Source organism: Neltuma alba, unplaced genomic scaffold, assembly GCF_004799145.2.
Source record: "Neltuma alba isolate B1F8T4 unplaced genomic scaffold, ASM479914v2 tig00010691_pilon, whole genome shotgun sequence".
Classification (NCBI taxonomy): Eukaryota; Viridiplantae; Streptophyta; class Magnoliopsida; order Fabales; family Fabaceae; genus Neltuma; species Neltuma alba.
The window spans coordinates 229,578-301,666 of record NW_021635531.1 but is presented as its reverse complement, the minus strand read 5'-3'; the positions used below and the strand labels follow the sequence as shown (position 1 = coordinate 301,666).

At 34.0% G+C, this 72,089-nt stretch overlaps 3 protein-coding genes, 5 long non-coding RNA genes and 1 pseudogene across 9 annotated transcripts; 2 read left to right on the top strand and 7 right to left on the bottom strand.

Annotated features, from left to right (window-relative positions):
• The first annotated feature begins 247 nt into the window (after positions 1-247).
• Positions 248-2,049, top strand: LOC114758407 (uncharacterized). The gene is made up of 3 exons (XR_003741790.1): positions 248-318; positions 1,376-1,456; positions 1,798-2,049. It is a non-coding gene; the product is annotated as an uncharacterized LOC114758407 (long non-coding RNA).
• Positions 2,050-5,498: 3,449 nt separating this feature from the next.
• Positions 5,499-5,986, bottom strand: LOC114758410 (uncharacterized). The gene is made up of 3 exons (XR_003741793.1): positions 5,974-5,986; positions 5,802-5,890; positions 5,499-5,709 (listed from the first exon to the last, which is right to left on the bottom strand). It is a non-coding gene; the product is annotated as an uncharacterized LOC114758410 (long non-coding RNA).
• A 5,308-nt stretch (positions 5,987-11,294) lies between these two features.
• LOC114758400 (disease resistance protein At4g27190-like) lies at positions 11,295-21,877 on the bottom strand. Its single transcript, XM_028947438.1, has 9 exons — positions 21,809-21,877; positions 21,602-21,700; positions 21,146-21,243; positions 20,975-21,050; positions 20,673-20,850; positions 17,547-20,019; positions 14,285-14,397; positions 13,612-13,855; positions 11,295-11,523 (listed from the first exon to the last, which is right to left on the bottom strand). The coding sequence occupies exons 1-9, from the start codon at positions 21,875-21,877 to the stop codon at positions 11,295-11,297; spliced, it is 3,579 nt and encodes a 1,192-aa protein (XP_028803271.1).
• A 5,933-nt stretch (positions 21,878-27,810) lies between these two features.
• On the top strand, positions 27,811-32,143 carry LOC114758398 (uncharacterized; annotated as a pseudogene).
• Positions 32,144-34,590: 2,447 nt separating this feature from the next.
• On the bottom strand, positions 34,591-35,166 carry LOC114758397 (probable disease resistance protein At1g52660). The gene has a single exon (XM_028947437.1). The coding sequence runs from the start codon at positions 35,164-35,166 to the stop codon at positions 34,591-34,593; it is 576 nt and encodes a 191-aa protein (XP_028803270.1).
• Positions 35,167-41,908: 6,742 nt separating this feature from the next.
• On the bottom strand, positions 41,909-42,417 carry LOC114758411 (uncharacterized). Its single transcript, XR_003741794.1, has 3 exons — positions 42,316-42,417; positions 42,084-42,194; positions 41,909-41,984 (listed from the first exon to the last, which is right to left on the bottom strand). It is a non-coding gene; the product is annotated as an uncharacterized LOC114758411 (long non-coding RNA).
• Positions 42,418-45,083: 2,666 nt separating this feature from the next.
• On the bottom strand, positions 45,084-47,473 carry LOC114758396 (probable disease resistance protein At4g27220). The gene is made up of 2 exons (XM_028947436.1): positions 45,994-47,473; positions 45,084-45,742 (listed from the first exon to the last, which is right to left on the bottom strand). The coding sequence occupies exons 1-2, from the start codon at positions 47,471-47,473 to the stop codon at positions 45,084-45,086; spliced, it is 2,139 nt and encodes a 712-aa protein (XP_028803269.1).
• A 2,746-nt stretch (positions 47,474-50,219) lies between these two features.
• On the bottom strand, positions 50,220-71,477 carry LOC114758412 (uncharacterized). Its single transcript, XR_003741795.1, has 3 exons — positions 71,467-71,477; positions 57,726-57,730; positions 50,220-50,403 (listed from the first exon to the last, which is right to left on the bottom strand). It is a non-coding gene; the product is annotated as an uncharacterized LOC114758412 (long non-coding RNA).
• On the bottom strand, positions 61,675-62,782 carry LOC114758408 (uncharacterized). Of its 2 annotated transcripts, none has more exons than XR_003741791.1 (3): positions 62,734-62,782; positions 62,191-62,368; positions 61,675-61,743 (listed from the first exon to the last, which is right to left on the bottom strand). It is a non-coding gene; the product is annotated as an uncharacterized LOC114758408 (long non-coding RNA). The 2 variants fall into 2 exon arrangements; XR_003741792.1 differs by having other exon boundaries at positions 62,697-62,778.
• Positions 71,478-72,089: the final 612 nt, after the last annotated feature.

Sequence of the window (72,089 nt, the reverse complement as noted above, 5' to 3'; positions counted from 1 at the left end):
TATTTCATGGACTAAAGAAGCTAATGGAAGAAGAAAATCCATATAAAATAACCAGGTTTGATTTCTGGAATTATCTGATTATCCTGGAAAAATAGAGAAGGATCAAATTGAAGGGAAAATGAAGACCAAAGGGTATAATAGTTATTTCACACGCCCTCACCGACTTATTCTACCCTAATATCTTCTCCCTTCTTATTTTCCCCTGCTACACGACTGAAACAGAGCAAGAGAGAGTCGGTGGATTAGGGGAAGAACGAGGAAGAAGAGGAGGTGATTGAAGGAGAAGATCGGTTCGTTCAAAGGAGGAAATCAAGCAAGGTAAGCCTTGTGAACATTCTCCTACTCTTCTTTCTCTCAACCGTTGCAACTTTAGAAGAGGAAATGACAATTTAAAACTCTCGGTTATGGAGGAAAAATCAGTATCTAAATGTAACAAAAGTAGTAAAGTGTAGATAGAGGCTTGATCAAGTAAGTTATGGGGTTGTATATGTTGTTGATTTGCTTTTGGAATGTTTGAACCGAGCCCCTGTTCTGCTTTTCTGGTGTGAGCGTTAGGTTTTATGAAAGAGAAGATGAGGTTGTGATGTGTGTGTGTATATATATATATATATATATATGTATATACACGATGGCATGACGTTTACTCTTTCTTTTTGAGATTTCGGTGACTGGTTTGGAAGTACACTTGGTATCTGGAAAAATTTTCAGATTTTCTGTTCAATGTAGCGTGATATGTAGGAGAGGAAGAGAGATGATTAAAGCCCAAAGGGAAGACATAAATGAATATTTTGGAAGTTTGTATCTGTATGAATATGTTGTAGTTGAAAGTGAAATTGTCATGTAAGAGAGGTGGGCCCGTTGGATTTAGTGGAAAGGGAGATGGTCAAAAAGTTTGTGGATAGATTTATATATATATGTGTGTGTGTGGCTGGTTATGCGTGTGAGAATCTGAAACTTTTGAAGCTAGAAATTGATGAAAATTTTGTGGATACGCTAGGAAAGGTTAGCATTGAGTTAATGCTTTAAATATTTATAATTCTGGAAAATTCTACAGATTAGGAAGAGTTGTTGAAATTAATTGGGTACTCATTCTTTAATACATTTTAATGTTGAATAATGATTTGGGAAGGCAAAATTCAGATTTGGGACATTAAAGTAGTGGATAGAATGATGTTTATGAAGCTGGAATTTCAAGAAAGTATGGGTGAAGTGTTGTTACTGTTATAAATATTAAGTAGGATCCTGAAAATATTCCAGGGTACATATTCATTTTTGAAAGAATTGGAATAAATAATCTACTTTACATATACTTATATATATGTGTGTGTATATATATATATATATATTAATCTACCACTCCCCATATAAATTATAGGATTTGATATTTGTTCAAGTCCATTAAGAAGGGAGCCAAGGAAGAAGCAAGGGGAAGTTAGTACAGAAGAAAAAGCAAAAGGTAGTAACTCTTTTCCTTTAATGTGATTGTGCATTGATTGCCACATGCTTGGATGTGCCTTTATGCTGATTGTGCATGAGAACATGTAAGTTGCCTTTGCATAATAATATTTGTCATGACAATATGCGCTGGTTTCCATTTATTTTGGAATGTGGGCGCGATAGATAGCGATTAGCTATATTGGTGTATGGTGTATATGCATCATTGATTATACTTGGATGCAAGGTGTTGTTCTCTTCGGCCTGTGTAGCATGTTGTTTGTGATCTTGTATGATTACGTGAGGGAAATTTGTTACTACTGGGATTCTTTAGAATCTCACCCCTTCTTCCATGTAATACAGCAAGAGCAAGTACTCCTAAGGGCAAGGGAGTAGTGATCGGTGGAGTTTAAAAGTGCAGGAAGCTGGCGATCATTTGTACATATATATTTTGTTTAAAATGCATCTTATTTTGGAGTAAAGATATATATTGTATATCTATTTTGGTATGTAAATATTCCTCCATAAGGAGATGACTAAGGGCAGATAGATCATAATGACTGCTATTGAAGGAAATGGTCAAATTTTTTGATATAATTATTATTTGGCCTAAAATTATGTGTATCTAATTACGTATCTCGTCGTGTGAGCCAATGGCCAGGGTGTCAAATGTTAAACCCTATTGGCTATAGTTGACTTAATTCAGGATTCGAAGGGCCGGATGGAAATAACAATATATAAAATTCCCAGGATTGAAACCTGGCTTTTAATGGATCATGATTAAATAGAATAATTCTACTAGTATATAAGGGATAGGTGTTACACCACCAGCCGGGACCTTCTGCATGGGAAGCACACTTCCATTATTTGAGATCGCTATCTGAGGGGGATTTAGTTTAATTTCTCGCAAAAAGAAGCAGAGAATATTTGGAGAGAAGGGCAGTGCGGGATGCCTCTGTATACGGACTCTAATTGTGGCATGTTAAATAATGTCAGAGATGTCAACATGGGAAGTTTGATAGTAAGTTCCATTACAGAATGATCCTATCCAACTATTTTTTTCATCTGCCAACAACTACGAGCGAAAATGGTGCGCAGGTTTTGGAGAAGTGTGAGATTCATGCTTTTGCATTCCGAAATTCGGAGATGTGTGAGATGAGAAAATAGGGTGTATAGACGGTGACACCAAATCTTTCAGGTTGTTCATTTCCCAGAGTTGTAGACGTCCAACGAGTTGGGAAGAGGAGCAAAAGGGGCAACTGCAACAACACAAGCACTCTACATCTTCACAGTTGCTAATTCCCAGCAATTCGATTTGGGGTGGATTATTGCTGTGGGCATGTGATAAAATATTGCATAGGGATCTACCACCTGTCCCCAGGAAACATGCTATTATAAACAACTTGATGTCTCTTGGGAGTACTACTGCTTCTCAATTTTTGAAATTCGTACCATCAAGAATTATCCTTTTCATATAATATTCTCTGTTTATCTCCTCCTCCTCCTCCTCCTCCTCCTCATCATCATCATCATCACCACCACCACTACCACCACTAAAATTATAAATTTCATGATATAAAGTTAATCGATAGCTTCTGATTTCACGAGCTTCGGCCACGAACCTCATGAAGGTATTGAAGATGCTAATGTCATGAAAGTAGGCACGTATAACTTCCAACTTTTCCAAACCTTGTGCACTTTGCACTAATGCATCCATTAAGCATTGGGCCCCACCCAACTCAAGACATTCTAAATTGATCAATTTGGATATGAGCAATGGTGATATTACCAACTTATCAATCTTGAGTAGATTCAGGCGCCTAAGATTGACCAATGATTCCAAACCCACAGTTGCCTCAGCGATGGCAGTACAAGATAGATCCAATGATATTAAGCGTTTCAATTTCCCTAATGAAGGAATGTACAATTCTCTACATCCTGAAAGTAACAATGCAATGAGACATTTTAAGTTGGATACCGACTCGGGCAAACGCTGGATTGCAGTCTTAGACAAATCAAGTGTTTTAAGAGCAGGCACGTTGTTGAAAAACTCATCCGTGATGTGGTTGAGTTTTACATTACAATTCAAAAGCAACGTTGAAAGTTGGGTACACTTAGGACATGTGCCATTTGGTATTGTTTGTATCTTGTTTCCCGTTAGAAAAACTTGCTGTAGATCTTCTTTCCATTGGTCATCACTTGGTATTTCTGTCAAATTCTTATAAGCTTTTCTCATAATTTTAAAAGTTTCTTCTGCAATACCAATAGCAAGGGCTCTATTTGTTTATCATCCATTCATCATAATAATCCAACACGCTATGATTCTTTAATTTATGCAACACATTATAACCTTCATTATACTGCACCCTCAACTTCTTTGTCTCATCTATGCTTTCATAAACAAATTTTCTTATCAAGTGATTAGCCTCATCGTTGCCAAAAATTCCATTGGTACTTAAAGCATAATACAAGAAGAATCTTTGCAATTTGTTATTTAAGAAATCATAGCTAGATCTCAAAACTGGAAATACCCACTTGTCCATTTCATATTGCCCATTGCCCAAGTTTTCAAGACATTCCAACATATGACTCATTCTCCAACCTGTGTTTTTCCCTTCATGCTTGTTGTGATTATGACAATACTAGGGGCAAACCCGTACATTTCTGTGCCACCCTTCACTTCCAAAGACAATGCTTTGTGGGATCCCAAAAACTTTTCAAACTAGGCCCAACTATCTTGTGTATATAAAGGTCCCATTTTTATTACCTTCTCACAGTCCATGCTTTGACACACTTCTCTTACGCGAGTGGTCAAAATCAGTTTAATTCGATTATCTAACATGAGAAACCCGACATCCTTTAAAGAGAAATGATCCCAAACATCATCTTCAACAATAACACACTTCTTTGTTTCTTTGAATGCTTGAAATAATTTTCTAGCAATTCTTTTATGAGACTCATCAAATATATCCAACTTAATTGGTTTAGCTATGACTTTTTGCAACTTGTAGATATCGATATTTTGTCATACAGCCACCCAAATAACTTTAATGTCACCATAGGCTTTTTTTAAAGCTTGTCATGAATATGGGTTGCTAAGGCTGTTTTTCCTGAACCCCCCATTCCAACCTTGTCATCCATTATCCACTCCCATATTTGTTTGGTATAACTTTGAAACTTCAACCCTATTGTTATAGGCAATATATAATCTTTGAAAGACCCTAGCAACAAAAATAGTAATAAATAATTAAGTAAAGATAGTGATGAGAAAAGTAAAAAAAAAAATTAAATTAGATAATATGGCATTCAAATTTTAAGCAATCGTATATACTCTCTCCGTCCCTATGTGGAAATCACATTTTGGAAGATTTGAAGAATTCAAAACTTAAGTCACCAAAAAATTTAGGCAGCATTAAATATTTTTCCGTACTCGTCCCTCTTTAAATAATCAAAAAGTTATGGAGAAGAGAGTGGCCAAGAGGAAAATATGAGAGAACATTACAATTTGATGAGAGTAATTTTTTTAAGCTTATGACAATTTTTTTGGCCAAGAAAAAGTTATGAAAATTTTTAAGGGTTTAAAAACTTCAACAAATTCATAAATGACAAATAAATGGAGTTGGATATAAATTCTATATGCTGATACTCTTACCTTCTTCTAAACGATCTTGTCTATTCACCCTGCCAACTCGTAATCTTTTATTGCCATCTTGCTTTTCAATTTGTGCATAGTGCCGTCTTGCTTTGTCATAGAGATTTTGCTTTTCTTGGTTCAGGTCACTGTTGATCAACTTCATAGCCAAATCCTCCTTTTCTTTTTCACTGTCGAACTACATAGTCATCCGTATCATTCATATGACTAAGGGTGTGTTTGGGATGAAGAAAATGGAGGGAAGGAAAAGAAAGAGAAAATTTTAATGAGACCAATTTAAAAAATTGGAGAAATGGAGGTAAAAGTCTTTAATTAATTCTTAGTACTTTTTTGATTTTACATATTCTCTTTTTTAAAATTTCAAAACCCTGTTTCTTTAATTTTTTTTTTTTTAAATCGATCTCGTTAAAATTTCCTCGTTCTTATCTTCCCCTCCATTTACTTCACGGGGTAAGAGAGAGTACTTGAGTGCCGGTGTAGGACTATGTGCGGGCATTTGTGAGTGCTTACCTATGAGTCTACGATTACATGTTCGTAAGAGGCATACCAGAAATGAAGGATTTCTCTTCACATAATTATCTGATTGTTCCATGAACTTCCTAACAAAGATACCACAGTCAAATCTACAAATTATAATATACAAATATGATAAGGTCATGGTAAAAACTTTTTCTAGAAAGGTTTATATAATTTTACATAATAGTGGTCCACTCACCCATTGCGCTGTGGGAGGATGACGTTTTCCATCTTGGAACGAAATTTCGTAAATGCTACATTCACAATGAGTTTTTCCATGGCAAGCAACTAGATAAAAAGCAGAAATTCTATATAATCAAAAGAACAATCATCGATTAATGTTCTGAATATTCCAATTATCTAACAGTCACCAATTTTTTTATTGCCTCATTGTGTTCTGTTTCAGTCACAAATGTATCGAGTAGAGAATCCCATATTTCAGTCTCTTCGTTCTGTAAATGGATAACGTATAAATAAAAATGTCCACCATTTGGGTTTGCTCCAATGTGAACAGGAATAAACACTTATCATTGGTGATAACACAAGTCAAATTGACATGGCGAGAAGAAAACAAAGCAATCATGCTGACAAAGAAACTTTTCTATAAAGAGTTGGAAAATTATACCTTCTCACAGGATTCCAGGTCAAACATATAGTTTTCTCTTCTTCTTTTTTTTTGGTGATGGACAAAGTTCAAGAAGTGACCTATACTGCCTTTGAGTGCTGCATCCGATAATTACGTTATGGATGAACCATTAAAAGTAGTTATCAATGTACTAGTTTTAGATTAAAAAAAAAACTATTGGCATACATCATATAACAGAAAAGCGAATAGGAAATCACCGAAAATGTCACAGGAAGATACCAATTCGAAGGTATAGTTTTTTTTTTCTTTCGCTCAATATCAATTAATATCTCCACAAAAATATCTATTGCCTAAGAATGGATAGAGCTTAATATTAATATAACTAAAACTGTGGTCATTAAAATTGAAATAGAATATAAAAATATAATAAATAGATACTCACGAATGAATCCAAAAAATTCTCTGATTCAAGTGTGGCAAATTCTTCTTGAGTCAAATATGAAAGTGGAGAAATAAAAACCTTATCTTCAGGACTGAAGAATTAGAACGATATACTTATCACAAAATAGAACTAGGGTGATTCAAAAAGCAAAACGAAAATAGAATACATTCATACGGAGGTACGAATCCAACCTTAGATATTCAAACACATATTGTATGACCTGCAAGTCTCCATTCTCTCTACTGGAAATAGAAGATGACCCAACTTGAATCATTTCTTGATGCTTAGCTTCAGCTTGGATTTGTCCTGCTTCGTTGGACACGCTATAATCTATTAGACCATCCAATGAGATTTCTTACTACAAAAACGATAAACATTACCGGAACTAAAGGAAGATTTAAAACTCTTCACCTCTGTCTGAAAAGTAAAGGAGTGTCTAATTAATGTTTTCTTCATTTAAACCTATATAGCGTAAGTTAAGGGGAAAAAAATCTCTCTCTGTGAATTTAAAAAGATAGGAGAGAGTATAATAATATATAATTAGATTATTTTAACTAATTTTTATAATTAAAAAATAGTAGTTAACTCATTAAATTTATCTCAAATTGAATTTTTTTTTTAAATTTACCTATATCAAATAAGGTTGTGGGGAAAATAATGCAACGAATTACATTGAAGTATTCATTCCAGAGATAAAATTGACAGACGAATATTAATTAGTCCCAAAATGATCTATATTTTTAATCAAACTATTATTTTAGAAGTGCCTTATGTTATGAAATAGACGGAATACCTTGTTGAGAATGTAGGAGGTTGTCTCTTAAATCATTGGAGTTTCTTCCTTTCTCTGAAACAAAATTTGGACAGACTCGAATGCCCTCTATTAATATGAGATTTAAGTCTGTTAGCACTTGATGCAAATTCCCAGCCACAATATTTGCACTTCACTCGTCGTCCTCCCTCCAATAGCTCAGCGTGTAGCCACACGTCATCCCTTGGCCTTCCACCTACCTTTCCCATTATTACCGTTCCTATATGCTGAACCAAAGTAGTAATGAAATTTGAAGACATACAGCTCCACAGTTTGAAATGTAGCTTTTCAGAGCATGACTTTTTGATATGTTTAGGGCTTGAATTTTCGTTAGTAAATTTAATATACTTTTCCTGCACATACAAAATCATTTACCTTTCCTTAATAGGCATGCAATTTGATCGAGCCAAGTCATGAAGGGGTGAAGATTATTGCACGCCACGCAACTTCAGAGATTGATCAATCTTGAATCAGTCTGTGCAAAGGCAGATTCAGATAGTGACAAAACGAAGAAGAAAATCGGGTCACATAATAATCAAATGGAAAAGCAGAGCAAAGAGAGAAAATTACTGAATGCTACTTCAAGTTGAGGATCGAAGCGTGGCGGACGACTGACTCTGGTGAGAAGCAGTAGTGCTGCTGACTTGATGCCTCAACACAGAAGAAAACGCGTTAATAACTGAAAATGGACAAATTAAGAATCACCATATAGTGTTCCCCGCTACCGCCCGGTGCATGCCAACTAATCAGTGGGCCAATAAGAACAAAAATATCTTCTTTTTCACTAAATGCAAGATTCTTTCACCTAATTTAAGGGCAGATCTGTGGAAATAAAGTTTTAATATAATCTGAGTCACATCTAAATGATGTTTTTCTTAAAGACTATTCAAGTCCGCTTGTACAGATGCCCCTAAAGATAAAGCATCCTTCCTAAACAAATTGGGGAGCAACACTAAGGAGACAAATTGCAACTCAAAGATGAAAAACGGAAGAAAAACTATTATATTCAACTTCCCTTTTTCTTTTCATTCCTTTTTTTTTTTTTGTGGGCATGGCCATCATATACCTAACTTCCTTTTCGAGGTAGCAAATAGATGCCTATTTTGTGAAATTTTCCTCTCTTCCATCCTCATCAGAAGTCACCAAACAATATATTCCCTCCATCCCTAGATATAATAATATATTTAGTTGCCAAAATTATGTACATAGAGGGGCTTAATTATCTGTGTCTTAATATATTCCTTTTCAAATTTGCTCCTAATTAAATAAATTTTGTTGACAATTGAAGAGCATGTAATGATAAATTTTAAAATAGAAAATGACAACAGGTTCAAGCTTATCATTTGTCACTAAAATTTTTTGATAATTAAATTTCTTTTTTAGAACCTCATGATAATTTTCTCTCTCTCTTTTTTTTATATGTGTTGAGCGTGACATTATTAAACTAGTGAGCTATTATGAAACAACTTAATGTTAACGTGGGCTTGGGCTGTGAAGAGGGGACTGGTGGGCTAGCTACTTCGGGCTTAAGAGGAAAGCAGAAGGGCATGGCAGAGGTGTAATGACTTATTGACTGTTTGGTACCAAGTAAAAGCAAATAAAAAATACTTTAGACAAAACTCCTCTCTTATACTTATTTTATATATTATAAAATTATTTTTAAAATCATGATTTGATTTTCAGCCAAATGTCTAGTTATGGCATTGTCAATAAGAATTGATTTAGTTGATAAAAAATAACTTATCACTCATAAAATTGTGAGTTTGAATCTATAAGCTCTCTCAGCATTTAAACTTTTTTATACCAGCAAAAAAAAGGAATTAGTTATGGCATTCTATTGTAATGTGTGTGTGTGTATAACACACACATATAATAACGTTTTTATTACGCAACAACGTAATGCCTACACTGGTGCATATAAAAATAAATACATTTAAGACATATTCATAGAGTAAGTTATGGTGTCATTCTTCCAATAAAAAGGGATTAGAACTGCGAATATATGGCCCTGTAATTGAAATGCGTGCTACAAATAACCTGGCTGCTCTGCCTTGCAAGTGACAGAATAATTGACAATATCATTCGGACTTAGGAGATGCGGTACATTCACACTGATTGACATCCTGAATTGTGTGGTACTGCACACTTCGAACATTCAAATAAAAGGCATAAAGAGATGATCAAGTCATATATCCAACAAATTGGCTTCCCTTTGTTGAGATTTATTTATGATATTTGTTGTAATTTATAATAAACAAAATTTAAATTATTGGAACATTAATTATTTTTATTGGTAGGCATTCAAAAACTGACAAGCGTCCAAGGTCGGCGATCACAAGTAGACAGAGAGAAATAAACAAGACAAAAAGGAACATATGATTATTTGGCTCTCACATATAAATTAATTTTACTTTTTGTCATTAAAGAGGACCTGATTAATCAATTTTGCCATTGGTATCCAGTTGAGGTCATGTCCATCGAAAGCTCACATCCATTATTTGAGATCGCTATCTGAGGATGAATTAGTTCCTTGCAGTCATCAGCAAAGAATCTCCGGAGAGAAGGGCAGAGCATGATGCCTCTGTATACGAAATCTAATTGTGGCATGTGCCATAATGTTAGAGATGTCAACATGGGAAGTTCAATTGTAGGGTGAGAAAAGTTGTCATGCAGAAGGTCCATGAGGTCAACAGTTGAAGTAGGTTCCATTACAGAATGGTTTTCTCCAACTATTTCTCTCATCTTCTCACAAGAAGAAACGAAAATGTAGCGCAGGTTTCGGAGGAGTGCTAGTAACTTGAACGCGATCAGAGTCTCCATGCTGTTGCAATGCGCAATCGAAAGACTTGTGAGTTGAGAAAATAGGGTGGATTCATGCAAGGAATCAGCAAATGGTGACATCAAAATTTTCAAATCCTTCATTTCATGGAGGCATAGACGTCCAACGAGTTGGGAAGAGGAGCAAAAGGGGCAAGTGCTACAACACAAGTAATCCACATTTGCATAATACCAAACATCCAACTCTTCAATTTGGTGTGGATTATTGTTGAGGCCATATGATAGAACACTGCAAAGGGACCTAGCACCTGTCCGGTGGCAGCAATTCTGTATACCCAACTGCTTGATGTCTCCTGCGAGTACTACTCTGTTTCTTAAATCCATAGCCCTAAAAATTATCTTCTTCGCAGAACTTTGAGTTATTATCCCGTCATCTTCGAAACAAATACGTTTATGTTGCAAAGTTAAACGATAACTTTCGAGTACATGACTTTTGGCTAGGATGCTCACAAAGCTATCGAAGACATTAATGTCATAGAAGGTGGCGAGTACAAGTTCCAACTTTTCCAAACCTTGTGTGCCTTGTGCTGTCACATCCGTTTTGTATAGGGGACCACCCAGCTCAAGATGCTCTAAGTTGATCAATTTGGATATGAGCGATATTGACATTACCAGCTTATCTGTATTGAACAGATTCAGGTATCTAAGATTGACCAATGATTCCAATCCAACAGGTGCTTCAGTGACAGCAGCAGAACACAGATCCAATGACATTAACCGTTTCAATTTTATTAATGAAGGAATGTAACTCAATTTTGTACATCCTGAGAGTAGTAATCCAATGAGACATTTTAAGTTTGACACCGATTCAGGCAAATGCTCGATCGTAGTCTCAAACAAATCAAGTGTTTTAAGGGTAGGCATGTGGCTGAAAAAATCATCTGAGATGTAGTTAATTGAGTTTTGCATTGTGATTCAAAAGCAATGTAGAAAGCTGAAAACACCTAGGACATGTGCCATCTGGAATTGTTTGTATCTTATTCCCCGTCAGAAAAAGTTTTTGTAGATTTTCTTTTCATTGGTCATCACTCGGTATTTCTGTCAAATTCTTATGAACTTTTCCCATAATTTTACAAGTGTCGTCTACAATACCAATAGCTAGGAGTCTAAGAAATTTGTTTATCATCCATTCACCATCATAGTCCAACATGCTATGATTCTTTAATTTATCAAACATGTTGAGACCTTCATTATATTGCACCCTCAACTTCTCTGTCTTGTCAATGCTTTCATAAACAAACCTTCTGATCAAATGATCAACAGTGTAATTAGAAAAATTTCTGCTGGTACTTAAGGCACAATGCAAGAAGAATCTTTGTAATTTGTTATTTAAGAAATCATAGCTGGATCTCAAACCTGGAAATACCCATTTGTCCATTTCATATTGTCCATTGCCCAAGTTTTCAAGACATTCCAACATATGTCTCCATTCTCCGGTCTCCGTTTTCCCCTTCATGCTTGTCGCGATTATAACAATAGCTAGGGGCAAACCCTCACATTTTTGTGCCATATTCTATGCAATGTTTTTCACTTCCGAAGATAGTTCTTCACGGAATAATCCCAAAAAACTCATCAAACAGAGCCCAACTATCTTCCTCATTTAGAGGCTCCACTTTTATCACCTTCTTACAATTCATACCTTGACACACTTCCTTTATACGGGTAGTCAAAATCAATTTAATTTGGTTTCCTATCACTTAAGTTTTTTGTTTTCCTGTACTATCTCTTACATATACTCACCACGCAATTTATGTTAATTTACAATTTAATATTAGTGTCAAAATATGATAACCTTAAATAAAATATTTTGCTCATTTTATTGTTAATAAAAAACATAGGGGGGAAAGACCATAGCAGCTCCAAATGCAACCAAACACAAAAAGCTGTGGCACTGGCACCTTTGTCTGTAATGTAAATACAAATTCAAAAGACTCATCAAAGAATTAATGGCAAATTGTCTTCAGTTGGAGATGAATAAAGGACTAATCAAACCTCAATTTATGAACTTATCTTCTTCTTATGTTCGTCCCTATATACACTTTGTATTGTAATACTACTTTCGATTTTTAATATAAGATCTATTTTGACTTTTAATTTGATCCTAAATATAAGACTCTAATCTACTTTGTCTCTCATATTTATTCATTTTTCTTCAAAGTAGTTCTTATAACAGTTACACATATCGAATATTTCATCGAATGGTAGTTTTAGTTAATATACATGATTAGCAAGGGCATTTTAAGAAAAATAATACCTATTTATTACAAATAACTAACTTAATAAAATTTCTTAATATATTCAAATTAATCAACTAGCTCTTACATTAAGGACCAGAGGGAGTATTTTTTTATTTGGTATATAAAATTTTCTTTTTATATTAAAAAATATTAATGGCAAATGATGATAGGAGATGAATCAATGTTCTGAATATAGAAGCAGCCATTAATTCTGCATAATTCACACTAGGAAAAGTCGAGGAGGTCAGCTTAAGCTTCAACGCTATCATGGTGATGAAGAATGAATTCCTTTTTTTAAAAAAAGATTTGACCACAAGACTACAAGTATAGTATATATAATGATTTTTAAAGGCTGAATTAATTAATATAGGTTATGAAATTTTAGATTATGACTGGAATTTAATTTTAATTATTTTTAAAAAGGCCAGCCCCAAAATTGGTGGCGGGCAGAAGAATTGTAGCTACAAATCAAAAGTAAAGGTCGAAGATAGATTGAAATTCTCAATTTAGTTTAATTAACAAGTAACATATAACGTGAAATAAATCATTGATTTGGATAATGCTCGTGGAATCTGATGAAGTCAAAAAGAATTATCATTTCGACAGATTATGACTACACGGAACTTGCAATCTGTATAAAATAGTCCAACAAAATGGATCTTTCATCCTGATGGGCTTTCTGGTTCCAAACATGCCCTGTTTTTCTTCCCTACAACGTATTTTCTTGTATTTTCTGCCTTCTCTCATCTAGAGAAAATTGACCCTCCAAATGGTTTGTGAGAAATCTGATTCAGAAACTAGCCTAGCTCTGCCTGTTTGATCACCTCCTTCCCGACTTATCTGAGATAGATGGGGAGTAGTTTGTAGGGGCTGTTTTGTTTTTTGCGTTGCTTTTCTGTATTTCCTTCCTGTTGTCCTTTTTCATTCCAAAAAAAAAAAAAAAGAAACTCGCCTAGCTTCTTCTTGTTCTTGTTTGTGCTCTTCTCATCACAACTTTTTCTGCAAATATGAAAGCTCATGTTATGAAGAAAAACTTCGATTTTTGTCATAATTTGTAGCTTGAAATATTCTGGGCCCAATTTCTCATTTACTTACCTGGGTTCATGATGCTCCTGCTGGGGATTCCAACAACTTCCAAGATTCCTAGCTGATCCTCCAAAGCTGTCATGTTTGCGAATCTGTGCGTTAACATTACCATCATCGAGGGTGTTAGAGTTCTTAGAAACAGTTTTATGAGCTTGGTTCAGCCTGACCACAACGTCGTCGTTTGGATCTAAGGCTCCACAGGTGATCAAGTTGCGAAACAAACCAGAAGCTCCTGTTGAAAATCTCTTACTTCCTGTCAAGGGAGATAATGATGATGAAGAAGAAGATGATGATAATGAAATTGAAAATGATGTCTCTGGGTCTTGTTTGCCTGTGTCCACAAGTCTGTCTGGTTCAACCTTACAAGATTCACTTTCATCCGGTAATGTGGACCTATCAGAGCTTATTTCTGATGATAGCTAATCCTGAGAATTTGATTTGAAATATGGAAATCTTTCAAGTTGAAGTTCTTCCGGTATCAATGGTTACTTCTGCTTCAACTGCTTGCCCTCTCCATCATGTACTTGAACATGAATCTCCTTGTTCAACATGGAAGCTTTCCTTTCACCAAATATAAAAGTTTCTGCGTAATCAAAGAGGCTTCTCAACAAATACCTACATAACTCATTTTGAAATTTATTACCAAATGACAACACTCCACTATTTCATTTGAAGGACATACCAAAAGAGGGAGGGTGGGTTTGAGATCCTTTAATGACGTATTCATTATCAGAGATTGGAGTGATGAGATCATCATCCAACAAGTCTTGCCACACGTATCCTGTCTTGTATATCCTGCTTAAAATTTGAACCCGCAAATGACACACTTCAACTCATTCAAACAAATAAAAAACAGATTATAAAGATACCATTCATTCTACTTTTTATAGGACCATGCCTATGTGTCTGTCAAATACTTCCCTCTCACTTCTCCAATCCATCTCTTCACATCTTTGATCACATAAACAAAGTTCATAAATCATGACCTCTAAAAGCGAGAATAGGGCACTACACACAAAGACAGAGGAGCTTGTAATTCGTAAACCCACCATCTCAAAAACCACAACCGTAATTCATGCCATTGTTGTCTCTTTGTTTAGCTAAATTTTAACGTACAAATAAAACGCTTAATAATGTGGTTTTTCATGTTATAAAGACAAGTCTAAAACCTTAAAGAAACAGAGTATTAAAAGACAGAAGAGAGAAGCATATAACATTAGAGGTGAGAATCAACAAATTATGACATGTGCAAGTGAGAAACAAAGTACCAAGTACAGAGGTCAAAAGTGAGAACAACTTTCTTAGGTCTAACAAATATGCGGTGAAAGAAACAGTGAAATGAAGCCACCTCGAAGATAGACCCCGTTACAAGCCAGATGATGAATACGTATGAGATGTGGTTCTTCAGAACAATCCATCAAACTGAGGAAGTACATTATATGAATCCTTCTCACTTCACCACCTTTACTTCTTCCATCTCCCTTCTCTCTCTCTCTCTCTCTCTCTCTCTCTGCTGCAATCTCAAATCTCTCTTCCTTCAATTCACAAACTTAACTCTCTACTACTTTTTTTTTTTTTGGCCAACAACTCTCTGCTACTTCGCAAGCAAGCAATGGCAATATATATGTACACTGTAGAAATCATTTAACATGCGATGAGAAGAAAGATCTCTGTCTCTCATGGTGCCGGCAGCTACTAAAATAGGAACTGATAAGAGCCCAATATGGTCTTTCGATGTCGGATTGATTTGTCATCTTCAACATGTTGACTTATGTTGAATTAAATAAGTTGGTTTGCTATAGAAATTGAAGAATAATGTAGGCCTGCTGGAAACAGAGTCACACGTGGAGTGCTAGTGTGTGCCTGTTTTCTTTAAATAATTTGGATATTCTCATGCCTGTTTTCCAATTTTACATAAAACATATTATTTACATAAAACACTACTGTTTATTTATCCATTTATAATTATAATTAATCGTCAGTTCTTATCACAACATTATTCTCAAAAGAGGCGAATTCCGTTTCTTTCTTTCCGTTGCCCTGCATATGGCATCTTTCGTTTTTGTTTTTAAAAGTTTGATTAGATTTTAAAGCTTAATTTTTAAAATAATTCAACTGCAAATGCAATATGATTTTTTTCCCTCAAAGTCAGCTTTTTGATTCATGATGACAAAATACTTATTTGTACTGTATGGCTGGCATTCATAGTTAACATATAGTATCTCGAAGAATAGATATGCCGTGTGCATTTTCGTAAATTTGTGACATAGAAATTTTAAAAGTTTGCAATCAATTTTTATTTGTAATTGGAATACTTATTTTTTTTAAATGTTGAAAATTATATACGATCTAATGCACATAAAATTATAACGATTTCACTTAAACAAAAGCGTTGACAACTTAACGAGAATTGATAAATGGTGTCATTTCAAATACAACAGTACATAATAAAAAAAAATAAATTACTGTCTTTAAAATGATAAAATTGATAATACTCCGGTCCTTAATATTAGATCTATTTAACTAATTTAATTAGATTTAAAAACTTAGGTAAGTTAGTTAATTATTAAAAATATGACATGTTTTTCCTAAAATACTATAATCATCTTTCTTAACATCCTTCCTTTCACTTACTTGATTATGGTTAAAAGAATATCTATAAGGGTAATTTAAAAAAAATTGACAAATATAAAAAATAGGTCTTATATTTAGGATCAAAATTAACTGAAGAATTAGATCCTACATTAAGGACTCAACGAGTATTAAAGATATATTTTGCCAGTCAACCAGCAACGCGCCTATTAGATTGAGCTATGTTAATTTGTAAAGACATAAATGAGAAAAAGACGGAATCATTGTAATTATGATATATAAACCTTTATAATGAGCCACATTTTCTCCCCTAGGTCACTAATAATAATTTTTTTAAAAAAAGTACTAAATAATTCTCAAATTTTCTAATTTGTCTTATCAGTAGAAACAAATATTACTCTCCAAAATGTTGTCCTACAAATAGAAACTGAGGACAACCGATTTTAAGATACTTGAGAGTATTTTAGTAGAACTCGCAAGGTTTTATTCATAAACAAGTCCCATATTCAGAGTTTATATGTAAATTTATCTATGCAATTCGACTTGAGTTCAATATAAATAATTCCCTTGAATAAGTGTTCGTGTCATTCTTCCAACAAATAGTTTAGTTAAAACAAGCAAATAGTTGCATTACAAACTTAGTTTCACCATAAATGTACCGATTAAAATAGTGTAGCTGAACAAATATAGAAACAGACAATATAAATATTAGAATCAAAAGCAGATCTTAAATGATAGCTTAAAGGATGCTAGGCCTGATCACTTTCAGTGTCCCACACAGCAAAAAGCGCATCCTGCATATGACATTACAAAAAAGAATTAGAATAATTGAGACTCATGCCACAAACAACTTTGCAATTTGCAACAATATATACTTTGCAACTGAGTGAATAATTGAAAATATCATTAGCAACTTAGGAGATGAGATATATTCTCAACAATTAATATCCCGGAGTGAGTAGTAGCGCCGGTGCACACTTCGAACATTCAAATTGAAAAAAAAAAAAAAGAGAGATGATGAGGTTATGTATCCTACAAATTGGCTTCCCTTTGTTGAGATTTATTTATGATATTCGATGTAGTATTTTATAATAAACAAAATGCCAATTATTGGAACATTAATTGTTTTTATTTGCACGCATTCAGAAACTGATATGAGCCTGCAAGGTTAGTGATGATCACAAAAATCAAGTACAACGCGGGCAGATGGAGAGAAATAAAGAAGACAAGGAAACAATTGAATGATTGTTTGAAGCAAGAGGAGAAATAAACACAAATAGTAACGATATTCATCATAAACATAATATAAAAGTAAGTCAGAGAGTGGGGTGGATATGGACCTGATTAATCACTTTCGCCAATCGTAATCACCCCATAAGTTCTTCTCCATCCGAAGCACACTTCCATTATTTGAGATCGCTATCTGAGGGGGATTTAGTTTCTTGCAATCAAGAGCAGAGAATGTTTGGAGGGAAGGGCAGAGCATGATGCCTCTGTATACGAAATCTAATTCTGGCATGTCGTCTAATTCCAGAGATGTCAAGTTGGGAAATTCAATAAAAGTAGGTTCCATTACAGTTTGCTTTTCCCCAACTATTTCTCTCATCTTCTTACAACTACGAACGAAAATGGTGCGCAGGTTTTGGAGGAGTGCTGGTAACTTAAATGCGATCAGAGTCTCCATGCCGTTGCAACCCTCAATTTCAAGATCTGTGAGATTAGAAAATTGGGTGAATTTATAAAAGGAATCAGCAGATGGTGACACTAAATTTTTCAAATTGTTCAAATGACAGAGCCTTAGACGTCCAACGCGGTGGGAAGAGAAGCAAAAGGGGCAACAGCAGCAACACAATTCCTCCACATCTTCACAATCGCTAACATCCAACAGTTCAATTGGGTGTGGATTATTATTGTGGCTATATGATAAAACACTGCATAGGAATCCAGCATATGTCCCTATTTGGCAACGCTCTATAAACAACTCCTTCATGTCTCTGGGGAGCACTACTTTTTCATTTCCCAAAACCATATTCTTAATAAACATGCTTTTCACAGAATATTCTATAATTTCATCATCAGCATAAGGAACATTGGTTAGGACAATATCATAACGTGGATGCCCCACTAAAGATAGACTATAGCTTCTGGTTACACGATTATGGGCCAGGAAGCTCACAAAGGTATTGAATACGCCAATGTCACGAAAATAGGCTGTTATAATATCCAACTTTCCCAAACCCCGTGTACCTTGTCCTATCTCATCCGTTGAGAATTGGGCCCAACCCACCTTAAGACACTCTAAGTTGATCAATTTGGATAGGAGCGATGCTGACATTACCGGTTCTCTTGTAGGGAGTAGATTTAGGCATCTGAGATTGACCAGTGATTCCAAGCCCGCAGGTGCTTCAGTGATGGCAGTAAAAGACAGATCCAATGATATTAGCCGTTTCAATTTTATTAATGAAGGAATGTAACTCAATTCTCCACATCTAGAAAGTAATAATGCAATCAGACTTTTCAAGTTGGACAACGATTCAGGTAGACACTTGATCCCAGTGTTAGACAAATCAAGTATTTTAAGAGCGGGCATGTTGTTGAAAAACTCATCTGAAATGTCGTTGAGTGCTACATTACGATTCAAAAGCAACGTCGAAAGTTGAGAACACTTAGGACATGTTCCATTTGGAATTGTTTGTATCTTGTTTCCCGTTAGAAAAACTTTTTGTAGATCTTCTTTCCACTGGTCATCACTTGGTATTTTTGTCAAATCCTTGTAAGCTTTTCCCATAATTTTACAAGTTTCTTCTGCAATACCAATCGCCAGCACTCTAAGAAATTTGTTTATCCTCCATATGCCATTATAATCCAACATGCTATGATTCTTTAATTTATGCAACATGTTGTAAGCTTCGTCATACTGCACACTCAACTCTGTTGTCTCATCAATGCTTTCATAAACAAACCTTCTTATCAAATGATCAGCACTGTCATCCCAAGAAAAACCACCAGCACTGAAGACACAATACAAGAAGAATCTTTGCAATTTGTCATTTAAGAAATCATAGCTGGATCTCAAAACTGGAAATACCCATTTGTCCATTTCATATTGCCCTTTGCCCAAGTTTCCAAGACAATTCAACATATGACTCCATTCTCTAACCTGCGTTTTCCCCTTCATGCTTGTTGCTATTCTAACAATAGCTAGGGGAAAACCCTCACAATTTCGTGCCACATTCCATGCAATATTTTCCACTTCCGAAGACAGTTGTTCACGGTTTAATCCCAAAAACTCATCAAACAAAGCCCAACTATCTTCTACATCTAGAGGCTCTACTTTTATTACCTTCTCGCAATCCATACCTTGACACACTTCCCTTATACGAGTGGTCAAAATCAATTTAATTCGATTATCTGACATAGGAAATCCAATGTCCTTTAGAAAGAAATGATCCCAAACATCATCTAAAATAATAACACATTTGTTCATCTCTTTGAATGCTTGAAATAATTTCCCGGCAATTCTTTTAACCTCAAACTCATCAGATATATCCAGCTTAATTGATTTGGCTATCACTTTTTGCAAATGCAAGATGCTGTTTTGTGATACAGTTACCCAGATAACGTTAATGTCACTAGTAGCTTCTTCCAAAATAAGCTTGTTATGTATATGGGCTGCTAAGGCTGTTTTTCCTGACCCTCCTATTCCCCAAATTCCAATTGCTGACTTCTTATTATCCATTATCCATGCCCATATTCCTTCAATATGCCACTGAAAAGCCTCCCCTATTAAATCTGTTGTGGGCAATATATAACCTTTTGAAGATCCTAGCGACAAGAATACTGACAAATAATTAATTAAAGATAGTGAGATGAACAAAAAATAAATTAATTATATGGCATTCAAATTTTAAGTAGTCACCACATACTCTATCCATCCCCATGTGTAAATGCTAGTGTAAATCATGCACCACCCATTGTATAATTAAGATAACGTTGCATATTCTCTAGATCCTTCCTTTACCTACACGTCTATAGCCTATAGGTTTTGATATACCCTTTTCCTGATTCATTGTAATTCCTTTGTCCTCTAGTGTTTGTAACCTGTACTATATATACAATGAATAAAGGCAGAGCACAGCACTGCTGATTATTATATTCAAACTTTACCCTAATTTCTATCTGTAAATAAAAAATTTTCAAAATGTAAGTCACCACAAAATTTAGGCAGCATTAAATATTTTTCTGAACTTGTCCCTCATTAAATAATCGAAAAGTATTGAGAAGAGAGTGGCTAAGAGAAATATACAAGAGAGGGTTACAATTTAATGGGAGTAATTTTTGAAAGTTATGACAATTTGGTTTGGCCAATAAAAGTTATGGCAAATTTTAAGAGTTTAAAAACTTCAACTAATTTTAATACATTTTCATAAACGACATTTAAAATGAGTTGGACATGCTTTATATGCTGATATTCATACCTTTTTCTAAAGGATCATGTCTATCCACTTTGTCAAATCGCAATCTTTTATGGCCATCTTGCTTTTCAACTCGCGCATAGTGGCGTCTTACTCTGTCATATAGATTTTGTTTTTCTTGGTTCAGGTCACTGTCGAGCAACTTTGAAGCCAAATTCTTCCTTTCTTTTTCACTGTCAAACTACATGGTTGTCCGTGTGATTTATATGACTCAAAGAAAGCGATTGGGTGCTCGTGAACTTTTTGTGGGCATGTGTAGGTGCTTACCTATAAGTGTATGACTATATGTTTGTAAGAGGTCATACCTGAAATGAAGAATTTCTCTTCACATAATTTTCTGATTGTTCCATGAACTTCATAACAAAGATACCGCAGTCAAATCTACAAATTAAAAAATATATATATATGATAATGTCATGATTAAAATTTTTTTCCAGTAAAGTTTGTGTAATTTTACACAATAATCGTTCACTCACGCATTAGGCTGTTCGAGGATGTCCATTTCCATCTTGGAACGAAATTTCGTAAATGCTACTTTCTCGAATTTCTCGAAGAGCTTTTCCATGGCAAGCAACTAGATATCAAGCATATAAATAAAAAAAAATCCATATAATCAAAAGAATAATTGATTGATTAATGCTGTGAATATTGCAATAATTATCTAACACTCACCAATTTTTCGGTCGTCTCGTCACGTTCTGTTTTAGTCACAAACTTATTGGGTAGAGAATCCCATATTTCAATCTCTTCATTCTTCAAATGAATAACATATAAATAAAAATGTCCACCATTTGACTTTGCTCCGACGTGAACAGGAATAAATATCTATTATTTGTGATAACAAAAATCAAATTGACACAGAGTAGGGGGGAAAAAAAGTAATCATGTTGATAGAGAAATTTTTCTATAAAGAGTTGAAAAGACTAACATACTTTCTCACAGGATTTCAGGTCAAACATATAATTTTCTCTTATCTTTTGGCGATGGACAAAGTCCAAGAAGTCAGCTATGCTGCCTTTGAGTGCTGCATCCTATTATCACATTACGGTGAACCATTAAGAGTTATTGTCAATGAACTAGCTTTAGATTAAACAACTATTGACATGCATCATGTAACAAAAAAGGGAATAGGAAATCACCGAAAATGTCACAGGAAGAAACCAATTCGAAGGTGTAATTTTCTTCTTTCGCTCCATATGGGTTAACATCTCTGCAAAAATATCTATTACCTAAGGATGCATGAAACTGAGTGTCATTAGTATAACTAAAACCTTTGAGAATAGTATTAAAATAGAATATAAAAATATAATAAATAAATAATCACCGCTGAATTCAAACGAGTTCCTGGTCTAAGCGTGGCAAATTCTTCTCGAGTCAAATGTGAAAGTGGGTAACGAAAAACCGTATCTTCAGGACTGAAGAATTAATTAAAATGATATACTTATCAAAACATAGAATTAGAGTGATTTAAAAAAAGAAAACAAAAAATAAAATACATTCATCTATACATATTAGAAGCACATATACAGTCAGAAGGATGAATCTAACCTTAAGCATTCAAACACATATTGTATAACCTTCAAGTCTTCATTCTCCCCATCGGAAACAGAAGAAGACCCAACAACTCGAACCTGATACTTGGCATCGGCTTGGCTTTGTCCTGCTTCGTTCGGCATGCTATAATCTATTATACCGTCCAGTGAGATTTCTCAGAAGGAAAAAATTATAAATAAAATGAAATGAAATTCCCTGAGCATGACTTGTAAAAAAATTTACCAGAACTAAGGAAAGAGTTAAAAGTTAAAACTCTTCACCTCTGTCTGAAAAGTAAGGAGTATCTAATTGATTTTATCTTCATTAAACCTATGGTATAGCGTAACTGTAAACAATTGGGTCAACATTAAATAACGGCAATGTGGGAGAAATGTAATGAATATCACAGATGATATCTTTAAAAAAAAGCTGGCAAAAAAACAAAAAGAAAAAATCCCCTCTGCATGACTTATAAAAAAGATACGAGGGAGCATAATAATATATAATCACGTAACCTCCTTGTTGACAATGTTGGAGGTTGTCTCTGAGATCATTGGAGTTTCCTTTGTCTGAAACAAATTTTGGACAGACTCGAATGCCTCTGCCTTTTTCTCCATTAATATGAGATCTGATTCTGCTAGCACCTCCTGCGAATTCCCGTTCACAATATTTACACTTCCATCTTCGTCCTTCCTCCAGTACCTCAACGTGTCGCCGCACATCATCATCCTTTGGCCTTCCACCACCTACCTTTTTCATTATTACTGTTCCTGCATATGCAACATATATACAGAGACTGAACCAAAGTGATAATAATTAAGATTGGAGTCATATATACAGTTCCACAGTTTGGCGCTTGAGTTTTCGGCAATAAATCTGATCTACTTTTCCTGCACTTACAAAATCATCTACCTTTCCTTGACATGCATGCAATTTAATCGAGCAAAGTAATGAAGGGATGAAGATTATTGTGCGCAGAGAAGCTTCAGAGATCGACCAACCTTGAATCTGTCCCAGTAGAGAACGAACAATCGTGGAAAGGCAGAAGCAAGAGTAACAAACAAAGGAAGATGAAAATGAGGTCACATGATAATAATCAAAAGGAAAAGCAGAGCAAAAAGAGAAAATTACTGAATGCTATTTCAAGTTGAGGATTGAGGGATGGCGGACAGCTGACCCCGGTGAGAAACAGTAGTTGAGTCGAGTCCACAGAATAGGAATATGATGATGAGGAAGAAGGACTTTGGGGGAAAGAGTGAGTCTGACAGTGCTTTATCAGAACGGTGGATGAGAAAATTCCATGGTAAGCATAGTGATGAGCACCGAAAGGACAAGACTCTCGTCTGATTGGCCCGTTCACTCCATGGTAAGCATATTTAAATCGGTTGTTGAACTTCTAATCTCTAAAGTTTAAACTAATTAATACTTCATCTTATTCTTATTACGAGACTAATTTATGTACCACAATGAAAAATCAGTTAAAATTAATTTTGTTGAATGTCAAGCCTATAAGCATCTACACCGAGGCATTCAACTTGCTGACTCACAATATAGCAAAAGAATATAATTTCAGTTCACATAATCAAATTGAAAAGATGAAATCAAAGAGAACAAATTACTGAATCTTACTCCTTTATACTTAAATATAAAAATTAGTATGAAAAGAAGAAGTCAAGCCTGTTACAAAGCATCTACATCGAGGCAATCAAATTTTGCATTTAAATGTATAACCTTAGTTTTATTTTTATTTTTATATTTATTATTTTTTTCCAGACTAAATTATTTGATACATAAATTGATATATAATCTAATATTACATAAAAATGTTTTTAAAAAATATGTCACATTTATTAACATTAAATAATTTATTCAAATTTCTTACATTATATATTTAAAAGAAAATGATAAAAAAAAAGCTAAAAATTACAAACGTTTTATTTGATGTTGACAATACTAAATTTATAAATAACTTTTTTTCCAATATTCCATAAGTGTATATATATGCATTTTTATAAGTTTATATATGCATTTTAACATGTAGAATAACAAAAATACAAGTGTATATATAAAAATTTGTAACTCCCAATTTACATTATAACTACCAGTCCAAAAATTTATGAATATTTATAAGTAAATTTACATATATATATTTTAGCAACTAATGATAACAAAATTTATTAGTGTACATATAAAAATTTACAAGAGTTGAAACAAAAATTTACAATTATTCATAGATTTCAGAGAGTGATCAATTCTAAATGAAAAGTAGAGAATGAACAATCGTGGAAAGGCAGAAACAGAAGAAACAAACAAAGGAAGATGAAAATGAGGTCACATGATAATAATCACATGGAAATTACCGAATGCTAATCCAAGTTGAGGATTGAAGCATGGCGGTGACTACCGGTGAGAAACAGAAGTCAACACAGAAGAAAACGCGTCCACAGAACGGGGAAAGAAAGATTAGCCATATAATGAAGGGCTTTGTGGAAGATGAGGCTGAAATGATCAGTGCACTGGACAGTCCGGCTGTATCCAATTGACTATATGAGAAGGGACGGACAGCTTCTTCTCTCATTGACTTTGGCTCATCGACCGTCCATTACGGCAAAGCGCCTCTCCATCCCTTTTTTCCCCTTTTACTTCTTATCTTAATTACAAAATCCAGGCTTGAATGATCGAAATTTTATATTTTATAAAATTATGAATAAAATGTTAATTTTACTGAAAAATAAATTAATAAAATTAAACTACTGAATTTTACTTATGATAATTTAAAACAATAATAAAAAACATATTTTAGAAAATTATTTTATATAATTATAATATGGATCCTTCATATTGTAATTTTAATACTACTCCTGTTCTAACTATAAGACCTTATTTGTAGACTACAAGCGAGATCTTATAATTAGGACTTGAGGTAGTAGTTAAGACTAGATGTAGAGGGAAATGGAAAAAAGAAAAATAAGTGGAGAGACCCCTTTCCCATTTATTACCGCTTCTATGGATTTCAAATTTAATTTTTTTTAATAAAATTTTGTTTAAATATATCTATTAAATATGCTTAGATAAAGGCTTATTGGAGGAAACAAATTAATTTTAAATATTTATTGTTTTTTATTAATTCTAATCTTTTGTTTAAAATCATAAAATCTAACTAAGAGAATCTTCTAAAAAAGCATTGGCGTGGGGGCGGAAGAATTTGAAACATATTACTACCTCAAACTCTTAATATAAGAGTTAATTGACTAATTTTAGTATATTAGAAAACTTATTAAATTAGTTATTTGTTATAAATATATGTTGTCTTTTCTAAAATATCATTGTCACTCATATATATTAGTTATAACTATTTTGATATAACATTTAACATGTGCAATTATTATAATGATTACTTTGAAACAAATAGATAAATACGAGAGAGAAAATAGATTGGATTCTTTTATTTAGAGCAAATTAGAAAGTTAAATTTATATTTGTAATCTCTTGTGGCCGCCCGTATCTCGACCCCTCCTCTGTGTTATCCTATGTCGGCGTGATGATCAGCTCCGACACCGACACTATCGATCATCACGCTCCAGTCGGACTCCACCTTCTGATTGCATGTCTGTTGATTCTTTTGTTTGTTAATTGAAAACTGATTACTGAGCCAGAGCTTGACAATAATGTTTAATATATTCCTTCCACTCATTTGGATAAGCTTTTAAGCAAGTTGCCGATATTTATGCCTCCATATCGATGGCTCTAACAACCCATCTATTTTAGGCTCTTTCATTAAAAATCAATAACTTAGATGCCTCATCCGACCTCTCTCTGCAATGGACACAAGAGAATCCTTCCAATCTGATCTGGTTCTTGCCGACGTCCCAATCTCGTGGTTCCAGAGCATCATCGGCCTATCTTCACCCATAATTAATTGCAAAGCATTCCAGAACAAAACGATTCAGTCAGATGGTTGGCCGTTAGGGATAAGGTTAGGATCGTTTTGGGGTGACATTCAAATCCAAGGGAAACAAGTGACAGATCAGATCCTGTGGGCTTTAAGGATTGAAATTGGAGGACGAAGAAAGGTCGGGGTAGATGGAAGGCGCATCACGCGTTCGTCTTTGGTCCCTCTCTCATTTTCATTTTTTTTTAAAAATTTTTTATTGTGTTGCATGATATTTGCATCTGGTAGGCCAAGGATGTCATTGCCCCGATTTTTTAACTGCTGAATAACATTACTTTAAAAAAAGATTTTCTTGACACCCCCAATTTTTTTGTGAAAACTTTTGGAATAAAAATGACTTTTAACCCATAATCTCATTTATAGTTCATTAACAATCCTAAACCATAAATAAAATTAAAATGCTGGAGCATACAATCAGAAAGTAACATGGGGAGTTGTTGGATGCATATGAAAATAATATTATAATATTATTAGAATAATGGATACATCATAAATAAGATTACGGTGCTAGATATATACTACGTCCCGTCCTTAATACCCATAATCTTTTATTTTTGATCTTGAATCTAGGATCCAAATTTATTTTGTCTCTCATATTTATATTTTTTTTTTAATAATTCTAGTCAACATACTTGATTATCAAGGATATTTTTAAAAAAATACCTATATATTACAAATAACTAATTTAATTTATTTAGGAGCAGAGGTAGTATATTATAAGAAAATAATATTAGGGTACTGTGTATTACTTTATTCTTTGATTTTTGTTCCATCTAAATAGTTACGATTTTTAATATTTTGTTTAATAAATATCACACCCTTCCAATTCTTCTCTCTAATTTTTCCTAATGTCTTTTACTCGCTCCCCTTCAGTGCCGAAACTGCCGAACATGTTCCCTCGCATCCGATCACAAGATATGAGCCCAAAAGTCAAATCCCTTGTAACTTCATATGGTATTTTTTTTTTTCCATCAAAAGAAAACTTATATTGATATTCAAGTTAGAGCTTCCAACCTAAGAGCAAACAGATAAACAAGAACCAAAAAGAAATAATTCGCAGTTGATTTTCTTAACCGAAAAAAAAAATATTCCTTGAGCGTATTTAACGATGGTGGCTTAAAATGAGATGTTTGAGTCTTTCAAGAATAAAAATGAAAAAAACAAGAAAGTGAGCCGTTTGAGGATTAGTTCATTACGAATGGCAACTTGGAAATCCAAGTTTATTGGCAAGCAATTACTTATGTGTATGTCTTTTCTTACAAAGTCAGATATATCCTCATCAACAAACCCCAAAAAAGACATGTCCCCAAATTAAAAATCTTGCATCTTTATTTACTTATTTACAATATGATCCCTTTGATACTTGTTCTAAATCAGAGTCAAGCATTCAAACTAAAAATCATGCATCTTGAAGAAGGATTCGAGGTTAACAAGGCAGCATTAACAAGAACGGCAAGAAAGAGAAAATTATATGCATATAGAGATCAAATGGCTTCCTTGCACGACACATCATCAATTAGGCCGACCCTTTTGTTTTCACTCAAACTTTTTCTATCGTCAAATGAACATGCTCCTTGCAAAATCCGTAGTTATTGTATCTGACCATTATTATTCATCTTACCTTTGGATTCAATTTTCGTTTTGTCAAAACCAGAGATGGGGAATTGTCTTACGAAGAAGGATCAAAGTCTTCCGATTGATACCACCTTCAAGCTTCCTGCTCCAACACCAGTTTGGCCACCAGGTAGTAGTTATTATCTTCGTATACTTTTTTTTCCCTCCTTTATTGTTCAAAAGCAAAGATACATTCACAGGAAAAAAAAATAAAAAATAAAAGCAAAGATGCAGAACATAACGGATGCAGAGCAATATGAATAATTTGGCATGTCATCAACATGTTTAACATAAGTCTTGAACACTTTTTGAGTACACTTAAGCTCATATTCCATATTTGTAGCATCTCTTTGCAAAGAATTTAGAATTCAGAGACACAGTTATTTCATATCTTAAACATGCATAACACCCCATGTATCACAGATTGTACTCTGATTTAGGACAAAATATTATTATCATTTTACATTTACGTAGGTGATGGATTTGCTAGTGGGATCATCAATTTGGGTGAGCCACAAGTGGCGCAGGTTTCAACATCTAACAAAGTATGGACATCGTATGAAGGTGGTCCGAATAATCTTGGGGCTACAATCTTTGAACCAACAGGATTACCAGAAGGATTTTGTATGTGGGGTTGTTATAGCCAACCTAACAACAAGCCCTTTTCTGGTTGGGTTCTTGTGGCCAAAGATAACTCTTCAACCACTAACCCAGCTCTAAAGGAACCACTTGACTACAATTTGATATGGAATACCAAATCCTTAAAAGTCAATCAAAATGGCTCAACCTATTTTTGGCAACCAAGCCCTCCGAATGGCTATACAGCAGCAGGACATGTTGTGACCACAACACTGGACAAGCCTTCCTTGGATAAAGTTCGATGTGTCTGGTTAGACCTCACTGATGAGATTGAGACATACAGATGGATTTGGGGGCTAGGAAAATCCAGTGACTCTAATGGGTTCAATCTCTATGAAACAAGACCAAGAAACAGGGGAACTCAAGCTCCAGGACTTCTTGTAGGAACACCTTTCTAGCTCAAAATCATGGAATTACTGGTCCTTTGGCTATATCCTGTTTGAAAAACACCAACTTTTACTTCACCTCTATGCCAAATCTAAAACAAATTAAGCAATAGTCCAAGTTTACTCTCTAATAGTGTACCTACATCCTAAAGAACAATACCTCCCTTCCTCTGTAAACTGGTTTTTCGCCAATAGAGGATTGCTCTATAAAAGAGGAGAAGAATCACAACCTACCCCAATACAACCAAATGGCACTAATCTTCCCCAAGATCATAACAATGATGGTTCCTATTGGCTAGATCTTCCAACAGACAAAGCCAACAGGGAAAGAGTTAAAAGGGGTGATTTACAAGGCTCAAAAGCATATATGCACATAAAACCCACGTTTGGTGGAACATTCACGGACATAGCCTGTTGGGTATACTATCCATTCAACGGACTAGCAAGAGCAAAAGTAGAGTTCATCACTATTTCACTGGGGAAAATTGGCCAACATGTGGGGGACTGGTAACACGTGACACTAAGAGTGAGCAATTTCGATAGAGAACTCAGAAAGGTATATTTCTCACAACACAGTGGCGGTACCTGGGTTGATTCCTTCAATCTTGAATTCAAGAATGGAAACAAACCTGTCATATATTCTTCACTTCATGGCCATGCATTTTACCCCAGAGCAGGGCTCAATCCTCAAGGGGGTAATAGTGTTGGACTTAGGAACAGTACTACGGAAAGTGATTTGATAGTGGACATGGGGGTAGGATATGAAGTGGTTTCTACTGAGTATCTAGGGTCGGAGATTGTGGAGCCGCTGTGGCTGAACTATTTCAGAGAATGGGGTCCAAAGATAAGCTATGATATTGCAGAAGAGCTGAAGAAGATGGAGAAATGGTTGCTTGGGAAGTTGAAAAAGCTTTTGGAGAAACTGGTGAGAAGCTTGTCAAACGAACTGTTAGGAGAGGAAGGACCCTGTAATACCCTAAAAAAGAAAAAGAAAAAGAAAAGAAAAATAAAATAATATAATATAATATAATAATATTTTATTATAATATTTATATATATATATATATAAGTCAACTTTCCACCGAATTCGGTGGAAAGTTGACGTTGCGTGTGGAATTTTGGAGGGGGTTGCGGTAGAATTCAACCCCCTCAATAAATGTTAGGTTGTTAAATACCCCCCTCCTCCAAATTCATTTCCGCATCAGACGCAAGGAGGAAAGAGAGATAGAGTGGGTGAGGAACGAGAGAAAGAGAGATAGAGTGGGAGGAGCATACCCGTAGAGGAGGAAACAAGCTTTGAAGATATTTTAGGTACATAAAATTACTTCTTTTTATCAAACTTTCTTTACAAATATTTCCTGTATATTTTAAGCTTCCTATTTACGTTATTACTATAGTGATTGGAGAAAATTTTGAGACTTGTATATGATTTAACTATTGAGTTTTGACAAAAGATGACTATAGAAATTTAGAAGTAAATAAGTTGTTAATTTTAATCTGTTTAGATTTCTCTATTTGCTAGTTTTAGTATTTAAATTAATTTATTTAGTGGAAAATCTGTTATGTATGAGATATACCATATTTTTACCGATTAAATTCAAGTTAAATAATTTATTTGGATTGTTTGATATATTATTGAGATTTTAATCGGTTTAGTTTTATTTATTGGGTGACTGGAGGTTTTAAAATAATTATTGTAGATAAAAAGTCTATTATTTACGGAAAAATATATATATGGTAGTTATACCATTAAAGTTTTGATTAGATTATTTATTTATAAATATTTGAAGTATTATTGAATTTTTGATAGTTTGATTTTGAGGTTTAAACTTAAATGAAGATTTTTAGAGTTTATAACATAATAATTTTATATTTGGAAATTGTTGAAAATCTTTTTTTATGGTGGTAAATAATTTGGAGGTGGTAAATAAATAATTTGGGGTTGTTAGAAATTTTAAGTTGTTTTTAAAATACTTAATAATTTTTGAGTTATGAGAGTTGCGGGAATTTAGAGTAAAAATTTAAATAATATAGAGAAGTTTAATTAATTAATTAATTAATTAATTTATATTAATATGTGGTTATATTAATTGTGTAGATTAATTATTGGTTGAGCAAAGGATTGACCTTGTGGTAATCCTTAGTATTGCGTTGGCGAGAGGTAACCACTTTCCACTTGTTATATGTGCTAATATATTGTTTGTGAGTATTTTGCTGTTTTTAGAATAATATTTGATATTTGAAACTTGAGTAGATATGTTATATCTTTTGAGCTATGAAAATTGTCTTGTGGGATTTTTGGAATGGTAATTGAGAAGTTTGGAAAAGATATATGATTTATATCTTATGGATTATACTGAGAAAAGATTGAGACGTTTTTATTATATTGTGAATGATTGGTTGTTATTTGGATTTTGGATTGAGTCCTATCCTACCACGTGGTAAGGCCGCCATTGGTGCACATTGGTTGGCTTCTTCTTTCGTCCCCCATAATGAGGGATAGGCCTTTGTGGCTTCTTATTCGTCCCCCAAAGTGAGGGATAGGCCCATATGTTTGATTGATCCCCCAAAGTGAGGGATAGACTTATGTGGCTTGTGTGTTGGCCCCCATAGTGAGGGTTTGGATGATTGAAATTATATTTCTATGGATATATCTATAGTTCTCGAGAATTAATAACTGTCCCACTTGACACCTCACGAGCACGTGTTAGTATGTATGATGAGTTGGAAAGTTGGTTACTGAGGCGTTTGTCTCACCCCGTGGTTTAACATTTTCAGGCGATAGTTCAGGTGGTGGCCCATCAGGGAAGGCTCCGGAGGCATAGTGTGCTGATTAGCTTGTATAGCCTCCCTGCTTTTGTTCTATGTGCTGACTTGTTATATATTGCCACATAGGGCTCATCTACTATCATGATGTAAAATAATACTTTTAATTACTACTATCTGGTATGATAGGGCGTGAGTAGGCCCGAGGCATTTTAGACTCTGCGTGTAACGCTCCTTTGAAAGTGTTGGCTTTTGACTAATGAGCTCTATAGTTTATATTAAACTGATTTATCAGTTCGTATGGTTGAAAATATAAGTTTGGTTTGGGCTAATGGTTGAATGATATTTCTGGATTTTGGAAGTCCAAGGCCCAAGGTAACGATCGATGTTACTCTTATTATAAGTTTATTTCTTTTAACCATGATAGCGATTTTAAAATTTTAAGGTTTCTTCTTTTCTATCATGGTTAATCATTCAAATAAATTGTTAGATTTAATCTAAAATAGTTTTGAAAGAGCGGTTGTCACAGACCCACTGGTCCGAAGGTGAAGAACAACTAGAATGGAGATGAAGTTGTTCATTGATTGCAAGACCTGTAAATGTATTGTTTCTTATGAATAGTTTAATTACTCTTTTTTAGAATCTTCAAATGACTTATTTCTATTGAAACCCAACTCCTTGCTTGATGATGAAGCAATATTCTGATTGAGAGCGAGAGATGAACCATTCCGTGAAGGGAAAAAAGAAATAAGGCAAATAAAATTGATCTCTATTTATATAAATATTTTTTTATGTTGTAATGCATATTATTCAAGAAAAACTTCCGCATGCTTTCTCCAATATTGCACTCTCTGATCAAATCCTTGGCAGAACAATCTTCTCCTTCTCATTTCTATGCAAATTTGTATTTGATAACAAAAGCTTACGTGAAAAAAAAAATGAAATAATTATGAATAAATTTGATGCAACGGCTATTATTATTACTACTTGATGTTCTTGTCAAGTTATTGCGTAGGAAGGAAAAGTTAAAATAAAATGTACTCATAACAATCTTCCTTCTAAGTTAGCTAATAAGTTGTAGCCTTTTTTATTCCATTAATTTTATACCATATTAAATAACTCTTAAAATAATGATTAAACAAAACTTTAGTCCAGGTAAGGCCACTCATTCTCAACTCATCAACGGGCCACGTTAGGACTCTCAATTTTGAATACCAGATCTAGGATGACCGGAAAGATAGTCACTAAATATTCTTTCACGGATCATGATCAGATTCTATTTCTGTTGCACAGGATCCTCTCAAACTTTCTAACGTAGCTTTATAGCACATGACAATATATATTGAGTGAAAAGACATATAACCACTTTGAATTTGAATTTTGAGTCAGCTACGCGTACTTGTCAATATTTTTTAAAATATTTAAAATAACCCTCTAGTAAGTTTTTAATTGTTTTTTGGTCATCAACCCCTTATCATTAAAAATATCTATTAAACAATTAATAAAGAAACAAAATAGAACTCCTTGCTTGTCACATAGAATGAAGGGCAGACTCCAATAATTTCGTTTTGTTTATAAAATAATTTTCCATTAAACAAAACTTGCGTGTAATCTTCTCAGCGGTAACCCTACTTTCTCTTCACGTCAGGGCAAGTTCTTTCTGTTATGAATTCTTTGGGGTTGGGAGTATCATTGAGATCCTCGTAAATCCATAAGCCGGATATTCTAATTTGTCCACATGAGAGATTCCCATAATTATACTACCTCTGTTCCTTAATATGAGAAATTATTTTATTTTTATTTTAATTCTAAATATAAGACTCCAATCCTTTATGTCTCTCATATTTATTTATTTATTTTTCAAGATAATCATTGTAATAATAGTAGTTCTATCTAATATACTTGATTAGAAAAAATGTTTTAGGAAAGACAACTTTTATTTATTATAAATAACTAATTTAACTAATTTTTTAATTTACTCAAATATTAGTCAACTAGTTCTTATATTAAAAGCTAGAAATAGTAGTTTAATTAGTTATTTCTTCAGCCACTAAGATTAGCAGTAAAAAAAAAAAAAGGTTTAACGGATTAGCTTTGAGCTTCGTGTGGTAGTAAAAGTCGTAAGAGTATGAATATGCATTGTAGTCAATCCCTTATGTTAGAAACCAAATTTTTTTTTTTTTTGCCAACCTAAAATATAATCTTATTAATATATATATATATATATATATATATATATATAAATTTCATTCAAGTATCTCTTTCAGTACTCGACGTACGTCGTTTCCAAGAAAAGCTGGTGGAGATTATCACAGAAAGGCATAAGAAAACGAGAGAGAAGAATATACTAAATGCAATTCATGCTTATATTCCCGTATAGTTCAAGCAATATGCATGCACGCACAATTGTACACACACATATATTTGCCAAAACAGGGGAAGGCTGTGAAGGAAATCTGATCTCTCTCTCTCTCGCAGACACACAGAAGGAGAGGCTGTTATGATCACTTTTATAATAGCAACTTGATGGATAAAACTTATATAAATTGACATCAATATCTGTAACAAGGTTCCAGAACTACAAGCAAAATAACAATAATGAAATCCAGAACAGTAGAAGAGAATTGAAATCCAGAACAGTAGAAGAGAAAGACACTGCAGTAGGAAAAGGAAATTCAGAGGTAAGCAGGAAAGCAGAAGAAAAGGACGGTTACAGGGAGAAGGATAGACGCCAGAGAGGGAGATCGCTTGACAAAATTCTTCACTGCCTCCATACCTTCATCTTACTCCACCATATACCGTAGTCCCTCCAAATTAGCCCACACTCTTTAAGCCCAATACTAACATCTGTTGGCCCAATGGCTGTTTCCTCTTGTTCCTTATTAATGCAAGGCCCATTCATTACAGAGGCTTCTGGTTTTTGTTGATACAATATGTGGAGGGAGAGAGAAGGTTTCGGGAGAACAATGAAGAAGAAAATGATGAATCTGATAGTTTTAGGGTTTGTATTGTCTTTGTTTCTATGGGCAGTTCATGAGGCGGGGAAGCCATCGGCCACAAACTTATCAAACAAAGCCCAACTATTTTCTCCATCTAGCGGTTCTACGTTCATTACCTTCTCACAGGGCATGTTCAGAGAGGCGGCGAAGCCATCGGCCACAAACTTATCAAACAAAGCCCAACTATTTTCTCCATCTAGCGGTTCTATGTTCATTACCTTCTCACAGTACATGTTCTGACACACTTCCCTAAAGCGAGTGGTCAAAATCAATGTAATTCGATTATCTAACATAGAAAATCTGATGTCCTTTAGAGAGAAATGATCCCCATTATGTAAAACAATAACACACTTCTTCATCTCTTTGAACGCTTGAAATAATTTGCTGGCAATTCTTTCACGAGGCTCATCAGATATATCCAACTTAAGTGATTCAGTTATGTTGTTTTGCAACCTGTTGATGTTGATATTTTGTGATACAGTCACCCAAATAACTTCAATGTCACAATTGGCTGCTTCTAAAAGCTTGTGACAAATATGGGCTACTAAGGCTGTTTTTCCTGAACGTGTAATTCCCCAAATTCCAGTTGTTGATACCTTATCATTCATTATCCATTCCCATATTTGTTCAGTATAATTTTGAAACTTCACTATTGAATCTGTTGTAGGCAATATATAATCTTTGAAAGATCCTAGCAACAAAAATCGTAATAAATAATTAAGTAAAGATAGTGAGAAAAATAAAAAAAAATTAAATTAGATAATATGGCATTCAAATTTTAAGCAGTCGTAGGTATACTCTCTCCGTGTCTATAGAGCTGGTAACGCGGGCCCAGCCCGCTAGCCCACCAAAAATGGCGAGCTCGGGTTGGCAAAATGCCAGCCCGCCAAGGTGCGGGCTACTCCAGCCCGCACTGTTTTCAGCCCGCTCCGCCGCGGGCTAGCCCGCCGGTTGGCGGGCTAGCCCGCTTTTTTTTTTTAATTTTATTTTAAATTTTTATATAATTTCTAATATGTTATACAACATAATTGGAGGATTTTAACCCCCAAATTTCATATTTACATCTTCTCATCCATGTAATTGCATATGTAATACATACATAAAAGATCTACTTAATTAATTTGGATAAGAAAAATAGTCAAATTAATTATTTAGAAAAAAATATGTGTTAGTTTTTCTAAAATATCTTCTCAAATTATAAATTAATCCTCACATTATTTTATTATAACTCATTACTCAAGTTTAAAACTCTAAATCCAATTTTAACATTACAAACTAAGTCCAAACTTATACAAGTAATAATTTTTTTTTAAAAAAAAAAAGTTAGGCGGGCCGGCGGGCTAGCCCGCCAGCCCGCCTTGGCGGGCTCGGGCTGGCAAAATGCCAGCCCGCCAAAGTGCGGGCTACTTCAGCCCGCACCGCTTTTGGCCCGCACCGCTGCGGGCTGGCCCGTATCCGCACCGCCAGCCCGCATTCCCAGCTCTACGTGTCTATGTGGAAATCACATTTTGGAGGATTTCAAGAATTCAAACGTAAGTCACCAAAAAATTTAGGTGGCATTAAATATTTTTCCGCACTTGTGCCCCATTAAATAATCAAAAAGTTATGGAGAAGAGAGTGGTGAAGGGGAAAATATGAGAGAACGTTACAATTGGACGAGGGTAATTTTTTAAGGTTATGACAATTTTTTTGGCCAAAAAAAAAGCTATGAAAATTTTTAAAAGATTAAAAACTTCAACAAATTCATAAATGAGAAATAAATGGAGGTGGATATAAATTCTATATGCTGATACTCATACCTTCTTCTAAACGATCTTGTCTATTCACAGTGTCAAGTCAAAATCTTTTATTGCCATCTTGCTCTGCAAATTGTGCATAGTGCCGTCTTGCTTTGTCATAGAGACTGTGTTTTTCTTGGTTCAGATCACTGTTGAGCAACTTCTCAGCCAAATACTTCCTTTCTTTTTCACTGTCAAGGGTCTGTTTGGGATGAAGAAAATGGAGGGGAAGAAGAGAAAAATTTGAAGGAAAAATCATTAAAAAAAAACTGCCGAAATAAAAAAATTACAAATAGGGACTTGTTACAATATTAGTATGGGTTTTAACAATAGCATGGGTTTTAACAAAAAAATTTTTAAATAGGTTTCTGTGTGCAATTTTTTAATCTTCAGGGTCTTTTTTTACAAATTTTTCAAATTTTAATGAGGCCAATTTAAAAAATTAAAAAAATAGGGTTTAAAGTCTTTAATTAATTTTTGTTACTCTTTTTATTTTACATATTCTCTTTATTAAAATTTTAAAATCCCTTTGTTTTTAATTTTTTTTTAAATGGATCTCATTAAAATTTTCTCATCCTTACCTTTCCCTCCATTTCCCTCATTGCGTAAAAGAGAGCACTTGCGTGCTCGTGTAGGACCGTGTGTGGGCATGTGTGAGTGCTTACCTAAGAGTCTATGACAACATGCTTGTAAGAGGTCAGACCTGAAATGAATTATTTCCCTTTTGTTCCATGAACTCCATAACAAAGATACCGCAATCAAATCTACAAATTAAAATACACACACACACCCATATATGATAAGGTCATGATAAAAGACTTTTCTAGTAAAGTTTATATAATTTTACATAATAATTGTCGACTCACCCATTGCGCCGTGGGAGGATGACGTTTTCCATCTTGGAACAGAAGTCCGTAAATGGTACATTTCTGAAGAGTTTTTCCATGGCAAGCAACTAGACACATAAAGCATAAATTCTACTCCTCCGGTTCTTAATATAAGACCTATTTAACTAATATGATTAGATTAAGAAAATTAGATATGTTAGTTGATTATAAAAAATATGACACGTTTTTCCTAAAATACCATAATCATCTTTCTTAATACCTCATCTTTCTCTTCTACTTGATTATAGTTGAGGAAGTATCCATAAGGTTAATTTAGAGAAAACTGATAAATTTGATAAATGAGTCTTATATTTATGACCAAAACTAACTCAATAATTGAGTCATATATTAAGGATCTTAGGAGTATAAAATCAAAAGAATAATTGATTGATTAATGTTGTAAACATTGCAATTACCTAACACTCACCAATTTTTGGTTGTCTCGTCACGTTCTGTTTCGGTCACATATGTATTGGGTGGAGAATCCCATATTTCAATCTCTTTATTCTTTAAATGGATAACATATAAATAAAAATGTCCCCCATCTGACTTTGCTTCATCGTGAACAGGAATAAATATCTATTATTTGTGATAACAAAAATCAAATTGATATATATATATATATATATATATAGTAGGGGAAAAAAAAAGGTAATCATGTTGACAAAGAAACTTTTTCAATAAAGAGTTGAGAAGATATACCTTCTCACAGGATTTTAGCTCAGACTAAGACATATAATTTCCTCTCATTTTTAGACCATGGACAAAATTCTTGAAGTGACCTATGTTGCCTTCCAGTGCTGTTTTCTATAATTATGTCATGAACGAACCATTAAAAGTTATGGTCAATGAATTAGTTTTAGATTAAAAAACTACTTGACATACAGAGAAAGGGAATAGGAAATCACCGAAAATGCCACAGGAAGGTACCAATTCGAAGGCACAGTTTTACTCTTTCGCTCAACATGGTTTAACATCTCTACAAAAATATCTATTACCTAAGAATGCATAAAATTAAATATTAATATAACTAAAACCTTGGTCATTAATACTATAACAGAATATAAGAATGTATAAATGCTTACCAATGAATCCAAAGGAGTCTCTGGTTTAAGTGTGATAAAAACATCTTGAGTCAAATATGAGAGTGAGGAAATAAAAACCTCATCTTCAGGACTGAAGAATTAGAACAATATACTTATCAAAAAATAGAATCAGAGTGATTTAAAGAAACAAATCAAAAAATAAAATATATTCATATGTCCATAGTAGAAGCGTATATACATAGTGGGAAGTATATGAATCTAACCTTAAGCATTCAAACGCATATTGTATGACCTGCAAGTCTTCAATCTCCCAATCCGAAACAGAAGATGACCCAACTTGAATCCTTTCCTGATTGTTAGCTTCGGCTTGGATTTGTCCTGCTTCATTGGACAATGCTATAATCTATTAGACTGTCCAATGACTGAATGAGATTTCTTATTAAAAAAAAAAAAATCCCCTCTGCATGATCTTGGAAAAAAGATCGTCCAGGAGGGAGTATAATCATATATAACTACGTACCTTGTTGAGAATGAAGGAGGTTGTCTCTGAGATCTTTGGAGTTTCCTTTGTCTGAAACAAAGTTTGGACATACTCGAATGCCTTTGCCTTTTTCTCCATTAATATGAGATCTGATCCTGCTAGCACCTCCTGCGAATTCCCATTCACAATATTTACACTTCACTCTTCGTCCTCCCTCCAATAGCTCAACGTGTTGCCACACATCATCCCTTGGCCTTCCACCTACCTTTTCCATTATTACTTTTCCTGCATACGCAATATATATATATAGACACTGAACAATTAAAATTGAAGTAACACTGTTCAACAATTTGGGGCTTGAGCTTTCGTCAATAAATCTAATCTACTTTTCTTGCGGATACAAATCGTATACCTTTCCTCAATATTCATGCAATTTGATCGAGCACGGTAATGAAGGGACGAAGATTATTGTGCGCAGAGAAGCTTCAGAGATTGACCACAGAATAGGAATGTGATGATGAAGAAGAAGGACTCTGGGGGAAGAGTGAGCCTGAAATAATTACTGGGTGTATTGTACAGTCCAGCTGTATGACAGAGTGCTTTATCAGAACGGTGAATGAGAAAGAGAGGACAAGATTCTTGTCTGATTGGCCCATTGACTCCGTTGGCGGAAGCGGGAACCACCTTTTATTTAAAACCTATTTTCATATTTAAATTGGTTGTTGAACTTCTAATCTCTAAACTTTAAACTAATTAATACTCCATCGTATTACAAAGCATCTACATCGAAGCGTTCAACTTGCCAACTCACAATATAAGAAAAGAATACTCCTCTTGTCTTATTCATAGAGCAAAGAAAAAAGACATTTTCTAATCCTATTCATAAAGCACTGAGAGAAATTTTTTATATGGATATACAATTTTACCATTTATTTATTCTTGTGTTGAATTTGTTTACATAAAATATAATGTATATTAAATAGGAATAAAGTTAAAAAATTTTTGAATTTTAAATGAGAGTTAATGAAATTTAAGGTTTTTCTTGATCTACATAAAACATATTAGAAGTACCTTATAAATAAAACTAGTTGAGTATAATAGTAGTTCACATAATCAAATTGAAAAGAAGAAATCAAAGAGAACAAATTACTGAATGTTACTCATTTATACTTAAATATAAAAATGAGTTGCTACGTTGATTTTGCATTTAAATGTAGGACCTTGGTCTATTTTCATTTTTATATGTATTATTTTTTAAGACTAAATTATGTAATATATATAAATTGATATATAATCTAATATTACATAAAAATATTTTAAAAAATCATGTCACATTTATTAAAATTAAATAATTTATCTAAATTTCTTACATTAAATATTTAAGGAAAAATGACAAAAAAATGTTAAAAATTACTAAATATCAAATCAAATTGATAACAACACTTTATTTGGCGTTGATGACACTAAATTTGTAAATAATAATATATTTTTGGGAGAATTACAATGAGGTCTCAAATAAGGAAAACAATTGAAAAACAAGTCTCAGATGTTATTATTCTCATTATAGGACTTGTCATTATAAACTGCTGAGGTTGTTATTAGGACCTCTTAGTAATTATTTCTTTTATGTGGGATTTGATTGTAATTCTCCCTAAATTTTTATTGACGTTTTTTATTTGGCATTTAATAATTTTTAGTTTTTTTTATTTTTTTAATATTCAATAAAAAGGTATTACGAGTCTTGAATTAGAGCGTGATTGAAACAGTAGTGTTGCAGGCTATAGGGGTTACAGGAAGGGTGCTCAATGATTGGAGTTGTTTAAAATAAACTCTTGTCATCATTTTAACCTAAACCAAAAACTTATTTCAGCCATTTGCTTCATATTTCATAAATAAACATGATCGTGACTCTAAGCATGTTGGCTTGTTTGGAAGGCAATAAATGATTATGGGACGTTGTATTAGTAGTCTAGTATTCATGTGAGGGCGTAGAGCATACATTGTTCTACAGCTGCATGACATGGTGCTTTATTATTAGGAAATTTTTTTAGCACAGCAAAAGTGACTTTACTAAAGACCACACGATTTTTGAAATTATACGGTAAAACCAAAGCATCAAACTCAAAAGGAAAAAAAAAGTTTTGTTTTGATGGTAAATTACCAAAATATTATTTATTTATTATTTTTACAAGTATATATATGTATTTTAACATGTGGCCATAACAAAAATATGTGTATATATAAAAATTTATAACTCTCAATTTATATTATAACCACTAGTCCCAAAATTTATGAATGCTTATGAGTTTGGGGCTTGAGTTTTCGTCAATAAATCTAATCTACTCTTCCTGCACATACCGAATCATCTACCTTTCCTTAACATGCATGCGATTTGATCGAGCAAAGTAATCAAGAAATCAAGGTAATGAATCCCAGCGCAACTTCGGAGATTGATCAATCTTGAATCTGCCTAAGTAGAGAATGAAGGATTGTGCAAAGGCAGATTCTGACTTCTGGGCAAACAGACTCTGAATGACTATTTCACGTGAATGGCCTTCGTGTTCGAAACCTATCCCGTTTGTCTTCCCCGCAATACATTTTCTTATATTTTCTAGGTCCTCTCATCTAGAGAAAGTTGACCCACCAAATGGCTTGTGAGAAATCTGATTCAGAAACTTGTCTAGCTTCTTCTTCTTCTTGTTTGTGCTCTTCTCCTCACAGCTTTTTCTCCAAATCTATCATGTTTGCGAATCTGTGCATTAACGTTATTATCATCCACACGTGATCAAGTTGCGAAACAAATTAGAAGCTCCAGTTGAAAATCTCTTGCTTCCTTTCAAGGGAGATAATGAAGAAGAAGAAGAAGATGATGATGATAGTGATATATAAAATAGTGTCTCTGACGTATCAGTTTTGTCAGTTTCGTTTCTTTGATGCTTGCTCATGTTCATCGAATTGGGTTGATACAGAGAAAAATATAGCGAGTGATTCTCAAGTTGTCTGCTTCAACTTCACCAGATTCACTTCCATCTGCTAATGTGGACCTATCGGAACTCATTTCTGATGATAGCTTGTCTGGAGAATTTGGTTTGAAATATGGAAATCTTTCAAGTTGAAGTTCTTTTGGTAGCAATGGGTGCTTCTGCTGTAGCTGTTTGCCTTCTGTATCATAGACTTGAACAGGAATCTCCTCGTTCAATATGGAAGCTTTCCTTGGACCAAACATAACAGTTTCTGCATAATCAAAGAGGCTTCTCAACAAATACTGACACAACTTATTCTGAAAATTGTTACTGAAGGAGAATGCTGCATTATTTCATTTGAAGGACATACCAAAAGGGGGAGACTGGATTGGAGATCCTGAGGACGTATTCATTATCAGAGAGTGGAGTAATGAGGTCATCATCCAACAAGTCTTGCCACAACTGCCCTGTGTCGTACCTACTGCTCCCAATTTAAATCCACAGATCACATACTTCAACTCAATCCAAAAATAAAAAATAAAAAATTCAAAAACAGAGCATAAGGGTACAATTCATTCTTCCTCTTGTAGGACCATGCATACCTCTCTGCCAAATCCTTCCCTCTTGCTTTCCAATCCACCTCTTCACATGTTTTATCACATAAACAAAGTCCATAAATCATGACCTGAGAAAGCGAGGAACAGGGTGCTACACACAGAGACAGAGGAGCCTGTAATTTGCAGACCCAGCGTCTCAAAAACCAAAACCACAGTTGACGCCGTTCTTATCCGTGTGTTTCCACTAAATCTTGACTGATCAAAAACTTTTCTTACAACACTTAATAATGTGGTTTTCAGGTTCCAAAGAGAAGTCCAAAACCTTAAAATTTAGGGAAGGAAAGAAAGTAGTAAAAGACAGAAGAGGGAAGCATACAACATTGGAAGTGAGAGTCAACAAATCATGACGTGCAAGTGGGAACAATTTTCTTAAAGGTAACAGAAACGTGCAAGGAATTTTACGGGAATGTAATGAAAGAAACAGAGAAGTTAAAACACCTCGAAGATAGACTCCACTGCAAGCCAGACGATGAATACGTATGAGATGAGGTTCTTCAGAACGACCCATCAAACTAAGGAAGTACACTATATGGATCCTTCTCACTTCACCACCTTTACTTCCTTCCATCTCCTTCTCTCTCTCTCTCTCTCTCTCTCTGTCTCTCTCTGCGCTGCAATCCCAGATCTCTCTTCCTTCAATTCACAAACTTAACTCTCTGCTACTTCACAAGCAAGCAATGGCAATTTATATACACTATAGAAATCAGCTAACCTGCGATAAGAAGAAAGATCTCTGTCTCTCATGGTGCCGGCAGCTACTAAAATAGGAGTTGATAATAATCCAATATTGCCTTTCGATGTCTGATTGATTACTATATATGGTGAAGATAATGCAGGCCCACTGGAAACAGAGTCGTACTTGGAGTAGCGTGCCTGTTTTCTTTAAATAATTTGAATTTGAATATTCTCATGCCATATAGGAGGACTTCTAATTTTATATGATTAACACATTATTTACATGAACCGCTTCTGTTTATTTATTCATTTATAATTATAATTAATAATCAGTTCTTGTCCTCACGGCATTACTCTCAAAAAAGGAAAATTCTGTTTCTTTCTTTCTGTTGCCGTATCTTTCCTTTTTGTTTTTCAAAAGTTTGATTACAAATTTCAAATCTTAATTTTGAAAATAATTCAACTACAAATACAATATGATCTTTCCTCAAAGTCAGCTTTTTTATTCATGATGGCGAAATACTTATATGTATTGTATGGCTAGCATTCATACTTAACATATAGGTCCTGTTTGGTACGAAGTATTAAAAATAAAGGATAAGAATTGAGATTGAAAGTGCAAAACTATTTTAAAAGAGTGTTTAGTATGAGTAATTGTATGATACTTTAGATTAGACAAATCCATATATGTGGGATTGGGAAATACCATAAGGGGAGGTGGTATTTTCCAATCTTATCTATCGCGGGATTGCCTAATCCCATGTGATACAAAATCGCTCATGCTAAGCATCCTTTTAATATATGTTTTCAACTCAATCCCAATTCTTATCCCTTATTTTTTAATACTTCACCAAACATAACCTATAGCACCTTGAAGAATAGATATGCCATGTGCATTTTCTTAAATTTGTGACATAAAAATTTTAAAAGCTTACAATCAATTTTTATTTGTAATTTAAATACTTATTTTGTCAAATGTTGAAAGCTATGTACAATCTAATCCATATAAAATTTAAATGATTTCACTTGAAAAAAAAAAGTTGACAACCAAATGAGAATTGAATAAATGGTTTCACTGCAAATATAACAATAAATTATATTAAAATAACACATAAAAATATACAAAAATAAATCACTTTATTTAAAACAATAAAAATCAAATAAAAGTAAACAGGATTTTTTTTTTTTGCAAAACTGTCATCAAATATTATAGATATATTTTTCCAGTTAATTATTAGCGCACCCACTCGAGAGTACAAGTTTAAATATTACACGCCCCCTCTATTGTTAATTTTTGCATCACATCCTCCATATGTTTTTCTTACTAGCGTATATGTTTCTAACTTCAAAATTAATTTTTTTCTCACTCAGGTCATTAATAAAAAAAATATTAAATAACTCAAAATTTCAAATTTGTCTTGTAAAGCTACACGTGCACATATGAACCTCCGACAGAGGTAAGTCACTAACAAAAAAAAAAAAGTACTAGATAATTCTCAAATTTTCTAACTTGTCTTATAAATAGAAACAAATCACTCTCCAAAATGTTGTCCTACAAACAGAAACTGAGGACAACCAATTTTAAGATACTTGAAAGCATTTTAGTATAGTTAGTAAGGTTTTATTCATAAATAAGTCCCTTGTTCAGAGTTCATATGTAAATTTGCCTATGTAATTCGACTTGAGTCCAGTATAGATAAGTTCCTTGAATAAGTTTTCATGTCATTCTTCCAATAAAATAGTTTTGTTGCTATAAGCAAGTAGTTGCATTACAAACCTAGTTTCATCATAAATAAATGTACCGACTAAAATAGCGCAATTGAACAAATATAGAAGCACACAACATAAATATAGAATCAAAAGCAGTTTTTAAATAATGACTTAAAGGATATCAGGTCCTATCATATTTAGTGTCACACACAGCAATAACCGTGCCCTGCATATTACATTACCAAAAAGAATTAGAATAATTGAGAGGCATGCTACAAACAACTTTGCAATTCGACTTCGTACCATATGGTTATTTGGGTCTAATATAATTAATGAATTTTAGGCATTCTAACTGCGGGAGGAGAAGCTCATGAAGTATATTCATCATCAACATTATTGGAGTTCACTCTCTGAGGGGGTCTTAATTGATTGCAGGATTCAGAATAGAATGTTTGGAGAGAAGGGCAGATCATGATGCCTCTGTATACGAGATCTAATTGTGGCATGTCAAATAATTCAAGAGATGTCAACCTGGGAAGTTCAATACTAGGGGGCAAACAGCTGTTCTGCAGAAGGGCCATGAGTTCGTCAACACCAACAAGTTCCGGTACAGAATGATCCTCTCCAAATATTTCTTTCATCTCCTCACAACTACGAACACAAATGGTGCGCAGGTTTTGGAGGAGTGCTGCTAACTCAAACGCGATCAGAGTCTCCATGCTGTCGCAATCCTGAATTTCAAGATCTGTGAGATGAGAAAATAGGGTGGATTGATGCAAGGAATCAGCATGTGGTGACACAAAACTTTTCAGTTTGTTCAAAGCAGAGAGTCTTAGACGTCCAACAAGTTGGAAAGAGCAGCAAAAGGGGCAATTGCAACACCACAAGTACTCCACATCATCATAGAGGCAAATATCCAACAGTTCAATTTGGTGTGGATTATTGTTGTGGCCATATGATAAAACAGTACATAGGGGTCCAGCACCTGTCCCTTGCTGGCAATTAATCATATCCAACTCCTTCATGTCTGCAGGGAGTATTACTTTTTCATGTCCCAAAACCATATTCTCAATAACCACCTTTTCATGGGATATTCTATGATAACATTTCCATCGCAAAGAACATCACTTAGGCCAAGATCGTAACTTCTATCCTGTAAAGTTAAATGATAGCTTCTGGTTGCACAATTATGGCCCAGGAAGCTCACAAAGGTATTGAATATACTAACGTCACGAAAATAGGCTACTATAACTTCCAACTTTTTCAAACCTTGTGTACCTTGTACTGTCACGTCTGTTTTGTATAGGGGACCACCCAGCTCAAGATGCTCTAAATTGGTCAATTTGGATATGAGAGATATTGACATTACCAGCTTATCTGTATGGAGCAGATTCAGGTATCTAAGATTGACCAATGATTCCAAGCCCACAGGTGCTTCACTGATGGCAGTAAAAAATAGATCCAATGATATTAACCGTTTCAATTTTCTTAATGATGGAATGAAACTCAATTTTCTACATCCTGAAAGTAACAATGCTGTGAGACATTCCAAGCTAGACACCGATCTGGGCAAACGCTTGATTCCAGTCTCAGACAAGTCAAGTGTTTTAAGAGTAGGCATGTTGTTAAAAAAATCGTCTGAGATATAGTTGAGTTTTGCATTGTGGTTCAAAAGCAATGTAGAAAGTTGAGAACACCTAGGACATGTGCCATCTGGAATTGTTTGTATCTCATTCCACATCAGAAAAACTTTTTGTAGATCTTCTTTCCACTGGTCATCACTTGGTATTTCTGTTAACTTCTCAGAAGCTTTTCTCATAATTTTACCAGTTTCTTCCGCAATACCAACAGCAAGGACTCTAAGGAATTTGTTTGTCATCCAATAACCAACATCATCATAATCCAACATGCTATGATTCTTTAATTTACGTAACATGTTCCAGCCTTCGTTATACTGCACCCCCAACTTCTTTCTCTCATCAATGCTTTCATAGACAAATCTTCTTATCAAATGATCAGCATCGTCATTATCAAAATTTCCATCGGTACTTAAGATGCAATATAGGAAGAATCTTTGGAATTCGTCAATTAAGAAATCATAGCTAGATCTCAAAACTGGAAATACCCATTTGTCCATTTCATATTGCCCATTGTCCAAGTTTTCAAGACATTCCAACATATGTCTCCACTCTCTAGCTTCTGTTTTCCCCTTCATGCTTGTCGCGATTCTAACAATAGCTAGGGGAAAACCCTCACATTTTTGTGCCACATTCCGTGCAATATTTTCCACTTCCGAAGACAGTTCCTTATAGAATAATCCCAAAAACTCAACAAACAAAGCCCAACTATCTTCTTCATCTAGAGGCTTCACTTTTATTACCTTCTCACAATCCATACCTTGACACACTTCCCTTATACGGGTAGTCAAAATCAATTTAATTCGATCATTTGATATGGGAAATCCAATGTCCCGTAGTAAAAAATGATCCCAAACATCATCTAAAATAATAACACATTTATTCATCTCTTTGAATGCTTGAAATAATTTCAGGGCAATTGTTTTAACCTCATACTCATCAGATATATCCAAATCAATTGATTTGGCTATCACTTTTTGCAAATGCAAGATGCTATTTTGTGATACAGTTACCCAAATAACTTTAATGTCATTACGAATAAGCTCATGATGTATATGGGTTGCTAAGGCTGTTTTTCCTGACTCTCCTCCTCCCCAAATTCCAATAGCTGACTTCCCCATAATCACCTCCTCCTCCTCCTCCTCCTCCCCCTCTCCCCCTCCTCCTCCTCCTCCTCCATCACCCTTTATCCATTTCCTTATATCTTTACTCTGCCTCTTAAAAACCCTTCCTATTAAATCTGTTGTAGGCAATGCATAACCTTCGGAAGATCCTAGCGACCAGAATAGTAAGAAATAATTAAAGATGGTGAGAAGAATTAAAAAAATTAAATTAAATATATGGCATTCAAATTTTAACCAATCATACATATACTCTTTTCGTCTCTGTGTAAATCGTATTTGGGAATATTTTAAGAATTCAAAATGTAAGCCACCACGAAATTTAGGCAGAATTAAATATTTTTCTGCACTTGTCCCTCATTAAATAATAAAAAAAGTCATGGAGACGAGAGTGCTATATAAGAGAGGGTTACAATTCAATGGGAGTAATTTTTGAATGTTATGACAATTTTTTGGCCAAAAAACATTATGAAAAATTTTAAAAGTCTAAAAAATTCAACAAATTTTATTAGATTTTTCATAAATGACATCTAAAATGAGTTGGACATATATTTTATATGCAAATACCCATACCTTTTTCTAAACGATCATGTCTATACACCCCGTCAACTCGTAATCGTTTATTGCCATCTTGCTTTTCAACTTGTGCATAGTGGCGTCTTGCTTTGTCATATATATTTTGTTTTTCTTGGTTTAGGTCACTGTTGAGCAACTTCAAAGCCAAATCCTCCCTTTCTTTTTCACTGTCAAACTACATAGTTGTCCGTATCATTTATATGACCAAGGGTCTGTTTAGGATGAAGAAAATGGAGGAGAGGAAAGAAGAAAAAATATTTTAACAAGACTGATTTAAAAAATTGAAGAAATAGAGTTAAAATTTTTTAATTAATTATTAATACTCTTTTTATTTTACATATTATAGCCAGTCCCAAACCTGGATAAAGGAGGAGGGTTGTGTTAGGCCTCGATAGCCAATATAAAAACCCGTCAAATCTCATGAACATGGATCAATGAAAAAATTATGCTATTGCGAGGTCGTTGCTTAGAAGTAACACACTGTATGGCTCAAGTATAATGAGAAGTGAGCTAAAGCCGCTGCATCATCACCAGGATGTAGTGTTAAATGAGCAAGGGCTACCGCACTCTTTCGGATGGAGGCGGCTAAAGAAGTTAGTTCATAAGAGCAAGATTAGATTTGGTACTTGGAATATTGGGATTTTGAATGAGAAATCTATGGAGGTCGTAGGAGTTATGAGGAACAGAAGGATTAATATCTTGTGCCTCCAAGAAACTAAATGGGTTGGAGAAGTGTCCGCGGAATTTGGAGAGTGTAAACTTTAGTACACAGGAAAGGTGAGTGCAAGGAATAGTGTTGGGATTATTGTGGACGTAACATGGAAGAAGAATGTGGTGGGGTTAAATGGTTTGAGGATAGAATAATATCTTTTAGAATAATTATTGGAAAGCATACTTTCAATATCATTAGTGCCTACACACCTCAAGTTGGGGCAAAGACACACCTTAAAGATAAGTTTTGGGAAGATATGGAGGGGTTGATTCAAAGCACACCACTTGAAGAAAAAAATTTTATTGGTGAGGACCTTAATGGACATGTCAGCAAGGAAGGAGGGCAATTTGTTGAGGCTCATGGTGGTTTTGGTTTTGGGGAGCTTAACAATGAATGACAATCTATTCTTAACTTTTCACTTGCATATAAGTTCAAGATTGTCAACACTTGTTTTAAGAAGCGAGAGGAGCATTTAATCATGCACAAGAGTAGAGCCTCAAAATCATAGATTGATTTCTTTTTGGTTAAGAATCCGGACAGAAGACTACGTACTAATTGCAAAGTGATTCCTCAGGATGGGGTGACTGCACAACATAGAGTACTCACCCTTATGTGCGTTTTAAGAGTATCAAACAAAAGTACCATCAAGTGGTAAACCCTAGAGTTAAGTAATGGCAGTTAAAGGGTGAGAAGCGAAAGTTCTTAAAAAGATCCTTTTGGAGGAAGGGAACTTGGAGTTGCAGGGAAATACGAATATTATATAGGAAGAGATGGCTACAAGAGTGCATATGGTAGCTAAAGCAATCTTGAGAGAATCTAATTAAAGGTTGTGGTTAGAGAGAGAAGGAGACTTGGTGGTGGGATAAGAATGTGTAAGAGAAAGTCAGACAAAAAAGAGATTATTTTAAGGCCATGCATTTATGCAATAGTATAGAAAATTGGGAAAAGTATTGTTTGACTAAAAAAGAAACGAAAAGAGCAGTGAGCGAAACACGTACTAAAGCATATGAGGGGTTTTATAAGAAGTTAGGAACAAAGGTGGAGGAAAGAAATATTTACAAGATTGCAAAGCAAAAGGAGAGAAAAAAGACAGATCTGGACCAAATGAAGTATATAAAGGATGAAGATGATAAAGTTTTAGTTATTGATAGGGATATTAAAGATAGATGGGATGCTTACTTTTACAAGTTGTTTAATGAGAGAAGCGATTGTGTGACTCAGAACTTACAGGACCTGCTAATTAGCAAAGATGATCGGAATTTGACCTTTTATCGCAAGATTCACATCGGAGAAGTTAAGACAACTCTTAAGAAAATGGACAATGATAAAACCGTTAGGCCTGATAATATTCCTATTAAAGCTTAGAAATTTTAGGCGAGAAGAGTGAATTGTGGCTAATCAAGCTTTTTAATGAAATCTTACGCTTCAAGAATATGCCGGATGAATGGAAGCAAAGCATTTTAGTTTCTATCTACAAAAATAAAGGAAATATTCAAAACTGTGCAAACTACAGAGGGATAAAATTTATGAGCCATACGATGAAGTTGTAGAAAAAAGTGATTGAACATAGGTTGAGATTGGAGACTTTTATTTCTGAAAACTAATTTGGTTTTATGCCGGGAAGATCCACAACAGAAGCAATCTGTTCACTAAAGGGGTTAATGGAAAGATATAGGAGTAAAGGAAGGGATTTACTTATGGTTTTTATTGATTTGGGAAAAACCTATGATCATGTGCCAGGAGAAGTACTTTGTAAGGCTTTGGCAAAGAAAAGTATACGGGTTGCTTATATCAAAGCCATACGAGATATGTATGAAGAGGTGACTACTATTGTAAGAACACCTAGAGGTGAGACAAAGAACTTCTCCATTAAGATTGGCCTAACTCAGGGTTCTGCTTTGAATACTTACTTTTTTGATACTGTTCTGGACATTCTAACCGAGTCTATTCAAAAAAAAAATCTCTAAGTGCATGCTTTTTGCGGATGACATATTTCTCATGGCAGAATTAAAAGAAGAGAAAAATTAGAGTTATGGAGGACTTTAGAGTCAAAAGGTTTCCATTTAAGTAGGAGCAAAACAGAATATATGCATTGTAATTTTAGAGAAAGGCAAGAAAATGGTGATTTGCAGGTGAAGATAGGGGATCAAATCATTCTTTAAGTATCAAAGTTTAAATACCTAAGATCTATTGTACATGAGGATGGTGAAATTGATAGAGATGTTTCTCATAGAATACAAGCTGGCTGATTAAAATGGAGGAAGGCTATTAAAGTTATTTGCAATAAGAAGGTACCTGAGAAGCTTAAGGAAAAATTTTATCGAACTGCTATAAGACCAACTATATTGTACAGCAGTGAATGTTGGGCAATAAAAAAAAGAGAGCATAAAGTGGGAGTAGTAAAAATAAGGATGTTGAGATGGATGTGTGGTCATACAAGAAAAGATAAGATTTGAAACGAAAATATTAGAGCAAGAGTTGGTGTGGCGCCTATCGAAAAGAAAATGGTTAACAATCGCTTAAGGTGGTTTGGACATGTGCAGAGACAGCCATTGAAAACTCCAGTGAGGAGGGTAGATCATACAGTTTGGAGCCCCATAAAAAGGGACAGAGAAAGAACGAGAAGAACACTCAATGAGGTCATTGAATGAGATCTTTTGGTCAACAACATATATAAAGATTGGGTTGTTGACAGAGCACAATGACATTGTGTGATTCATATAGCCGACTCCATCTAGTGAAATAAGGCTTTTGTTGTTGTTTTCTCTTTATTCAAATTTTAAAATCTCATTTCTTCAATTTTTTTAAATTGACCTCATTAAAATTTTGTCGCCCTTACCTTCCCCTCCATTTCCCTCACAGGGTAAAAAAAAGTATTTGCGTGCTCGTGCAGGACTATGCATGGGCATGTGTGAGCACTTAGCTATGAATCTATGACTAGATGTTTGTAAGAAGTCATACCTGAAATGAATTATTTCTCTTCACATAATTATATGATTGTTCCATGAACTTCATAACAAAGATACCGCAGTCAAATCTACAAATTAAAAGATACATATATGATAAGGTCATGATAAAAGCTTTTTCTAGTGAAGTTTATATAATTTTACATAATAATTGTCCACTCACCCATTGGGCTGTGGGAGGATGTCAGTTTCCACCTTCGAACGAAATACCGTAAATGCTACATTTACGAAGAGTTTTTCCATGGCAAGCAACTAGATGCATAAAACACATATTCTATAAAATCAAAAGAATAATTGATCGATTAATATTGTCAATATTGCAATTATCTAACACTCACCAATTTTTTGGTTCTCTCGTCACGTTCTGTTTCAGCCACAAATGTATTGGGTAGAGAATCCCATATTTGAATCTCTTTATTCTTTAAATGGATAATATATAAATAAAAATGTCCACCATTTGACGTTGCTCCAATGTGAACATGAATAAATATCTATTATTTGTGATAAAAAAATTAAATTAATATATATGGTAAAGAAAAAAAAGGTCATGAGGTTGACAAAGAAACTTTTCTATAAAGAGTTGAAAAGACTGACATACCCTCTCACAAGATTCCAGGTCAGACATATAATTTTCTTTTATTTTTTGGCGACGGACAAAGTCCAAAAAGTAACCTATGTTGCATTCCAGTGCTGCTTTCTATAATTATGTCATGAACGAACCATTAAAAATTATGGTCAATGAATTAGTTTTAGATTAAAAAACCATTTGACATACAGAAAAAGGGAATAGGATATCACCGAAAATGCCACAGGAAGGTACCAATTCGAAGGCACAGTTTTGCTCTTTCGCTCAACATGGTTTAACATCTCTACAAAAATATCCATTACCTAAGAATGCATAAAATTAAATATCAATATAACGAAAACCTTGGTCATTATATTATAACAGAATATAAGAATGTATAAATACCTACCAATGAATCCAAAGGAGCCTCTGGTTTAAGTGTGATAAAAACATCTTGAGTCAAATATGAGATTGGGGAAACAAAAACCTCATCTTCAGGACTGAAGAATTAGAATGATATACTTATCAAAAAAATAGAATGAGAGTGATTTTAAAAAACAAATCAAAAAATAAAGTATATTCATATATCCTTATTAGAAGCATATATACATAGTGGGAAGTATATGAATCTAACCTTAAGCATTCAAACACATATTGTAGGACCTGCAAGTCTTCAATCTCCCAATCCGAAACAGAAGATGACCCAACTTGAATCCTTTCCTGATTGTTAGCTTCGGCTTGGATTTGTCCTGCTTCATTGGACAATGCTATAATCTATTAGACTGTCCAATGACTGAATGAGATTTCTTATTTTCAAAAAAAAAAAAATCCCCTCTGCATGATCTAGGAAAAAAGATCATACAGGAGCGAGTATAATCATATATAACTACGTACCGTGTTGAGAATGAAGGAGGTTGTCTCTGAGATCTCTGGAGTCTCCTTTGTCTGAATCAAATTTTGGACATACTCGAATGCCTTTGCCTTTTAATCCTTTAATATGAGATGTGATTCTGTTAACACCTCCTGAGAATTCCTCTTTACAATGCATACACTTCCATCTACCTTTTTCCTCCAATACCTCAACGTGTTGCCACATATCAACATGCTTTCGCCTTCCAACTGCCTTTCCCATTATTACTCTTCCTGCATACGCAATATTATATATATAGACACTGAACCAAAGTAATAATTAAAATTGAAGTAATACGTTCCACAATTTGGGGCTTGAGTTTTCGTCAATAAATCCAATCTACTTTTCCTGCACATACAAAATCGCATACCTTTCCTTAATATGCATGCAATTTGATCGAGCAAAGCAATGAAGGGATGAAGATTATTGTGCGCAAAGAAGCTTCAGGGATCGACCAACCTTGAATCTGTCTGAGTAGATAACGAGTAACTGTGCAAAGGCAGAAGCAGAAACAACAACAAACGAAGATGAAAATGAGGTCACATAATAATAATCAAATGGAAAAGCAGAGCAAAAACAGAAAATTACTGAATGCTATTTCAAGTTGAGGATTGAGGCATGGCGGACAGCTGATCCCGGTGAGAAACAGTAGTTGAGTCGAGTCCACAGAATAGGAATATGATGATGAAGACGAAGGACTTTGGGGGAAGAGTGCGTCTGAAATAAATAGTGTGTGTATTGTACAGTGCAGCTGTATGACAGAGTGCTTTATCAGAATGGTGGATGAGAAGGAGAGAAAGGACAGATTCTTGTCTGATGGCCCGATTGACTCCGTTGGCGGAAGCGGGAAACGCCTTTTATTTAAAACCTATTTTCATGTTTAAATCGGTTGTTGAACTTCTAATCTCTAAACTTTAAACTAACTAATACTCCATCTTATTACAAAGCATCTACACCGAAGCATTCAACTTGCCAACTCACAACATAAGAAAAGAATACTCCTATGCTCTTATTTATGGACGGAAAGAAAAGACATTTTTAGTTCTCTTTATAAAGTATTGAGAGAAATTTTTTACATGGATGTACAATTTTATTATTTATTTATTATTGTATTGACTTTGTTTATATAAGATATAGTGTATATTAAATAAGGATAAAGTTAAACAGTTATTGAATTTTAAATAAGATTTAATAAGGTTTAAAATTTTCTTTAGTCTATGTGAAACATATTTAAGAAAAAATGACAAAAAAATAAGTTCAAAATTATTAAATCTCAAACCATATTTGATAACAACATTTTCTTTAGCATTGACATCACTAAATTCATAAATAACAAGAAATTTTTATTGAAGTTTTTTATTTGACATCAATAATTTTCAGTTTTTTTTTATTTTTTTAATAGGTATTACAACTTGCAAGTCATGAATTAAAGCATGAGTTGAAACAGTAGTGTTTCAGGCTTTAGGGGTTTAAGGAAGGGTGCTCCATGATTGGAGTTGTTTAATACTACTTCGATTCTAAATATAATATTCATTTTATAGTATAATTTATATTTTATACTACAAAATAAATTTTATATTTAGGACCAGAAGAGTATAAACTCTTGTATCATTTTAACCTCAACCAAAAACTTATTTCAGCTGTTTACCTACCGTGACCCTAAGCAAGTTTAAGGGCTTGTTTGGAAAGCAGTAAAATAGTTTTTCAATCACAGCGTAGAAGTACTTCACCTAAATGATTATGGGACGCTGTACTAGTATTCATGTGAGGGCGCAGAGCATACATTGTTCTACAGCTGCATGACACGGTGCCTTATTATTGGGAAATTTTTTTAGCACGGCAAAAGTGACTTTACTAAAGACCACACGATTTTTGAAATTATACGGTAAAACCAAAGCATCAAACTCAAAAAAAAAAAAAGTTATGTTTTGATGGTAAATTACCAAGATATTATTTATTTATTTATTATTTTTATAAGTATATATATGTATTTTAACATGCGGCAATAACAAAAATATTAGTGTATGTATAAAAATTTATAACCCCCAATTTATATTATAACCACTAGTCCAAAAATTTATGAATGCTTATAAGTTTGGGGCTTGAGTTTTCGTCAGTAAACCTAATCTACTCTTCCTGCACATACCGAATAATCTACCTTTACTTAACATGCATGCGATTTGATCGAGCAAAGTAATCAAGAAATGAAGATTATGAATCGCAACTTCAGAGATTGATCACTCTTAAATCTGTCCAAGTAGAGAATGAATAATCGTGCAAAGGCAGATTCCGATAGTGACAAAACGAAGATGAAAATCGGGTCACATGCCAATCAAATGGAAAAGCAGAGCAAAGAGAGAAACTTACTGCATGCTACTTCAAGTTGAGGATCGAAGCGTGGCGGACGACTGACTCTGGTAAGAAGCAGTAGTGCTGCTGACTTGACGCCTCAACACAGAAGAAATCGCGCTAATAGATTAATATTAACTAAACAATTAGGGAGCCGTAATGAAGCGGCTGTGTATTAACGTGGGCTTGGGCTGTGAAGAGGGCACTAGGGGCCCTGCTACTTTGGGCTTAGGTTGAAAGCGAAGGGGCAGGCTGGAGGTGAAATTCAAAGATAATTGTTTTGTTATGTTTCCAAATTGAAATACTAAAACAAAATTTTTAATAATTCCAATTTATTTATTATGTGATATTATAATAATATTTTTATACAATATTAAATCTCCAACGTTAAAATATTAATTTAAATGATAGAAATGAGGCCCATTTTTATATATCTATCTCATATCTTTTTCTCAATCATTCTCCTGCATTTCTTTTCCTGTTTTCTTTTTCACTCATCATTTTCATAAAATAAGGGTATATTTTAAAAAATTACATATCTTATATATTTACTATTTTTAACTAATTTTAATCAACATTTTAATTTAGCCGCTGCTTAGGAGCAGAGGAAGTAATTTAGTTTTTAAATATTTTTATTAATTTAGGTTCCAGTAATGAGCATTAGTAAACTTATGTTAATTTACAACAGTTTAAGAATAGCATCAAATACGATAATTTTAAATAAAATATTTTGCACATTATTATACTCCTATATTAAAAACGGCAGCTACCACATGCAACCAAAGACAAGGAGCTGTCGGAAATGGTAAATGAATCAGTGATCCGAATAAATAGAAATAGCTATTAATTCTGAAGTCACACCAAAAAAAAAAAAAAAGAGCTCTGTGACGTTTCAGAAATTCTGCATTCACACAAGGTGAGCTTAAACTTCAACACTCTAAAGGTGAGGATAAGCTAGCAGAAGAAGATCCCGTTTGGTACCGTAAGACTACAACTGTAATGATTTTAAAAAGTTAAATTGAAGTGAAATTTAAATTTTAAAATTAAATAAAACATCAGAACAATTCGCGGATTAACTCGTTCGATGGGTAGAAAAATTTATAGCGACAAATCCAAATTTAGAACCTGAAAATATTGAAATATTCTCAATTTAATTTGATTAACACGTGACATATGACATGAAATAAATTAATTTGGATAGGGCTCGGGGAAACTGATGGGGTCAAAAGCAATTTTATTTTCGAACTTGATTCTCCACAGGCGATGGTCCGACTAAATGACTATTTCGCGTGAATGGCCTTCGTGTTCGAAACCTATCCCGTTTGTCTTCCCCGCAATAAATTTTCTTATATTTTGTAGGTCCTCTCATCTAGAGAACGTTGACCCACCAAATGGCTTGTGAGAAATCTGATTCAGAAACTTGCCTAGCTTCTTCTTCTTCTTCTTGTTTGTGCTCTTCTCCTCACAGCTTTTTCTACAAATATGAAACCTCATGCTATTAAAAAGAAACCGATACCGAACGCATCTTTATAAAAATCCATCTAACTTTAATCTTTGTCATAATCTTTAATTACCTGGCTTCATCATGCTGTTGGGGATTCCAACAACTTCCAACATTCCTGGCTGATCCTCGAAATCTATCATGTTTGCGAATCTGTGCATTAACGTTATTATCATCCACACGTGATCAAGTTGCGAAACAAACAGCTCCAGTTGAAAATCTCTTGCTTCCTTTCAAGGGAGATAATGAAGAAGAAGAAGATGATGATGATGACAGTGATATATAAAGTAGTGTCTCTGACGTATCAGTTTTGTCAGTTTCGTTTCTTTGATGCTTGCTCATGTTCATCGAACTGGGTTGATACAGAGAAAAATATAGCGAGTGATTCTCAAGTTTGTCTGCTTCAACTCTACCAGATTCACTTCCATCTGCTAATGTGGACCTATCGGAACTCATTTCTGATGATAGCTAATCTGGAGAATTTGGTTTGAAATATGGAAATCTTTCAGGTTGAAGTTCTTTTGGTAGCAATGGGTGCTTCTTCTTTAGCTGTTTGCCTTCTGTATCATACACTTGAACAGGAATCTCCACGTTCAATATGGAAGCTTTCCTTGGACCAAACGTAACAGTTTCTGCAAAATCAAAGAGGCTTCTCAACAAATACTGACACAACTTATTCTGAAAATTGTTACTGAAGGAGAATGCTGCATTATTTCATTTGAAGAACATACCAAAGGGGGAGGCTGGATTGGAGATCCTGAGGACGTATTCATTATCAGAGAGTGGAGTAATGAGGTCATCATCCAAAGTCTTGCCACAAGTGCCCTGTGTCGTGCCTACTGCTCCCAATTTAAATCCACAGATCACATACTTCAACTCAATCCAAAAATAAAAAATAAAAAATTCAAAAACAGAGCATAAGGGTACAATTCATTCTTCCTCTTGTAGGACCATGCATACGTCTCTGCCAAATCCTTCCCTCTTGCTTTCCAATCCACCTCTTCACATGTTTTATTACATAAACAAAGTCCATAAATCATGACCTGAGAAAGCGAGGAACAGGGTGCTACACACAGAGACAGAGGAGCCTGTAATTTGCAGACCCAGCGTCTCAAAAACCAAAACCACAGTTCACGCCGTTCTTATCCGTGTGTTTCCACTAAATCTTGACTGATAAAAAACTTTTCTTACAACACTTAATAATGTGATTTTCACGTTCCAAAGGGAAGTCCAAAACCTTAAAATTTAGGGAAGGAAAGAAAGTATTAAAAGACAGAAGAGGGAAGCATACAACATTGGAAGTGAGAGTCAACAAATCATGACGTGCAAGTGGGAACAATTTTCTTAAAGGTAACAGAAACGTGCAAGGAATTTCACGGGAATGTAATGAAAGAAACAGAGAAATTAAAGCACCTCGAAGATAGACTCCGCTGCAAGCTAGACAATGAATACGTATGAGATGAGGTTCTTCAGAACGACCCATCAAACTGAGGAAGTACACTATATGGATCCTTCTCACTTCACCACCTTTACTTCGTTTACTTCCTTCCATCTCCTTCTCTCTCTCTCTCTCTCTCTCTCTCTCTCTCTGCGCTGCAATCCCAGATCTCTCTTCCTTCAATTCACAAACTTAACTCTCTGCTACTTCACAAGCAAGCAATGGCAATTTATATACACTGTAGAAATCAGCTAACCTGCGATAAGAAGAAAGATCTCTGTCTCTCATGGTGCCGGCAGCTACTAAAATAAGAGTTGATAATAATCCAATATTGCCTTTCGATGTCTGATTGATTACTATATATGGTGAAGATAATGCAGGCCGCTGGACACAGAGTCGTACTTGGAGTAGCGTGCCTGTTTTCTTTAAATAATTTGAATTTGAATATTCTCATGCCATATAGGAGGACTTCTAATTTTATATGATTAAGACACTATTTACATGAACCACTTCTGTTTATTTATTCATTTATAATTATAATTAATAATCAGTTCTTGTCCTCACAGCATTACTCTCAAAAATGGTAAATTCTGTTTCTTTCTTTCCGTTGCCATATCTTTCCTTTTTGTTTTTCAAAAGTTTGATTACAGATTTCAAATCTTAATTTTGAAAATAATTCAACTGCAAATACAATATGATCTTTCCTCAAAGTCAGCTTTTTTATTCATGATGGCGAAATACTTATTTGTATTGTATGACTGGCATTCATACTTAACATCTAGCTCCTGTTTGCTACAAAACATTAAAAATAAGGGATAAGAATTGAAATTAAAAGTACAAAACTATATTAAAAGAGTGTATAGTATGAGTAATTGTATGATATTTGGGATTAGACAAACCCATATATGTGGGATTGGAAAATACCATGAGAAGATGTGGTATTTTCTAATCCTATCTATATGGGATTGCCTAATCCCACGTGATAAAAAATCACTCATGCTAAGCATCTTTTTAACATATGTTTTCAACCCAATCCCAATCCTTATCTTCCATTTTCAATACTTCGCACCACACGTAACTATAATATCTTGAAGAATAGATATGCCATGTGCATTTTCTTAAATTTGTAACATAAAAATTTTAAAAGCTTACAATCAATTTTTATTTGTAATTTGAATATACTTATTTTGTCAAATGTTGAAAACCATGTACAATCTAATCCATATAAAATTTAAATGATTTCACTTGAACAAAAAAAGGTGACAACCAAATGAGAATTGAATAAATGGTTTCACTGCAAATATAACAATAAATTATATTAAAATAACACATAAAAATATACAAAACTAAATCACTTTATTTAAAACAATAGAAATCAAATAAAAATAAACAGGATTTTTTTTTTGCAAAACTGTCCTCAAATATTATAGATATATTTTTCCAGTTAATTATTAGCGCACCCAGTCGAGAGTACAAGTTTAAATATTATACACCCCCTCTATCGTTAATTTTCGCATCACATCCTCTATATGTTTTTCTTACTGGCGTATATGTTTCTAACTTCAAAATTAATTTTTTTCTCACTAAGGTCACTAATAAAAAAATATTAAATAACTCTCAAATTTTCAAATTTGTCTTGTAAAGCTGCACGTGCACATATGAACCTCCGACAGAGGTAAGTCACTAATTAAAAAAAAAAGTACTAAATAATTCTCAAATTTTCTAACTTGTCCTATAAATAGAAACAAATCACTCTGCAAAATGTTGTCCTACAAACAGAAACTGAGGACAACCAACTTTAAGATACTTGAAAGCATTTTAGTATAGTTAGTAAGGTTTTATTCATAAATAAGTCCCTTGTTCAGAGTTCATATGTAAATTTGCCTATGTAATTCGACTTGAGTTCAGTATAGATAAGTTCCTTGAATAAGTCTTCATGTCATTCTTCCAATAAAATAGTGTTGTTGCTATAAGCAAGTAGTTGCATTACAAACCTAGTTTCATCATAAATAAATGTTCTGACTAAAATAGCGTAATTGAACAAATATAGAAGCACACAACATAAATATAGAATCAAAAGCAGTTTTTAAATAATGACTTAAAGGATATCAGGTCCTATCATCTTCAGTGTCACACACAGCAATAACCGTGTCCTGCATATTACATTACCAAAAAGAATTAGAATAATTGAGAGGCATGCCACAAACAACTTTCAAATTCGACTTAGTACCATATGATTATTTGGCTCTAATATAATTAATTAATTTTAGGCATTCTAACTGCGGGAGGAGAAGCTCATGAAGTGTATTCATCATCGACATAATATAAAATGAAGTCAAACAGCGGGGGCACATACGGATCTGATTAGTCACTTCCCAGTAGCACCCATCCAGGGTCGTCTTATTTAGAAGCACACTTCCATTATTGGAGCTCACTCTCTGAGGGGGTCTTAATTGATTGCAAGATTCAGCAGAGAATGTTTAGAGAGAGGGCAGAGCTCGAGGCCTCTGCATATGAGATATAATTGTGGCAGGTCAAATAATTCAACATATGTCAACATGGGAATTTCAATAGCAGGGTCAAAATAGCTGTTTCTGCACAAGGGCCATGAGTTCGTCAACATTCTCTAACCTGCGTTTTGCCCTTCATGCCTGTTGCGATTCTAACAATAGCTAGGGGCGAACCATTACATGCCGATACCACTTTCTTTACCAAGCTCTCTTCCAAAAACAATTCTTCATGGACTCCCAAAAACTTTCTGAACAAATCCCAAGAATCTTCTAAATTTAGACCTACCACTTTTACTACCTTCTTGCAGTCCATATGTTGACACACTTCCCTTATCCGAGTGGTCAAAATCAATTTAATTCGATTACTTGACATAGGAAATCTAAGGTCCTTTAGAGAGAAATGATCCCAAATGTCATCTGAGATAATAATACACTTCTTCATCTCCTTGAATGCTTGAAATAATTTTCTAGCAATTCTTTTACAAGGCTCATCAGATATATCCAACTTAATTGATTTAGCTATGACTTTTTACAACTTGTACAAGTTGATATTTTGTGATACAGTCACCCAAATAACTTTAATGTCACCATTGGCTTCTTCTAAAGCTTATCATGAATATGGGTTGCTAAGGTTATTTTTCTTGAACCCGCTATTCCTCAAACGCCAATTATTGACACCTTGTCACCCGTTATCCACTCCCATATTTGTTTATCATCATTTTGAGAATCGCACCCAATTAAATCTGTTGTAGGCAATATATAATCTTTGGAAGATTAGCAACAAAAATAGTAATAAATAATTAAGTAAAGATAGTTAGACAAGTTAAAAAAAAATTACAAAATATGGCATTTAAATTTTAAGCAGTCGTGTACATACTCCCTCCGTCCCTATGTGGAAATCACATTTTGGAAGATTTCAAGAATTCAAAATGTAAGTCACCAGAAAATTTGGGCGGCATTAAATATTTTTCCTCGCCTGTCCCTCGCTAAGTAATCAAAAAGTTATGGAGAAAAGAGTGGCAAAGAGGAAAATATGAGAGAAGGTTACAATTTGATGAGAGTAATTTTTTAAGGTTATGACAATTTTTTTGGCCAAAAAGAAGTTATGAAAATTTTAAAAGTTTAAAAACAAATTCATAAATGACAAACAAATGGAGTTGGATATAAATTTTATATCCTGATACTCATACTTTCTTCTAAACGATCTTGTCTATTTACTCTGGCAACTCGTAATCTTTTATTGCCATCTTGCTTTTCAACTTGTGCGTAGTGGCGTCTTGCTTTGTCATATAGATTTTGTTTTTCTGGGTTCAGGTCACTGTTGAGCAACTTCATAGCCAAATCCTCCTTTTCTTTTTCACTGTCAAACTACATAGTCATCCGTATCATTTATATGACTAAGGGTGTGTTTGGGATGAAGAAAATGGAGGGGAGGAAAAGAAAGAGAGAATTTTAATGAGACCCATTTAAAAAATTGGAGAAATGGAGGTAAAACTCTTTAATTAATTCTTAGCACTTTTTTATTTTACATATTCTCTTTTTTAAAATTTTAAAACCCTGTTTCTTTAATTTTTTTTTTAAATCGATCTCGTTAAAATTTCCTCGTTCTTATCTTCCCCTCCATTTACTTCACGGGGTAAGAGAGAGTACTTGAGTGCCGGTGTAGGACTATGTGCGGGCATTTGTGAGTGCTTACCTATGAGTCTACGATTATATGTTTGTAAGAGGCATACCAGAAATGAAGGATTTCTCTTCACATAATTATCGGGTTGTTCCATGAACTTCATTACAAAGATACCACAGTCAAATCTACAAATTATAATATACAAATATGATAAGGTCATGGTAAAAACTTTTTTAGAAAGGTTTATATAATTTTACATAATAGTGGTCCACTCACCCATTGCGCTGTGGGAGGATGGCGTTTTCCATCTTGGAACGAAATTTCGTAAATGCTACATTCACGATGAGTTTTTCCATGGCAAGCAACTAGATATAAAGCAGAAATTCTATATAATCAAAAGAACAATCATCGATTAATGTTCTGAATATTCCAATTATCTAACACTCACCAATTTTTTTATTGTCTCATTGTGTTCTGTTTCAGTCACAAATGTATCGAGTAGAGAATCCCATATTTCAGTCTCTTCGTTCTCTAAATGGATAATGTATAAATAAAAATGTCCACCATTTGGGTTTGCTCCAATGTGAACAGGAATAAACACTTATCATTTGTGATAACAGAAGTCAAATTGACATGGCGAGAAGAAAACAAAGCAATCATGCTGACAAAGAAACTTTTCTATAAAGAGTTGGAAAATTATACCTTCTCACAGGATTCCAGGTCAAACATATAATTTTCTCTTCTTCTTTTTTTTTGGTGATGGACAAAGTTCAAGAAGTGACCTATACTGCCTTTGAGTGCTGCATCCGATAATTACGTTATGGATGAACCATTAAAAGTAATTATCAATGTACTAGTTTTAGATTTAAAAAAAAAACTATTGGCATACATCATATAACAGAAAAGGGAATAGGAAAACACCGAAAATGTCACAGGGAGATACCAATTCGAAGGTATAGTTTTTTTTTTCCTTTCGCTCAATATCAGTTAATATCTCCACAAAAATATATATTGCCTAAGAATGGATAGAGCTTAATATTAATATAACTAAAACCGTGGTCATTAAAATTGAAATAGAATATAAAAATATAATAAATAGATACTCACGAATGAATCCAAAAAATTCTCTGATTTAAGTGTGGCAAATTCTTCTTGAGTCAAATATGAAAGTGGAGAAATAAAAACCTTATCTTCAGGACTGAAGAATTAGAACGATATACTTATCACAAAATAGAACTAGGGTGATTCAAAAAGCAAAACGAAAATAGAATACATTCATACGGAGGTACGAATCCAACCTTAGATATTCAAACACATATTGTATGACCTGCAAGTCTCCATTCTCTCTACTGGAAATAGAAGATGACCCAACTTGAATCATTTCTTGATGCTTAGCTTCAGCTTGGATTTGTCCTGCTTCGTTGGACACGCTATCATCTATTAGACCATCCAATGAGATTTCTTACTACAAAAACGATAAACATTACCGGAACTAAAGGAAGATTTAAAACTCTTCACCTCTGTCTGAAAAGTAAAGGAGTGTCTAATTAATGTTTTCTTCATTTAAACCTATATAGCGTAAGTTAAGGAAAAAAAATCTCTCTGTGAATTTAAAAAGATAGGAGAGAGTATAATAATATATAATTAAATTATTTTAACTAATTTTTATAATTAAAAAATAGTAGTTAACTCATTAAATTTATCTCAAATTGAATTTTTTTTTAAATTTACCTATATCAAATAAGGTTGTGGGGAAAATAATGCAACGAATTACATTGAAGTATTCATTCCAGAGATAAAATTGACAGACGAATATTAATTAGTCCCAAAATGATTTAGATTTTTAATCAATTCTTACTAGTATTTTAGAAGTGCCTTATGTTATGAAATAGACGGAATACCTTGTTGAGAATGTAGGAGGTCGTCTCTTAAATCATTGGAGTTTCTTCCTTTCTCTGAAACAAAATTTGGACAGACTCGAATGCCCTTGCCCTTGTCTCTATTAATATGAGATTTAATTCTGTTAGCACTTGATGCAAATTCCCAGCCACAATATTTGCACTTCACTCGTCGTCGTCCCCCCAATAGCTCAGCGTGTAGCCACACGTCATCCCTTGGCCTTCCACCTACCTTTCCCATTATTACCGTTCCTATATGCTGAACCAAAGTAGTAATGAAATTTGAAGACATACAGTTCCACAGTTTGAAATGTAGCTTTTCAGAGCATGACTTTTTGATATGTTTAGGGCTTGAGTTTTCGTTGGTAAATCCAATCTACTTTTCCTGCACATACAAAATCATTTACCTTTCCTTAATAGGCATGCAATTTGATCGAGCCAAGTCATGAAGGGGTGAAGATTATTGCACGCCACGCAACTTCAGAGATTGATCAATCTTGAATCAGTCTGTGCAAAGGCAGATTCAGATAGTGACAAAACGAAGATGAAAATCGGGTCACATAATAATCAAATGGAAAAGCAGAGCAAAGAGAAAAAATCACTGAATGCTACTTCAAGTTGAGGATCGAAGCGTGGCGGACGACTGACTCTGGTGAGAAGCAGTAGTGCTGCTGACTTGATGCCTCAACGCAGAAGAAAACGCGTTAATAAATGAAAATGGACAAATTAAGAATCACCATATAGTGTTCCCCGCTACCGCCCGGTGCATGCCAACAAAAGTCTGTTCCTTTTTCACTAAATGCAAGATTCTTTCACCTAATTTAAGGGCAGATCTGTGGAAATAAGAGTTTTAATATAATCTGAGTCACATCTAAATGATTTTTTTCTTAAAGACTATTAAAGTCCGCTTGTACAGATTCCCCTAAAGATAAAGCATCCTTCCTAAACAAATTGGGGAGCAACACGAGGGAGACAAATTGCAACTCAAAGATGAAAAACGCAAGAAAAACTATTATATTCAACTTCCCTTTTTCTTTTCTTTCCTTTTTTTTTTTTTGTGGTTATGGCCATCATATCCCTAACTTCCTTTTCGAGGTAGCAAGTAGATACCTATTTTGTGAATTTTCCTCTCTTCCATCCTCATCAGAAGTCACCAAACAATATATTCCCTCCATCCCTAGATATAATAATATATTTAGTTGCCAAAATTATGTACATAGAGGAGCTTAATTATCTGTGTCTTAATATATTCCTTTTCAAATTCGCTCCTACTTAAATAAATTTTGTAATAGTAAAATCATTAAGGAATGGGAAAAATCATTAAATAGGAACAAGTAGGGATCCAACAAATCAAATTATCATATAGATTCTTAAATTTTATGAGAAATAAATCAACGGATAATAAATGTAAACTTTGAAAAATAGTATATGTATATATATTATTCTAAGGGAATTTTTACAGATTTACAAGTTAAGCAGAAATTTTGTCTTACGTTAAGGTGCATTCAATATCTCAGAATATTTTCTCAAATATATCTAGCACCTTAAAGTATTTTATAGTATATTCAGCACCTTGAAATAATTTTTTAAGTATGTCCAGCACCTTAAAGGTTTTTTTTTTGTGTGCATTCAATACTCTAAAATATTTGTTTTAAATGCGTCCAATTCTGAAAAATATTTTTTTGGTGCATTCAACATCAAAGCAAAAAGAAAAAAAAACTCTAGCGTCCTAAATGCATCCAAAAATATTTTAAGATGTTAGATACACCACGAAATATTTTCAGGTATTGAATGCACTTCAACAAATACTTCTAGATATTGGATGCACTTTGACCTTTTTGTCTTTCGCCTGTTTAAGAGGAAAAGAGACTTTACTATACTTTAGCGAATTTCCCCGGCTTATTTATAAACAACTCTTTTATCTTGGATGTATTTATATTTTTCTTTTCATTTTTTATACATCCTTGTCTTTCCATGTAATTGTATCGTCGGCCAATTTGACCGCAAATAAATAAATTTCTTGTTGAATATGTCGTCTTCTCTACGCTAAATAAGAAATAAGAATAATGTCTATTTAATTTATTCGGCGCCGTTCGATAATGCCGAAACAGCCTACAATGTTCCCCTGCAATCTGCATGTGAGGCCTATTACAATATCAATCAATATTATGAAACCAAAGTGCTTCTACTTTTCCTATCGGGAATTACAATCAGGTACCCAGAGAAAAGGCTTTAATTGCCCCGAAACTTGTTGACAATTGAAGAGCATGTAATGATAAATTTTAAAATAGAAAATGACAACAGGTTTTTTGATAATTAAATTTCTTTTTTAGAACCTCATGATAATTTTTTCTGTTTTTTTTTTATATGTGTTGAGCGTGACATTATTAAACTAGTGAGCTGTTGTGAAACAACTTAATGTTATCGTAGGCTTGGGCTGTGAAGAGGGCACTGGTGGGCTAGCTACTTCGGGCTTAAGAGGAAAGCAGAAGGGCATGGCAGAGGTGTAATGACTTATTGACTGTTTGGTACCAAGTAAAAGCAAACAAAAAATACTTCAGACAAAACTCCTCTCTTATACTTATTTTATATATTATAAAATTATTTTTAAAATCATGATTTGATTTTCAGCCAAATGTCTAATTAAGGCATTGTCAATAAGAATTGATTTAGTTGATAAAAAATAACTTATCACTCATAAAATTATGAGTTTGAATCTATAAGCTCTCTCAGCATCTAAACCTTTTTATACCAGCAAAAAAAAAGGAATTAGTTATGGCATTCTATTGTAGTGTGTGTGTGTGTATAACACACAAATATAATAACGTTTTTATTACGCAACAACGTAATGCCTACACTGGTGCATATAAAAATAAATACATTTAAGACATATTCATAGAATAAGTTATGGTGTCATTCTTCCAACAAAAAGGGATTAGAACTGCGAATATATGGCCCTGTAATTGAAATGCATGCTACAAATAACCTGGCTGCTCTGCCTTGCAAGTGACAGAATAATTGACAATATCATTCGGAACTTAGGAGATGAGGTACATTCACACTGATTGACACCCTGAATTGTGTAGTATTGCGCACTTTGAACATTCAAATAAAAGGCATAAAGAGATGATCAAGTCATATATCCAACAAATTGGCTTCCCTTTGTTGAGATTTATTTATGATATTTGTTGTAATTTATAATAAACAAAATTTAAATTATTGGAACATTAATTATTTTTATTGGTAGGCATTCAAAAACTGACAAGCGTCCAAGGTCGGCGATCACAAGTAGACAGAGAGAAATAAACAAGACAAAAAGGAACATATGATTATTTGGCTCTCACATATAAATTAATTTTACTTTTTGTCATTAAAGAGGAGAAGCTCTTGAAGTATATTTGAAGCATGAGGAGGAATAAATACATGGACCTGATTAATCACTTTTACCATTGGTATCCAGTTGAGGTCAAGTCCATCGAAAGCTCACATCCATTATTTGAGATCGCTATCTGAGGATGAATTAGTTCCTTGCAGTCATCAGCAAAGAATCTCCGGAGAGAAGGGCAGAGCATGATGCCTCTGTATACGAAATCTAATTGTGGCATGTGCCATAATGTTAGAGATGTCAACATGGGAAGTTCAATTGTAGGGTGAGACAAGTTGTTAAGCAGAAGGGCAAAGTTGTTATGAAGAAGGTCCATGAGGTCAGCAATAAAAGTAGGTTCCATTACAGAATGCTTTTCTCCAACTATTTCTCTCATCTTCTCACAAGAAGAAACGAAAATGTAGCGCAGGTTTCGGAGGAGTGCTAGTAACTTGAACGCGATCAGAGTCTCCATGCTGTTGCAATGCGCAATCGAAAGACTTGTGAGTTGAGAAAATAGGGTGGATTCATGCAAGGAATCAGCAAATGGTGACATCAAATTTTTCAAATCCTTCCTTTCATGGAGGCATAGACGTCCAACGAGTTGGGAAGAGGAGCAAAAGGGGCAAGTGCTACAACACAAGTAATCCACATTTGCATAATACCAGACATCCAACTCTTCAATTTGGTGTGGATTATTGTTGAGGCCATATGATAAAACACTGCAAAGGGACCTAGCACCTGTCCAGTGGCAGCAATTCTGTATACCCAACTGCTTGATGTCTCCTGCGAGTACTACTCTGTTTCTCAAATCCATAGCCCTAAAAATTATCTTCTCCGCAGAACTTTGAGTTATTATCCCGTCATCTTCGAAACAAATACGTTTATGTTGCAAAGTTAAACGATAACTTTCGAGTACATGACTCTTGGCTGGGATGCTTACAAAGCTATCGAAGACATTAATGGCATAGAAGGTGGCAAGTACAAGTTCCAACTTTTCCAAACCTTGGGTGCCATGTACTGTCACATCCGTTTTGTATAGGGGACCACCCAGCTCAAGATGCTCTGAGTTGATCAATTTGGATATGAGCGATATTGACATTGCCAGCTTATCTGTATGGAACAGATTCAGGTATCTAAGATTGACCAATGATTCCAATCCAACAGGTGCTTCAGTGATAGCGGCAGAACACAGATCCAATGACATTAACCGTTTCAATTTTATTAATGAAGGAATGTAACTCAATTTTGTACATCCTGAGAGTAGTAATGCAATGAGACATTTTAAGTTTGACACCGATTCAGACAAATGCTTGATCACAGTCTCAGACAAATCAAGTGTTTTAAGAGTAGGCATGTGGCTGAAAAAATCATCTGAGATGTAGTTAATTGAGTTTTGCATTGTGATTCAAAAGCAATGTAAAAAGCTGAAACCACCTAGGACATGTGCCATCTGGAATTGTTAGTATCTTATTCCCCGTCAGAAAAACTTTTTGAAGATTTTCCTTTCATTGGTCATCACTTGGTATTTTTGTCAAATTCTTATGAGCTTTTCCCATAATTTTACAAGTGTCGTCTGCAATACCAATAGGTAGGAGTCTAAGAAATTTGTTTATCATCCATTCACCATCATAATCCAACACACTATGATTCTTTAATTTACCAAACATGTTGAGACCTTCATTGTATTGCACCCTCAACTTCTCTGTCTTGTCAATGCTTTCATAAACAAACCTTCTTATCAAATGATCAACAGTGTAATTAGAAAAATTTCTGCTGGTACTTAAGGCACAATGCAAGAAGAATCTTTGTAATTTGTTATTTAAGAAATCATAGCTAAATCTCAAAACTGGAAATACCCATTTGTCCATTTCATATTGTCCATGGCCCAAGTTTTCAAGACATTCCAACATATGTCTCCATTCTTCAGTCTCTGTTTTCCCCTTCATGCTTGTCGCGATTATAACAATAGCTAGGGGCAAACCCTCACATTTTCGTGCCATATTCTGTGCAATGTTTTTCACTTCCAAAGATAGTTCTTCATGGAATAATCCCAAAAAACTCATCAAACAGAGCCCAACTATCTTCCTCATTTAGAGGCTCCACTTTTATCAACTTCTTACAACTCATACCTTGACACACTTCCCTTATACAGGTAGTCAAAATCAATTTAATTTGGTTTCCTAACACTTAAGTTTTTTTTCCCCCGTACTATCTCTTACAGATACTCACCACGCAATTTATGTTAATTTACAATTTAATATTAGTGTCAAAATATGATAACCTTAAATAAAATATTTTGCTCATTTTATTGTTAATAAAAAACATAGGGGGAAAGACCATAGCAGCTCCAAATGCAACCAAACACAAAAAGCTGTGGCACTGGCACCTTTGTCTGTAATGTAAATACAAATTCAAAAGACTCATCAAAGAATTAATGGCAAATTGTCTTCAGTTGGAGATGAGTAAAAGACTAATCAAACCTCAATTTATGAAATTATCTTCTTCTTATGTTCGTCCCTATATACACTTTGTATTGTAATAATACTTTCGATTTTTAATGTAAGATCTAGTTTGACTTTTAATTTGATCCTAAATATAAGACTCTAATCTACTTTGTCTCTTATATTTATTCATTTTTCCTCAAAGTAGTTCTTATAACAGTTACACATATCGAATATTTCATCAAATGGTAGTTTTAGTCAATATACATGATTAGAAAGGGTATTTTAAGAAAAATAATACCTATCTATTACAAATAACTAACTTAATAAAATTTCTTAATGTATTCAAATTAATCAACTAGCTCTTATATTAAGGACCAGATATAGTATTTTTTTTATTGGTATATAAAATTTTCTTTTTATATTAAAAAACATTAATGGTAAATGATGATAGGAGATTAATCAATGTTCTGAATATAGAAGCAGCCATTAATTCTGCATAATTCACACTAGGAAAAGTCGAGGAGGTCAGCTTAAGCTTCAACGCTATCATGGTGATGAAGAGTGAATTCCTTTTTTAAAGAAAAGGTTTGACCACAAGACTACAAGTATAGTATATATAATGATTTTTAAAGGCTGAATTAATTAATATAGGTTATGAAATTTTAGATTATGACTGGAATTTAATTTTAATTTTTTTAAAAAGGCCAGCCCCAAAATTGGTGGCAGGCAGAAGAATTGTAGCTACAAATCAAAAGTAGAGGTCGAAGATAGATTGAAATTCTCAATTTAGTTTAATTAACAAGTAACATATAACGTGAAATAAATCATTAATTTGGATAGTGCTCGTGGAATCTGATGAAGTCAAAAAGAATTATCATTTGGACATTTTTTTTCCAATTTACATGACTACACGGAACTTGCAATCTGTATAAAATAGTCCAACAAAATGGATCTTTCACCCTAATGGGCTTTTTGTTCCAAACATGCCCTGTTTTTCTTCCCTACAACGTATTTTCTTGTATTTTCTGCCTCCTCTCATCTAGAGAAAATTGACCCTCCAAATGGTTTGCGAGAAATCTGATTCAGAAACTCGCCTAGCTTCTTCTTGTTCTTGTTTGTGCTCTTCTCATCACAGCCTTTTCTGCAAATATGAAAGCTCATGTCATGAAGAAAGACTTCGATTTTGTCATATTTTGTAACTTTGAAATATTTTGGGCCCAATTTCTCATTTACTTACCTGGCTTAATGATGCTCCTGCTAGGGATTCCAACAACTTCAAAGATTCCTAGCTGATCCTCCAAATCTATCATGTTTGCGAATTTGTGCGTTAACATTACCATCATCGAGGGTGTTAGAGTTCTTAGAAACAGTTTTATGAGCTTGGTTTAGCCTGACCACAACGTCGTCGTTTGGATCTAAGGCTCCACAGGTGATCAAGTTGCGAAACAAACCAGAAGCTCATGCATGTTGAAAATCTCTTACTTCCTGTCAAGGGAGATAATGATGATGAAGAAGAAGATGATGATAATGAAATTGAAAATGATGTCTCTGGGTCTTGTTTGCCTGTGTCCACAAGTTTGTATGGTTCAACCTTTCAAGATTCACTTTCATCCGGTAATGTCTGTGTCAAGAGCTTATTTCTGATGATAGCTGATCCTGAGAATTTGGTTTGAAATATGGAAATCTTTCAAGTTGAAGTTCTTCTGGTATCAATGGTTGTTTCTGCTTCAACTGCTTGCCCTCTCTATCATGTACT

Coding starts and splice junctions, on each gene's coding strand:
- LOC114758396 (XM_028947436.1), bottom strand. CDS start 47,473: ATGGGGAAGTCAGCTATTGGAATTTGGGGAGGAGGAGAGTCAGGAAAA. Junction 45,743..45,993: donor AACAGACGTGACAGTACAAG/GTACACAAGGTT, acceptor TACTCCCTGCAG/ACATGAAGGAGTTGGATATG.
- LOC114758397 (XM_028947437.1), bottom strand. CDS start 35,166: ATGAATGATAAGGTATCAACAACTGGAATTTGGGGAATTACACGTTCA.
- LOC114758400 (XM_028947438.1), bottom strand. CDS start 21,877: ATGTTAACCCATATGGAGCGAAAGAAGAAAATTACACCTTCGAATTGG. Junction 21,244..21,601: donor ACCTGAAATCCTGTGAGAAA/GTATGTTAGTCT, acceptor CTTGATATCTAG/TTGCTTGCCATGGAAAAGCT. Junction 20,851..20,974: donor AGAGAAATTCTTCATTTCAG/GTATGACCTCTT, acceptor ACAACCATGTAG/TTTGACAGTGAAAAAGAAAG.